General features: G+C 42.1%; 2 protein-coding genes, 1 long non-coding RNA gene and 1 pseudogene across 7 annotated transcripts; 1 reads left to right on the top strand and 3 right to left on the bottom strand.

Moving 5' to 3' along the window:
* Nucleotides 1-22,850: 22,850 nt before the first annotated feature.
* On the bottom strand, nt 22,851-27,684 carry ZNF32 (zinc finger protein 32). 5 transcript variants are annotated; one of them, XM_088792162.1, is made up of 3 exons: nt 27,531-27,684; nt 24,984-25,123; nt 22,851-23,764 (listed from the first exon to the last, which is right to left on the bottom strand). In XM_088792162.1, exons 2-3 carry the CDS (start codon nt 25,051-25,053, stop codon nt 23,013-23,015), a joined length of 822 nt encoding a protein of 273 aa, XP_088648288.1. In that variant the 5' UTR covers nt 25,054-25,123; nt 27,531-27,684; the 3' UTR covers nt 22,851-23,012. The 5 variants fall into 5 exon arrangements, with proteins under 5 accessions (XP_088648288.1, XP_019569813.3, XP_019569814.3 ...); XM_019714254.3 differs by lacking the exon at nt 27,531-27,684 and adding an exon at nt 27,189-27,524; XM_019714255.3 differs by lacking the exon at nt 27,531-27,684 and adding an exon at nt 27,243-27,524.
* Nucleotides 27,685-29,223: 1,539 nt separating this feature from the next.
* Nucleotides 29,224-63,950, bottom strand: LOC148755198 (uncharacterized). The gene is made up of 4 exons (XR_016018819.1): nt 62,785-63,950; nt 61,923-61,983; nt 38,464-38,610; nt 29,224-29,631 (listed from the first exon to the last, which is right to left on the bottom strand). It is a non-coding gene; the product is annotated as an uncharacterized LOC148755198 (long non-coding RNA).
* LOC148755199 (endogenous retrovirus group K member 18 Env polyprotein-like) lies at nt 48,361-50,178 on the top strand (the record flags this gene model as incomplete). The annotated part of the gene is made up of 1 exon (XM_088791919.1): nt 48,361-50,178. A coding segment is annotated over one exon (1,182 nt), but the record flags the coding sequence as incomplete, so codon positions are not given.
* On the bottom strand, nt 58,211-59,631 carry LOC109439753 (coiled-coil domain-containing protein 90B, mitochondrial pseudogene; annotated as a pseudogene).
* Nucleotides 63,951-69,282: the final 5,332 nt, after the last annotated feature.

The raw sequence follows: 69,282 nt of genomic DNA, 5'->3' as shown, positions 1-69,282 counted from the left end.
TGTGGGTGCTGGCAGCAAAATGTTCCCATTTCTGCCGTAGCCTGGCTTTAACAGAGTCTCACTGGTGGTAACTTGTAATTGAATGGGAGCGGCCGTTCGATGTAGCAGAGCTTCTACTGGTGCGGGCCCTCCCTTCCGTGGTCTCTCATTCAGGACTCTCAGGACGTCCCATAGACGCGAGGCCCAGTCACGCATCGTGGGAGGGTGTTTTGACACCCGGAGACCTTGCTTCAAAAGGCCATTATAGCGTTCAATCATGCCAGCTGCTTGTGGATTGTACGGGGTGTGAAAAAACCATTGCACGTCCATCCTGGCAGCCCAGCGCTGCACTTCTTGCCCCGTAAAGTGGGTACCCATGTCACTTTTAATGACTTGGGGGCACCCATAGAGGGCGCACAGCCGCATAAGGGCGACCACTGTATGCCGCTGATCCACAGCCAGACAGGGTCAAGCAAACATCAACCCCGTAGCAGTGTCCACTGCTGTAAATGCATATATCGCATTGCGGGCCTTAGGCAGGGGTCCAATGTAATCCACTTGCCAGCGAGTGAGGGGCACCCTCCCTCGCGTAATCTGCTGTGTCTCCCAGGGGAGCCTCTGCCTTTGGGGGCTGTCCTGGGCACAGACGGCACAGTCATAGCAGGCATCTGCTATCTCCTGCCATTTCAAAGGCAGGCCCTAGCATCTGCTCACCTGCCACATGGTTCGGCTTCCAGCGTGCTGCAATTTCCTATGCAGCCAATGGGCCACATCAGTGGCAGGAGCCCGCTCTAACCATCGTACCCGTGCTAGGGCGTCTGCTTCATCATTACCTGGGGACACTAAGGGGGAGCGACCTGTGACATGCATTAAGGTCACCTCCTTTCTCTGCCCTAGGTCCCAGAGGTCCTGCCACATGGCTTGACCCCACAGTGGACGGTGTCCCACCAACCAGTTTTGGAGTTTCCATGTAGGGAGCCACAACGTTAGGCCCCGGAACACCGCCCAGCTGTCAGTGCAAATAACTAGGGGCCCAGGCTCGTGGCTGATTACCATCCACACAGCCCGTAATTCAGCCGACTGGCTACTCTGGCCCGTCCCAGTATCAAACCAAATGGTGTCTGTTTTGGGCTGCACACCAATAGCCGTCCAAACAGCTGCAGCCCCTCGGCTAGAACCATCGGTAAACCAGACACCCTCAGGTACTGGGGACTGTCCTTCTTTGTAGGGCGAGGGCTCCAAGTCCTCCCCTCTAGGCAGAGCACTTGGCTCAGCCTGGGCTACAAGCTCCACAGGCCCCAGGACCTGTTGTAGCTCTGTGCTCAAAGGGCTTGAACTAAGGGTGCTATGTTGCTCCAAGTAGGCACCCCACTTGGCGAGGGTGGTGGTCTGTGCCACCCCTGTTTTGGGTCCCTGGGTCCAAGTACGGACCCACCCCTGGACAGGATAGGTTGTTAGAACCAACACGCGTGCCGTTCCTGTGATGGCTTCTGTGGCCACTAGGGCTGCATACACAGCAGCCAGCTGTTTTTCTATTAGAGAGTAGTGAACCTCCGCTCCTTTCCATAATTGGGACCAAAATCCCACTGGCAACCGGAGACGCTCCTGCTGTTGCCAGAGGCCCCATCCGTACCCCTCTTGGGTTACGTGAACATCAAGTTCAAATGGGCGGCCGGGGTCCACTACTTGCAGAGCCTGTGCCTGCTGCACTGACCATTTCGTGGTAACGAAGTCTTGCTCTATAGCCTCTGTCCAACCCCATAAGGCCCCCTTTTTTTTTTTTTTATCATATTATACAATGGCCTTGCCATTTGTGCTAAATGGGGTACAAACGCCCGCCAATATCCTAGCAGACCCAAATATGTGTGCAGTTGAGAGACCTTGGTCGGCCGGGGAAAGGCTTGTATCTTATCAATGATTGCCTCAGGTATAACCTTTTTCTTACCGGACCACACAACACCCAAAAACTTGACAGATAAACCAGGGCCTTGGATCTTTTTCTCATTCACCGCCCAGCCACGTGACTTCAGGTGGCGGAGAAGAGAGGGAGCTGCTTACTCTACATCAGAAAGAGAATCTGAGGTTAACAGAATGTCATCAACATAATGAAACAAGGCCACAGAGGGTGGGCGATCCCACCGTGCCAAATCCTGGGCCACGAGCCCATGGCAGATAGTGGGGCTGTGCAAGTATCCTTGCGGAAGGACTTGAAAAGTCCACTGCTGCCCATCCCAAGTAAAAGCAAACTGCTCTTGACACTCGGGTGCAATGTCAATGGAGAAAAAAGCATTGGCCAAGTCCACTACATAGTGATATGTCCCCAGGCGGACAGTCAGACGATCCATTAAATCATGAATTGAAGGCACTGAAGCGTGCAAGGGTGGCGTCACCTTATTTAACTCCCAATAGTCCACAGTCATTCGCCAGGTCCCATCTGGCTTCTTGACAGGCCATACTGGGGAGTTAAAGGGACTGTGCGTTGGCCTCACAATATGTGCCTTCTCCAGTTCCAGTATTCTACAACCCATCTCGTCTTGTCCTCCTGGCAGGTGGTACTGTCGCACTGTAACCACGCGCCAGGGCTGTGGCAACACTTGAGGAAAGTGGTGAGCATGCCCGCGTGTCACCGCTTTCACCACCCGGATCCAGAGACGGAACTCTCCTACCGACGTCTGTAAGCTGAGGCCATGTAGCACGTCCACCCCTAGAATATACTCCGGAACGGGAGAGACATAAACGTTGTAGGTATGAGGAGGAAGCCTTCCTATACCTAGTGGTAAGAAAACGGCTTTCACAGTCACAGTTTTTCCCCCGTAGCCATCAATGCAGATTGCTGGTCCAGGGAACAGCTCCGGGTTCCCATAAACGAGACTGCAGTCGGCGCCAGTGTCAATTAGAGCCAAAACCCTCTGCACATTAGAAGGGGACCAATGTATGGAGAGTTCCACGTGGGGCCTCTGGTCCCTGCTAGTCCCCTCTGACCGGGTACCTTAGCCCCACCCCTAATCAAGCTGAAAGGAGTCAGCCTCAAGCGGCTGCATGAAGTCCTGGAGGGACACGGGTCGCGCTTTCCCAGACTCCTCCTTTATGCTTCTCTGGAATTGTTGTTCCGGACGCAACTGTTTCCAAAGTTCCAGCAGGAGTGCATTGGGTTGTCGTTCTATTTTCTTCCTATCGACCCCTGCTGCCACGAGATCACGCCACATCTGTGCGCGTGTTACTCTCTGAGGCCCGCGACCTCGCCCCTTTACCTTTGGTTTGGGCTTCCAGGTCTCAACTGCACGGACCTCCTGTCTTAACTTCCTTTGCCTCCGGCTTTCTACATCCCCTAGGGTGGCCATGGCAGTTGTAACTTCTTGGATCCGTCGCCCTACATACGGTGTAAGAATAGCAACCAAGGATCCAAAAGCATTCGCAGGTGCAGTATCCAAAACGAGATCTCTCATGCTGGCAGTAAAAAGCTCCTCATCTGGGCCCTGCATGTTGAGGTTGAAAATAGCATGTCTCATACCCATTTCACGGATTATTTGCGTAAGTTCTGTATATGCCTGCCATTGACTCACAGTGTCTGGCAGCTCACCAGCCTGTCCCCATACTGTGCATACCACAGCAGTGAGCCACTGCATTAGAGAATGGTTGCCCTGGTTGTTGGCCAACCTATGGCAGTTTTGTAACCTTTGTCGCAGGGACGGATGCACTGTCACGAAGGCTAGCTTTTCCATCTCGCCTGGGGAGCAGAGAATGCTGTCTGCTCCCTCATCCCATAAACGTAATAGCCAAGCCGAGACTGGCTCTCCAGGGCGCTGTCTGTACCGCCTCCCCAGCTCCTGCAACTCAGTGGGAGTGTAAGGGGTGTAGATCATGAACTCAGTCACAGCTGGGTTGCCGGCAGCAACGCCCCCGGGGCCCAAAGGTTGCTCATGTTTTACCCTTTGCTTCAAGATTGGCCGGGCTTGGGGGTTGGGAGCTACATTGTCTCCACTCGCTTCCTCCTCCTCTGCCTCAGAGTCTCCACCTTGGGGCCCCTGTTGTAACAGGCGGACCTGGGCTTCCAGCACTTCCAACCAGGACACCTGGTTCGACACCTGGGCCATTTCATTAAGCCCATTTTCCAAGTTGAGACTTAAGGCCGTGAGGAACATCCAGCCCACTCGGCCGGCTGTAGCCTTCTCCTCCTCCGGCAACCTCTCAGCCAAAGCCTGCAGGTCCCTCTCCACACTGGCTGGAGAGCCATCCATGTCCTCCCACCTTTCCTTGGGGGTCCAACTCCTGAGAACAGTGGCCACCGGACACCATACACTGTGTGGGAGCCACACATCCTCCTGCCCAGAGTCAGATGCCATTCCTACCTGGTCGGAATCTTGCTCACCGTGCCAGGTGTCTGAGTGGGTGGAGGCTTCCTTGTAAGATGTCCACCACCCTCGGATCCTAAGGCCGCAGGAGATCAACAAAAGGAGGACAACGCCTTCTATGGCCAAGAAGGTGGTGTGTCAGCTGGAGACTTGAGTCTCCCAGGCAGACCACGCCTCCCGTTCCCGGTGTCGCTCCTCATGGGCCTCCCAAAGCTGGGCTCTCACATGCGCAAACCGCTCCACCGTGCTTCGGTAGGTTTTGGCCGGCACCGTATCCTGCTCGCTGCGCCATTTGTTGTGCGGGAGACCCTGCTCGCTGCACCATTTGTCGTGCGGGGCGGCCTGCGGGGTCCCTGGTCCCGCTCCCCACATAAGAACGCAGGACATGGTAAGGCCAAAAAGGAACACCCACAGAGCCATAGGTAGGGGAGTCATACCACTATGGTCTCACTGGAGGCTGGGCCCACCGGACGCGTGACCTGCCGTCCACCTTTCCGCCAACCGACCAACAACTCTCCTCCACTCTCCTCGACTCTGTTCCTCTGCTCTCTTCCGCTCTCCTCGGCTCTCCTCGGCTCTCCTCGGCTCCTCAGCAATCCTCGACTCTCCTCAGTAGCCACAGCAGTTGTACTAGCGGCCAATCAGCTAACCGGCCACAGCTGATGGCCATCCACTACCCGAGCCAGCACCCCTCCACGTGAGGCCGAGAGCCTGTAAACTACTTTCTGGGGCTCTGTCCCCACACATGGTTCTCATTATTGACCTTTGGGTGGCAGTCGCCAGCTCCAAGGGCGTCTGTCCTGGCGCCTGTTGTCTGTGGTGTCTCGCTCCCTGAATCTGACTTTTCATTTATTTTATCTCAGTTAATTCTCACAACAGACCTGGGAGGTAGGCAAGCAGAAATTGTTGACTGTTTTGCAGATGAGCAGACTGAGGATATGTTATTTAACCTCTCTAAATTGTCCTCACTTGTTAAAAAAAATGGGAAGACGACAGCTGTTTTTGAAGCTCCTCAAATCACTCATAAAAATAGACCAAGTTACTAGGATAGCTGGAGAAACATCCTGTTTGACAACATCTTCAACACCAGGGTCAGGATATCCCGCAAATCCCAGAATGGGTGGGGTCAAACCACCCCCAGGCTTCAGCAGCTGTGCCTGGGTCCTGGAATCCAGAACACAGAAACTGCCAACTAACAACCTGTGGGGACAGAACCAGGAGTGCAGTTTCTAGGCTCTCTTCCTCACGTGGAAAGGTGCTGGCTCAGGTAGTTGATGAACTGTGATTGGATGGCCGTCAGCTGTGGCTAGTTGGCCGTCAGCTGTAACCAGTGAGCCATTGGCCACTAATATAACTGTTGTGGCTACGCTAGCAGCAAATGGGGGTGGGGGGGCTAGCAAGAAGATGGTTGCTGGCAAGCGCGGATTACAGTTAGCACAGCGGAGTGCGGGTTGCGGATAGCAGAGAAAGTGGACGGCAGGTTGTGGATAGTGTGGCTCCTGCTTCCTGTGTCTCCAACCCAGCCGCCAGTGAGAATATAGTGGTATGACTCCCCTACCTATGACTCCGTGGGTGTTCCTTTTTGGCCTAACCATATCCTGCATTCTTGTGTGGGGAGCAGGAGCTGAGACCCTGCATGCCACCCTGCATGACAGAACCCCTAAAGAAGAGAGCCCCACTCTGAGTGGATTTATCAGCAAGAAACTTGTAATACCATTGAACCTGGGTTAAGTTTCCACAGGCTGTTGCATAAGCTCCAGTTTATAGACAAAGCCACAAGACAGCAGGAAACTGAAGAAACCAGGGCTCTTTGGAGAAACTGTTGGTCCCTGGTAGCATAGTGTGAGCCTGAGATAACTTGTCTGCCAGAGAGCAAGGAAGCATCAAAGACAGATACTATTATGTCTTAAGGACCCAGGGCCAACTTGAAGGGCTCTCCTATTGGATTCAAACAAACCAAGTATAAAAGAAATCTCTGAAGCACTTAGGGAGATTTGAATATGGACTGGATGTTAGATATTAATGAATTGACAAATCAAATGGGAATAAGCAAAGGATACTTACTCAGAGCTTGTAATGGCAAGAGAGTCAGCTGTCATCACTTGCATTTTGGTAGAGACTCCAAAGCAGACAGAGGAGTGGGAAAGCTTGATAGTAGAAAAAAAGGAAGGCTTCAGGTGTGCCCTGAGTGGAGGCTGTTGGCAGGGAAAGTGATGCCACTAAATAGAAGAGAGCATCCTAAGTGATTGTGAGGGAATTATATTCAGCTTCCTCTGGTGGGTCCTAAATTGGAAGTGAGGACAAAAGTAGGGGTGCTGTTAGTTATTAAGCAAGACCTGACTGGGGGCGATGGGTACAGGAGTTACTGTTTGGTGTCCTGGGATGGTTGCTAGAGATGCTGGTCTGAATTCCCACAAGTCTGACTTATAGCAGGCTGGCTTCCTGGACTGGTTACTGTAGATTATGGGTTGGTTTCATGGGCTGATAGTTTTATTTTCTTTATATAAAATTAGTTTCAGGTACACAAAACAATGTAATAGTTAGACATTTATCATTTATATCCCTCACATTGTGTCAACCCCCCTCACCCCATCAACCATTCCTCTGACATCGCACACAGCCATTGCATTTCCACTGTCTCTATTCCTAATGCTGTACTCCGCTTCTTATAACTGTATACATATGTAGTATACATAAACTTCTAGTTGACATTCATTATTCAGCTTCAGCTTCAGGTGTACAGTTCAGTGATCAGGCATCTACATCTTCCCTGAGGTGGTCTCCCTAACGAGACAAGTGTCCATCGGATACCCTACAAAATCTTTACAACATTATTGATTACATTCCCCAAATTAACTTTTGTAACCCTGCGGCAATCTTGTGGTTACTGACTGTGCTTTCTAATCCCCTCACCTTCCCCCTTATCCCCACTCCCCCTCCCATCTAACAACCCTTAGTTTTTCCTCTATGTCTCTGAAACTGTTTCTGATTAGTTCATTTATTTTATTCTTTTCTTTAGATTCCACACATAAGTGACATCATATGATATTTGTCTTTCTCTGTCTGACTTATTTTTCTTAACATAATTCTCTAGGTCCATCTATATTGTTGCAAATGGTAAGATGTCTTTCTTCTTTATGGCTGCGTAATACTCCATGGTATAAATGTACCACAGTTTCTTAATCCAGTCGTCTACTGATGGATATTTCGGTTGTTTCCATGTCTTGGCTATTGTGTATAGTTCTGCAATAAACATAGGGGTGCATACATTTTTTTGAATTAGACTTTTGGATTTCTCCAGATAGATACCTAGGAGTGGAACTGCTGGATCATAAGGTAGTTCCATTTTTAGATTTTTGAGATACCTCCATACTGTTTTCCATAGTGGCTGCACCAATCTGCAATCCCACCAACAGTGCACAAGGGTTCCCTGTTCTCCACATCCCTGCCAACACTTGTTGTTTGTTGATTTATTGATGATAGCCATTTTGACTGGGGTGAGGTGGTATCTCATGGTTTTTATTTGCATTTCTCTGATGGTTAGTGAGGTTGAGCATTTTTTCATATGTATGTTTGCCATCTGTATGTCCTTTTTAGAAAAATGTCTCTTCATGTCCTCTGCCCATTTTTTAATTGGGTTGTTTGTTTTTTGGAGTTGAGTGAGTTTTTTATAAATTTGGGATATTAACCCCTTATCAGATATCATTGGCAACTATCTTTTCCCATTCAGTAGGATCCCTTTTTGTTTTATTGACGGTTTCCTTTGCTGTGAAAATACTTTATAGTTTGATGTAATCCCACATGTGTATTTTTTCTCTTACTTCCCTTGCCCGAGGGGATATATCAGTAAAAATCTTACTCTGGGTAATGTTTGTAAAGTTTCTTCCTATGTTTTCTTCTAGGAATTTTATGGTTACAGATCTTACATTTTAGTCTTTAAGCCATTTTTGAATTTATTTTTGTATATGGTGTAAGGAGATGGTCCAGCTTCATTTTTTTTACATGTGTCTGTCCAGGTTTCCCAGCACCATTTATTGAATAGATTGTCTTTACCCCACTATAAATTCTTCCATTGTTGTAGATTAAATGACCATATAGGCATGGACTTATTTCTGGCCTCTCTATTCTGTTCCATTGATCTATGTGTCTGTTTTTATGCCAGTACCATACTGTTTTGATTTCTGTAGACTTGTAGTATAATTTGATGTCAGGTATCGTTATACCTCCCACTTTGTCCTTATTTCTCAAGATTGCCGAGACTATCTGGGGTCTTTTATGGTTCCATATAAATTTTAGGATTATATGTTCTATTTCTGTGAAAAATGTCCTTGGTAGTTTGATAGGAATTGCATTGAGTATGTATATTGCCTTAGGCAGTATGGAGATTTTACCTGTATTAATTCTTCCTATCCATGAACATGGTATGTGTTTCCATCTATTTGTAGTTTCTTTAATTTCTCTCTTCAGTGTCTTATAATTTTCTGAGTACAGATCTTTTACTTCTTTGGTTAAATTTATTCCCAGGTATTTTATAGTCTTTGAAGCAATTGTAAATGGGATTGTTTTCTTAATTTCTCCTTCTGTTATTTTATTATTGGTATATACAAATGCAAATGATTTCTGAATATTAATTTTGTATCCTGCTACTTTACTAAATTCATCTATCAGCTCTAACAGTTTCTTGGTGGAGTCTTTAGGATTCTCTATATATAGTATCATGTCATCTGCATATAATGACAATTTTACTTCCTCCTTACCGATTTGGATGCCTTTTATTTCTTTTTCTTGTCTGATTGCTGTGGCTAGAACTTCCAGCACTATGTTGAATAGAAGTGGAAAAAGTGGGCAACCTTGCCTTGTTCCTGATCTTTAGGGGAATGGTTTTAGCTTTTGCCCATTGAGTATAATGTTAGCTGTGGGTTTATCATCTATGGCCTTTATTATGTTGAGATATGATCCCTCTATTCCCACTTTCTAAAGGGTTTTTTATCATAAATGCTGCTAGATTTTGTCAAATGCCTTTTGTGCATCTATTGATATGATCATATATTTTTTAGTTTTCATTTTGTGAATGTGGTGTATCACATTAATTGATTTGCAGATGTTGAACCACCCTTGCATACCAGGAATGAATCCCACTTGGTCATGGTGTATGATCTTTCTAATGTATTGCTGAATTCTGTTCGCTAATGTTTTGTTGAGGATATTTGCATCTATGTTCATTAGAGATATCGGCCTGTTTTTTTTTTTTTTTTGTTTTTTTTTTTGTGTGTGGCATCTTTGTCTGATTTTGGGATCAGGGTGATAGTGGCCTCGTAAAAAGTGTTTGGGAGCCTTCCCTCCTTCTGGATTTTTTTGGAAGAGTTTGAGGAGAATAGGTGATAATTCTTTTTTGAACGTTTTGTAAAATTCACCTGTAAAGCCATCTGGTCCAGGGCTTTTGTTTGTTGGGAGATTGTTGATTATTGATTCAATTTCCCTGGTGGTAATCAGTCTATTCAGGTTTTCCGTTTCTTCTTGAGTTAGCCTTGGAAAGTTGTATGCTTCTAGAAAATTGTCTATTTCTTCCAGATTGTCAAATTTGTTGGCATATAGTTGCTCATAGTAATTTCTAAAAATTTTTTTTGATTTCCGTGGTGCTTGTTGTCACTTCTCCTCTTTCGTTTCTGATTTTATTAATTTGGGTCCTCTCTCTCTTTCTTTTTGATGAGTCTGGCTAAAGGTTTCTCAATTTTGTTTATCTTCTCTAAAAACCAACTCTTGGATTCATTGATCTTTTGTATTGTTTTTCTGGTCTCTATTTCATTTATTTGTGCTCTGATCTTTATTATCTCCTTCCTTGTACTCTCTTTGGGCTTATTTTGCTGTTCTTCTTCCAGATCCATTAAGTGTGAAGGTAAACTGTTGATTAGTGATGTTTCTTGTTTCTTTAGGTAGGCCTGCAATGCTATGAATTTGCCTCTTACGACTGCTTTCGCTGTATCCCATAGATTTTGGGTTGTCATGTTTTTATTTTCGTTTGTCTCGAGATATCTTTTGATTTCTTCCTTGATCTCCTGCTTGACCCATTCATTATTTAGTAACATGTTATTCAGCCTCCATGAATTTGTGTGTCTTCCAGTTTTTTTCCTGTAGTTCATTTCTAATTTCATAGCACTGTGGTCAGAGAAGACAACTGGTATGGTTTCAATTTTCTTAAATATATCAAGACTTGTTTTGTGGCCTAACATATGCTCTATCTTGGAAAATGTTCCATGTGTGCTTGAGAAGAATGTGTATTCTGCAGCTTTGGGGTGAAATGCTCTGAAAATATCGATTAAATCCAAGTGGTCCAATGTGTCATTTAAGGCTGTTGTTTCCACATTGATTTCCTGTCTGGAGGATCTGTCCCTTGTTGTCAGTGATGTATTGAAGTACCCTACTATGATAGTGTTACTGTTGATCTCTGTCTTTATGTCAGTCAATATCTGTTTGATATATTTAGGTGCTCCTATCTTGGGTGCATAGATGTTCACTAGGGTTATGTCCTCTTGTCGGATCGATCCCTTTATTATTATATAGTGCCCATCTTTGTCTTTTAATGTATTCTTCATTTTAAAGTCTATTTTGTCCGATATAAGTATTGCAACTCCAGCTTTTTTCTCATTTCCATTTGCATGAAATATCTTACTCCAACCCTTCACTTTCTTTTGGTCTGAGGTGAGTCTCTGTATACAGCATATGCAAGGGTCTTGCTTTCTTATCCACCCTATGTCTCAGCCGCCCTATGTCTTTTGATGGAGCATTTAATCCATTTACATTTAAAGTGATTATTGATAGGTACATAGTTATTGCCATTTTTAAATTTGTAGTTAGATTGTTTTCATCTTTCTTCTGTCTACAGAAGCCCTTTTAATATTTCCTGCAATGCTGGCTTTGTGGTAATAAATTCCTTTAGCTTATTCTTTTCTGAGAAACTCTTTATCTCTCCTTCAATTTTAAATGATAACCTTGCTGGATAAAGCAATCTAGGTTGTAGGCCGTTGTTTTCCATCACTTTGAGTATCTCCTGCCACTCCCTCCTGGCCTTCAATATTTCTGTAGAAAAGTCATTTGATAGTCTTATAGAAGTTTCCTTGTATGTAACCTGCTGTCTTTCTCTTGCTGCTTTTAGGATTCTCTCTTTGTCTTTAACCTTTGCCATTTTAACTATAATGTGTCTTTGTGTGGGCCTGTTTGGGTTTATCCTGGTTGGAACTCTCTGCACTTTCCGGGCTTGTATGTCGGTTTCCTTCACCAGGTTAGGGAAGTTTTTGGACATTATTACTTCAAATATGTTCTCAATCCCTTGCTCCCTCTCTTCACCTTCTGGTATTCCTATGATGTGCTTGTTGTTGCGCTTGATGTTATCTCAGAAGTCTCTTAAACCATCTTCAAATACATTCACATGTAAAAACACTCCACCACCCCCACTCAACACAGGCAAAGATATCAAAGATATAAAGACAAAACAAAACAAAACAAAACAAAACAAAACAAAACAAAACAAAAAGCAGCGCCAGTCTTGGCTTAAGCCCACCATGTAATCTCCAAGTTGTCCTCTGCTGTACCAAAGAGTCCTCTGTGTATTGTGCAGGCAGAGCCGGTCACCTGGTGCCCAGTGTGACGTTGGGACTGCAGATTTAGATGCGTGGGGCTGAGGGGTCTGGATGGTAGTTTTTACAAAGTTAGTGCAGTTTCTGCCCTTGCCTGCACATATGCGCACTGAGAGTAGCACTACCAGCCCTGTGTCCAGTTCTCCTGAGTCTTAGGGCACTTCTGTGTGTGTGTGTGTGTGTGTGTGTGTGTGTGTGTGTGTGTAGCGGTCGGGAGATTTCTGATCGGCTGAAAGCTGGGAGCTGTGTCTGCCACTTACTGCTGATCCCTGGAAGTTCCTCCGCAGATGTAATTGCCCTGCCCTAGGCAGGCCAGAAAGGGTGGGGGCTGGGGATGGAGGGGTCTTCTCTCTCTCAGCCCAGTCATGTCACACTCTTCCCGCAGGCCAGAAAAGGTGGTGGCTGGGGGCGGAGGAGTCTCTTCTCTCCTAGCCTGGCAAAAATCACACTTTCCAGCCTCTTCCCTGGGTCAAAGCCGCCCGGCAGTCTTCCCAGAACCTGAGCACTAAGGCTCCTCTGCAATCTGACACTACTCCTCAGTTCAGGGGCCAGTTTAAGTCTCTGGAAGGGCGGAGGTATGCTTGGAAGAGTGGGGCGAGGGGCCCAGGTATGGAGTTTGTGTCCTTTGTCCGGCCTAGGCCCCAACTGGAGGTATCAGCTGAGTTTATTGCCTCAAATGTTGGATATGCTGCCCACTTGGTGAGAGAGATCAGCTGTGGAACGCAGGGAAAGAGCCCACCTCCTGGCTTTTGTGTTCTCTGTTCCGTCCTGGGATCCCCTGCGTCTCTGCAGCTGTGGATGCTGGCTGCGTTTCCACCTCCGCAGACATGGGCCGCGTCTCCACAGCCGAAGGTGTGGGCCGGGTCCCCACAGCCACAGGTGCAGACCTCGTTTCCACCGCCACAGGTGCAGACCACGTTTCCATCGCCGCTGATGCGGGCTGCCTTTCCACAGCTGCAGATGCAGGCCGCGTCTCCACTCCGCTCCTTTCCCTCTTCCCCTGCTCGCCCAATTTCCCCACCTTCAAGTAATCCTTGCACGAGTCTCTTAGCTGTTCTGCGTGATGAGCAGAGAGTCCTTTGATGGGTTATATGTCCCGTTTGTGATAAGATCTGGAGGAGAACTCAAAAGTGTGCCCCGTTGCCACCATTCCTATCTTAAATTGACTTTTAAAATGACTAGAAAATTTAGTTGCATATGTGACCCACATTTGTATTCATCTTATATTTTATTGGTCAATACTTATCTGAAGGCTCTCTCACAAATTTCATGGTTGATGCTATTGACTGGAACCTCAGCTAGGGCTGCTGACAGAAATACCTACACATAGGCTTTTCATATGGCTGCTGGGCTTCCTCACAGCAAGACTCCAGCCTTCCAAGAGTGAGTGTCCCAAGAGAATCAGGCAAAGAATCAATATTGCCTGTTGTGACCTAATCTCAGAAATAACAGCATCACTTCCTCCATAGTGAAACCTACTAAAATTCAAGGGCAAGGGAACATAAACCACACTTCATGGTAGGAGCATCAGAATCGCATTGCAAGTAAACCACATTGGAAGAAAGATATTGTGACCATTTTGGAAAATACAATCTACCATTGGAATATACAGCCAATAAAAAGGATGGTGTAGATAGGCAGAGAGAAAAAAAGTAGGGTACAGTATAGTAGCTAAAAGCTGTATGGCATAGCAATTAAGAACGTAAACTTTGAAGTTAGGGCACAAGATGTAGCTCCCCTGTTTATATACTTTGTAAGACCACTGGTGAGTTATGTAGCCTATAATAGCATCTACCATGTATAGATAAAAAAAAACAAAAAACTTATTAGCTTGGTTTAAAGGAGATAATGTAAAATGCTTAGCCGAATGCCAGATCCATAATAAACACAGGTAAATGTTAGCTGGTATTGTGTTAGTGATAATCATTCCCCTGTTTTGTTTTGTTTTGTTAGTATATATAAATAACATATGTGTGTGTGTATGTATATTAATATACGAGGTCTGACAAGTTTGTGAACTCATCCTAGAAGAAGTGCTACATACCTCACTGTTGAATATCACTATGGTCACCTTTGAAGTACTCCCCTTGGGAACCCATGCACTGACACCAGTGCCTAGGCCACCCTTCAAAGCAATTTTGGAACTCTGTTTTCTGGAATGGCCACAGGAGCTGTTGTCATATTACACTTGATGTCGTGAATGTCATCCAATGTCTTCCTTTCAATATCTCCTTTATCTTTGGATAAAGAAAGAAGTCATTGGCCAGATCAGGTGAGTAGGGAGGGTGGTTCAATACAGTTATTTGTTCACTGGCTAAAAACTCCCTCACAGACAGTGCTGTGTGAGCTGGTGCGTTGTCGTGATGCAAGAGCCATGAATTGTTGGTGAAAAGTTCAGGACATCTAACTTTTTCATGCAGCCTTTTCAGCACTTCCAAATAGTAAACTTGGTTAACTGTTTGTCCAGTTGGTACAAATTTATAATGAATAATACCTCTGATATCAAGAAAGATTAGCAACATTGTTGCAACAAGTTCTCGAACTTAATTGTCAGCCCTTGTATAAGATGTCTCTGAATTGACTAAAGGTCTCAACATGCTCCACCATCACATACATCATGTACATAGTTCGAAAGGGTCAGTGGTTTTGCCCATTCAAGCACTATGCACATAGCCTGGGTACTGTCTAGTCTTCCTGAGGTAGCTTACTTTAACATATGAAAAATAATAAAATCAAAATGATAATGGTAATTTTTAGATTTTTGATAATCATGTATTTTAAAATAAAAGACTTTCCATTTTAAAAGGGGATTTATCCAAAATAAGACAAGACAGGACAATAATAGGAAGCTGACCAATATTTCTCATGAGCATAGGAGCAAAAATCCATAACAGAATATTAGCAAATAAAATCCAGAAATATATAAAAAGAATAATACACCATAACTAAGTGAGGTTTATCCCAAGAATTTAAGGCTGGTTCAATGTTTGGAAATAAGTCAATGTAATCTATGTTAAAGAAGATTAAAGGCAAAGAAAGAAAAACCATATGTTAATACCAATTGATGCAGAAAAAGCATTTGACAAAATACAACATCCATTCATAATAAAAGCTTTCAGCAAACTAAGAAGAGAAGGGAACTTCCTCAGCCTCTTAAAGGGCAACTACAAAAACCTAGATCTAACATCATACTTAATGGTGAAAGAATTAATGTTTTCCTTCTGAAGATTGAAATAAAGTAAGGATGGCTATTCTCAATACTCTTATTCAACATAGTACTGGCAATTCTGGGCATTGCAACAAGGCAAGAAAAAGAAATAAGAGGCATACAGTTTGGAAAAGAAAGAATGTAGCTGTTCCCATTTGCAGATGATATAATTGAATATGTAGAAAATCCTAGGAATCTACAAAAACAAACAAACAAACACACCCAAAATAACAGAAAAAACAGAAAACCAAATGCTAGAACTGAGTTTAGCAAGACTGTAGGTTACAAAGTCAACACACAAAAAATCAATTATATTTCTGTACACTAGCAGTATACAATTAAAAGCTGAACTTAAAAACAAAACAATTTATAATAGCTCAAAAAATAAAATTCTTAAATATAAATCTAAAAACATGGACAGGACCTGTACACTGAAAGCCACAAAATGCTGATGAAAGAAATCAAAGATTTACCAGAGGGTAAGGGGGGAGGGGAGAGTGGGACTCTAGAAGAGTAAATGGGGTCTAATATATGGTGATGGAAAAAGAACTGACTCTGGGTGGTGAACACACAATGTGAGATATAGATATTGTATTACAGAATTGTACACCTGAAATCTATGTAATTTTACTAACAATTGTCGCCCCAATAAACTAAAGAAAAAAAAAGAAATCAAGGTTGCCCTAAGTAAATGGAGAGACATACTATGTACATGGATGGGAAGATTCAACATAGTCAAGATGTCAATTCTTCACAAATTGATCTATAGATTTAACAAAATACAATAAAAATCACAGCAGGATTATTTTGTAGATGTAGATAAACTGATTCTAAAATTTATATGAAAGGGCAAAGGAACTAGGCTAGCTAAAACAGTTTTCAAAAACCAGAAGAAACTTGGAGTACTCACATTATACAACCTAAGACTTACTCTACAGATACAGTAATCAAGACTGTGTGGTGAAGGCATAGCAACACAGATCAGTGGAACAGAGTAGAGAATTTAGAAATAGACCTGCACAAGTATGGCCAGTTAATTTTCTTTTTACCAAAGTACAAGAGCAATTTAATAGAGAAAGCATAGCCTTCTCAACAAATGGTATTGGAGCAGTTGGACATTCATAAAAAATGATCATTGACCTCAACCTCTCACCTTTTGCATAAATTAATTCAAAAAGGATTATAAATCTGAATGTAAAGCACAAAACTATAAAACTTTTAGAAGTAAACATAGGAGAAAACCTTTATAATCCAGGGTTAGGTAAAGAGTTTTGTACATGACATCAAAAGCACAATCCCTGCAAGAAAAAAATTATAAATTGGACTTCATCCAAATTAACAACCTTTGCTATGTACTAGATACTGTTAAGAAAATGAAAAGACAAGCTACAGAATAGGAGAAAATCACATATCTGACAAAGGGCTTGTATCCAGAATATAAAAAGAATTATAAAACTGAAAAACAAAACAAAACCAAATTAAAAAAATTTGACAGTCCAATTAAAAAAAATAGGCAAAATACATGGATACTTTACCAAAGAGGTTATGAAGATGGCAAATAGGTACATGAAGTGTTCAATGTTATTATCCATTAGGGAAATGAAAATTAAAATAATAAGATAGCACCACAAACTTAAAAAAATATACTAACAATTCCGAGTGCTGATGAGGATGCAGAGCAACTGGAACTCTTACAGTGATAGTAGGAATGCAAAAGGATATAGTCACTTTGAAAAATGGTTTGGCAATTTCTCTTTTGTATTTTTAAAAATTTGTGCATTTAATTTGTTTGTTATTGCTGGTGTTTTATAAAGTTCTTTTACATGTCTTAAAAATTTTTTAAATTCACATTGCATAGGTTAAGAGCTGAAACTTAAAGAAGTTAAGTAATTTTTCCTAGGACTTAGGACTGATAACAAGCATATGGTAGAGCTAGAAACTAAAGCCATGTGTTGTGTGTGTTCTGAGTTTCAATCAACTTTCTAGTACACCGTAGATACTGATATTGATAAAAGAACACTTCTATGGAGACAACTATTTCTTGATTTTTAAAATACATTGTAACAGGGGACGGCCCAGTGGCTCAGGTGGTTAGAGCTCTGTGCTCCTAACTCTGAAGGCTGCCAGTTCGATTCCCACATGGGCCAGTGGGCTCTCAACCACAAGGTTGCCAGTTCAATTCCTCGAGTCCCGCAAGGGATGGTGGGCTCTGCCCCCTGCAACTGAAATTGAACATGGCACCTTAAGCTGAGCTGCATCCCGGATGGCTCAGTTGTTGGTTGGAGTGTGGGCTCTCAACCATAAGATTGCCAGTTCGATTCCTCGAGTCCCACAAGGGATGGTGGGCAGCGCCCCCTGCAACTAAGATTGAACAGGGCACTTGAGCTGAGCTGCCGCTGAGCTCCCGGATGGCTCAGTTGGTTGGAGCATGTCCTCTCAACCACAAGGTTGCCAGTTCGACTCCTGCAAGGGATGGTGGGCTGCGCCCCCTGCAACTAGCAACGGCAAATGGACCTGGAGCTGAACTGCGCCCTCCACAACTAAGATTGAAAGGACAACAACTTGACTTGGAAAAAAGAAGTCCTGGAAGTACACATTATTCACCAATAAAATCTTTTAAAAAAATACATTGTAACAATCCAAACACAATACAATAAGCACTGGACTGACTCTTTAATCATTTTACACAATTTAAGTTTCCTTCTCCTAAAAGTGTTATTTTTTTAGTTTCTACCAGAAAATGTAATTTAAAAGATTGAGGCTTAGGAAATGAAACATCTATTTCCAGTCTTTGAACCTATGTTCTGAATGGCCTCAAGCAGTCACTTTGACTCTTTCAGCTTTTCCTGTATTATGTAAAATAAAGAGGTTGGACTAGAATTAGAGTTTCCCAATGCAGGCTATGTATTGAAGTTTGCAGAGGAAGGCACTTTAAAGGTACCTATGTAATAATGGCATGGTGGTTATTTAAAAAAGTCTTATCGATTAGAAATGCATGTAATTATTTTTTTTTAATATTTTTATTAAAACATAGTCAACATACAATATTATATTAATTTCGGGGGTACACTATAGTAATTCAACATTTATATACCTACAGAAGTGATCACCATGATAAGTCCAGCAACCATCAGACACAGTATTATGCTATCACAATATTATTGACTGTATTCCCTATGCTGTGCATTTCATCTCATGACTTATTTTTTTATACCTGGAAATTTGAACCTCTTATTCCCCTTCACCTTCCCCCGCCTTCAAAAAATTTTCAATTACAGTTGACATTCAATATTATTTTATATTAGTTTCAGGTGTACAAAATAGTGATTAAACATTTATATAGTTTGAGAAGTGATCCCCCGATAAGTCTAGTACCCACCTGTCACCATACATAGTTATTACCATATTATTGAATATATTCCCTGTGCTTTGCTTTATATTCCCATGAGTCTTTTGTAACTGCCAATTTGTACTTCTTAATTCCTTTGATTAGTGTTTTGGATTTCTACAGATAAATACCCAGAAGTGGAATTGCTGGGTCCTAAGGTAGTTCTATTTTTAATTTTTTGAGGAACCTGCATACTGTTTTCCATAGTAGCTGCACAATTGTTTTCTAGTTTCATAGCATTGTGATTGAAGAAGATGCTTGATATGATTTGAGTTTTCTTAAATTTATCGAGACTTGTTTTGTGGCCTAAAATGTGGTCTATTCTGGAAAATGTTTCATGTGTGCTTGAAAGGAATGTATATTCTGCTGCTTTGGGGTGAATATTCTAAATACATCAATTGAACCCATTTGCTCTAATGTGTCATTTAAGGCTGCTGTTTCCTTTGGTTTTCCACGATTTTTCCTTTGGATGATTTATCCATTGATGCCAATGGGTGTTAACATCCCCTACTATTACTGTCTTACTTTCTGTCTCTCCCTTTATGTCCATCAATATTTGCTTTATATATTTAAATGCTCCTACATTGGGTGTGTGAATGTTTACAAGGGAGATATCCTCTTGTACTGATGCCTGTATCATTATGAAATGACATTCTTTGTCTCTTGTTATAGCCTTTGTTTCAAAGACCCTTTTGTCTGATATAAGTATTGCTAGCCCAGATTTTATTTCCATTTGCACTTACTTGAAATATATTTTTCCATCCTGTTACTTCAGTCTGTGTGTATTTTTCAATCAGAAGTGAGTCTCTTGTAGGTAGTATATATGTAGGTCTTATTTTCTTGTCCACTCAGCCACATTTGTCATTTGATTGGAGTATTTAACCCACTTACATGTAAAGTAATTATCAATAGGTATGTAGTTATTGGCATTTTATTCATATTTTTTATTATTTCCCCTTCCGTTTCTTTTAAAAAGTCCCTTTAAGATCAAATATATGATGATGGAAGGAGAACTGACTCTGGGTGGTGAACACAATGGGATTTATAGATGATGTAATACAGAATTGTACACATGAAATCTATGTAAATTTACTAACAATTGTCACCCCAATAAATTAAAAAAACTAAATTAAAAAAAAAAGTCCCTTTAACATTTCTTGAAATACTGGTTTTGTGGTAATGAGCTTATTTAGCTTTTTTGTCTGGGAAGCTCTATATGTCTCCTTTGATTCAAAATGACAGCCTTGCTGGGTAGAGTAATCTTGGTTGTAGGTCCTTGCTTTTCATCACTTTGAATATTTTATGGCAGTCCCTTCTGGTCTACAAAGTTTCTGTTGAGAAATCAACTGACAGTCTTATGGGAGCTCCCTTGTAGGTAACTAACTGCTTTTCTCTTGCTGCTTTTAAGGTTCTCTCTTTGTCTTTAACCTTTGGCATTTTAATTATGATGTGTCTTGGTATGGGCCTCTTTGGGTTCATCTTGTTTGGGACTCTCTGCACTTTCTGGGTTTGTAGGTCTATTTCCTTCACCAGGTTAGGGAAGTTTTTGCCCATTGTTTCGTCAAATGGGTTTTTAATTCCTTGCTTTCTTGCTTCACTTTCTGGTACCTCTTTGGTGAGAATGTTGATATGCTTGATGTTGTCCCAGAGGTGTCTTCAATTATCCTCATTTAAAAAAATCCCTTTTTCTATTTGCTGTTGCAATTGGGTGTTTTTATCTATCTTGTCATCCAAATCGCAGATTTGATCCTCCTCTGCTTCATCTAATCTGCTGTTGATTCTATCAAATGTATTCATTTCAGTTATCTTATTCTTCATTTCTGTTTCTTTTTCATGTTTTCTATCTTTTTGTTGAAGTTCTCACTATTTTATCCCTAAGTTCATTAAACATTCTTATAACCAGTTTTTTGAACTCTATATCTAGTAGATTGCTTGCCTCCATTTTGTTTAGTTCTTCTGGAATTTTGTCCTGTTCTTTCATTTGGGACATGTTTCTTTGTCTCCTCATTTTAGCTGACTCTCTGTTCATCTTCCCATGTGTTAAGTCGACCTGCTACATCTCCCCATGTTGGTAGAATGGCCTTATATATTAGCTGTCCTGTGGGGCATGGTGGCATGGTCTTCCTGGTCACATGAGCCGAGTGCCACAGGGGTTGTCCCTTGTGTAGGTTTTGTGTGCCCTCCTGTTGTAGTTGAGCCTTGATTGTTGTTAGCATCTCAGTGGGTGGGATTGACCCTCTGACTGCCTGGCTGTGAGGACTGACCTTGACTACCACAAATGTGCTATTGTGTCAGGCTGATTCCATGGAGTGTGAGTTGCTTTAGCTGGGCTCTGGTGCCTGCTGAGTCCAACCTTTGGGTTTATCATTTGTGGAGCTAATTGGATGGTGCTCTGGTGTGGTCTGAAGCCAGACACCAGGTGTGTTTGTTCTGGGGCTGGGCTTATCCTGGGAGGGCTTTTTATAGGCTGGGAGGGACTTTTTATAGGCCAAATTTAGCTGCTTGTGCCCTGTCCAGGGCCACCTGGTAGGGGCTACAAAGTGATCTGCAGCTGGTAGTTGCCTCTTTTGGGCTTGGAAGCACCTGGGAGAGGCTATGCTGCAAACTGAGGCTGCTTGCCACAAGTGCTGGGTTTGGGGCCACTTAGCAAGAGGTATAGGGTATGCTGAGCCCAGCTGCTGCTTGTATGGGGTTTGTGGACCTTTGAGAGATTTTAGGAAAGTTTGCAACATGGGCCTACTCCAGCAACTTGTGTGGAAAAGCTGCTTAAATAGGTTCAACCGCGTGCATGAGTTGGGTGGGAGAAGGTCTCAGCAAATCAAGGGGGGTGGTGCAAGTGGTGTTAGCAAGGGTAATGAAACTTTTTGCCTGCCTGCACTTGCAGGTGGGTGGGGTTTGGTCTCAACAAAGGAACAATGGCACCTGCCAGCCCTTCCACCTGTGGTTGCTGGCTGTGTGTGTAGCAGACTCAACAATGGAACAATGATGCTTGTAAGAATTCTGTCCCAGAGAAAGCTGCCCCATCCAGCCCTTGCCCTGCAGCCAGACAAGTCACTTCCTCCCCATATGTCCCTGGCACTTTGCTGTGCCTTTGCTGGAGCTTAGGGCTAGTGTTTATGAGCAATTGAATCTGTTCTTTAGCCCTTTAGGAGGATATTTGCATCTATAGCAGTCCTCTTATCTCACCCAGATGGAATCTCTGTTGATTTTTCACAGCCAGATTTTGTGGGGGACTCTATTACTGGCACTGGTGCTCTGGGCTGGGGATCCCAGTCTGGGGCTGGGTCCCCTCACTCCTTATGGAGGACCTCTGCAGCTGCGATATCCTTCTCAGTCCTTAACCACCACACATGGGGGTAGGATAGGACTTATTTGCATCTCTGCCCCTCCTACCAGTCTCGAAGTGGCTTCTTTATGTTCTTAGTTCTGTTCAGCTAGTCTCCAGGTGGTTCTCAAGAGTAGTTTTTCTGTAATTTTGATGTGGTCATGTGAGGAGGTGAGCACAACTTCTCTCCAATAGTCTATAAGTCTCATCCACTATAGGTGAAAAAAAAAAAAAAAAAAGAGTGGGTTTGCTTTATAAATGTGTGTGTGTGTGTGTGTGTTTAGGAGGAAGAGATAGTGTTGTTGGACTGGAACTTCATTACTGACTACAAATCTGGACTTTTTAATAAGGACACTTATGTCCTTTCTAGGTGATTTCAACCTTGAGATATTGCTACTGTTGTCAAAAAAGGGACTGAATGTTGTGTCTACCAGGGAGATGTCAGTTTAATAGAGGGAATGATAATAGGCTTAGGATTTTCAAAAATTGCAGTTTCTTTTCGTTAGCTATAGGCAAATTATCTCTACCCCAGTTAGCAGTGGAGGATTGAAGTAAATCACAGTGCATAGACTCCAAAGCTTTGCAGGCTTAAAATCTTCTTTTGTAAGGAAAGGCTAATAGGGCCTCTGCTATGGACATGGGCGATTTGTTAGGATAGGTTATTGGGCAGGGGATGTATTACCCAGGTAATACAATGTTCAATAAGAGGATTATTAAAGTAGTTAGGTTTTCCTTATGGAGTCTGCCTGGTCATCTTGAATGCAAAACAAAATTAATTTGAATATGTAGAGAAGCTTGGGATTGATAAAGGGCTGCTTATTTTTTTAAAGGCTGATGGTTTCAACTAAAAATTTTAAATCTGTATCTGCTATAAACAAAACAATCTCCATGTGTGCACTAGATTAATGGAAGTACCTTTGGGAAGTGAGATCAAAATAAACTGAAAGAAATTATGAAACATATATGATAATGATAATAAAGAAGACATTTATTTTTCTTTGGGGGGAAGGAGAAAAGTCAGTTTGCTCTACCCAATGATGGTTTTTCTGAGTCTCCATTCATTCCATAGAATTGGATAGGCTGCTTGATCTCAGAGGATTTTGTACTCTTAATTCACAAAGAGAGGTCAAAGGGTGAGCCTTTGTGGGCAGCTTCGCTGGTGCACACCCAGACTTCCTCTCTGAGTGAAGCTTTTACCACATTGACCACACAGATATGGTGTCTCTCCTGTATGGATTTTGCCATGCAGGATACAATTTCCCCTGGTATGGAAACTCTTCCTGCATTGTGCACAGGCATAGGGTTTCAGACCTGTGTGGACTCTGATGTGAACAATTAAGCTTCCTTTCTGACTGAAGGCTTTTCCACACTGATCACATCTATAGGGCTTCTCACCACTGTGAACTCTTCTATGAACAGCAAGGTTACTCTGATTCCTGAAGCTTCTCTGACAAATAGCACACTCATAGGGTTTCTGTCCAGTGTGGAGTCTTTCATGAACGGCCAGACTACCTCGTTGACTAAAGCTTTTACCACACTCCTTGCACTGATAGGGCTTCTCGCCTGTGTGTATTCGCTGATGTGTAACAAGATTGCCTTTGGCCCTGAAGCTTTTTCCACAATGGGTACACTCAAAGGGTTTTTGACCAGTGTGGATTCTCTCATGTAACGTTAGACTACCCTTTTGCCTGAAGGATTTTCCACATTCCTGGCACTCATAGACCCTCTGTCTCACTTCAGGTGCATCTTCCTGTAGTGTCTTAGAATCTGGCGATTTTTGTTCCAGCTTCTCTCTTCTGAATGAATTCTGGAAATCCCAGCTTGAGGATCCTGTGGCCTCAGAGTGATCATATTTGTGGTGTGCTTCTGTCATCACATCTGATAAAATGAGAGGGAAGTCATGTAAGATGCAGCAATAGGCCAAGTGAAAAGAACAGGGAAAAAGAAACCATGCTTTGAGTTCTTACTATGTGCCAGACATTATACTGTGAACATTGAGTAAATAATTTAATCCTGAAAACAATTCCATGAGATTGCTACAGATAAGGAAATGAGAGCATACGGAGGTTGTCAAAGGTCATGCAGGTAGGTAAGTGTAGAGATGGAATTCAAACACAGGCATGCTCCACAGTAGTATACTGCCTCTGCATTTTGTTTAGTATAGGCTCCCAAATACTTTTATGAAGTAGACATGAATACCTCCATTTTACAGATAAGAAAACATACTCAGAAGAGTTAAGAAAACTACAGGATTACATAGGACCCCAAACCCAAGTTTTATCTGACTCCGAACAGGCATGGATTCAGGTTGTATAGGGCTTAAAGCTTTAAAATGTTAGAGGCACTCCATTAAGAAAAAAGTATAAAAGTAGGGACAGGGCTTTGAAGAGACCAATACAAAGGAGGGGTCCTGAAACTTAGATTTCATTAGCTTCATGAGAAATCCACTTCAGACGTCTAATTCCTTCAACACTGCAGTGCAGGTTATTGTCCCATTTTACAGATGAAGACCCTGGAGTTCAAGGAAGTTAAAAAAACTTGTCTGATACCACAGATAGAGCCAGAAAAATTACAGAATTTGATCCAAGGAATTTTTCCTTTAAAATTCATGCTATTTCAGTCTACTATGCTATGGTGAAACCAATTTTGGTTTTGAAGTTATTCTCAAACACTTCCTATGCAAATATTGACATTGCATCTGAATTTTTCAATATTGTCTTACATCTGAACCTCCTAGTGCCCTTTAAATATGGGTCCATTTTCTCCCTATTAACAGTTTTCTTGGAGTCATCCTAGGGAGATTCACTCTTTGTTCCTCTCCCTTACCCTTCCTTACTCAGTGATTGAACTGAGATTTAAAGCTGCTCATCCATTCTCTGAGATACTACTACAAGTTTACCTCGACATCAGGCTTGTTCTGCAGTTTCTACTGTTATTTCTGACTCCAGCTTGCAGGCTTTCTCTGTAACCCCCAGGAATGGTGAACTCCACCAAAGGAATGTCTCCTCTGCTTCCTCAGCCTGCTGACCAGTGCTGAGGACATGGGCACTGCATACAGTGAGCTGAGGGCACCCAAGTGATCGACTGACTCACTCACTGAAAAACGCTACATTCTGGGTATATCTTCCATGACAGTCCAGCAGGGTAGCTGTTGGAAATCCAAACATGTCCACTCCTGCTGTATGACCTTAATCACCACCTCTTCATAGGATGCTTCCATGGGCTGTTCTTGAACACCTGAGGAGGAAAAAAACCAACCAAACAAACAAAAACAAACAGGAAAGAACAGGAGAATTGATGAGTGAAAAGGATAAAATCAGTAGGAACTCCTGTTTGGTGTATGAGTAAATGGAGGAACTCTGGATTGCCTGATGTAATATTAATCACCAATACTATAACTGCAAAATGGGCTGAAAGGTACCATGACCATACACAAATGAGCCCAGGAGGAAGCAGGAGGTGGAAAAGTTGAGAGCACATAAGCACACATCCTTCCTGCCAATCCCAAGATAATGGTCACTCCTGGTGTTCCTTAGCCTTGGCGTGTGATTGGGATCTTCCACTTCCTTCCCCCATCTAACCATCTGCTATTTTGTATAGCCTCCAAAGGAATTCAGAATCTAAAAAAACTCAACATTTCAGCCTTCATGATTGGTTCTGTGATGGAAATGTCTCTAGCTCTCCTCTTCAGTTCCCCCTAGGTTATAAGGACAGAACAAGAGATTTCATGTTACCTTTAAGCAATTCTTAGGAGGCTCCAGACCCAGACCCTCCCCTCCCCTACTCTTCGAGATATGAGAATACCAGTTCTGAGGGAACTGTACCAGTAAATGCTTGTCAATATACTTGGAAGAGGAAGACCTACTTTGGACTCTAAAACACAGCCTAAAACACTCCAATTAGGATAAATAACTTGCCCAAATTCTCAGAGCCAGTAAGGAATCAAGGTGGAACAAAGATTTAGATCCAGGATTTTCTGAATCCACAGCCTATGACTTTACACTAGACAGTTCTCTAGTTCCTCATCGCTAAAGAGCTGGTGGAAATTCGTATAAAATAGAACGGAATGGAACAGGGCTTGACCAGATTTTACTACTATTCTAGGTCCTAGGAATCCTCTCACCCCACATTATCTTTTTTTTTCCTTTTTCTTTCTTTTCTTCTTCTTTTTTTAAATATTCTCTTCTTACTTCAGGACCCTAAGTACTAAATTCTTACACTTTATACAGTGGTTCAATATATAATCTTTGTTTTCCTTTAATATGTTCCATCAAATACTGGCTGCCTGATTTAATGAAATAGCAGTGTGATACACAGTTCTTTGTTTTGTTAACTGAAGACCTGGTCTTCTTGTTAACTGCACATTCTGCTTCCCGTTGAGATGACTGAACAGGCATTTTAAACTCTGATTTGGAGGACACCTCCAATTTGGAGTACGGGCTACAAAGGAATCCCCTATCAGAGTGCCAGGATACTACAGGACTTTCATTTGGAAGTTCAAGGTGTTACTACTCAACAACTGCACACCCACCAAGAGTCAGTGGAAAGTACCTGGCACCTTTTGTCTGAGGTTGGACTCTGTCCCTGAGGAATCCAGCAAATAGAGTTTGGTCAGAACAAGTGGGTAGAATTTATAGCTGTGCCTCTCCACGTACTGTGACATTTTCAACAAGTAACAATTCAGCTGTATCTCAGGAACCTCCTCAATTAATAAAGGGAAATTGTCTTATTTTTCTCCCTAGATCACGTCTGAGGAATCAGTTTCCTGAAGATTTTGGAGAAAGTGGTTTTATAATAGAAAATATTGCTTTTCCTACCAGAAAGTCTATTTATCCTTTGGAAAAGCTCAGATTTAGGCCACGAGAGGCTTGGATTCTTTGCACTGGCTACCCACTGCCCCACGTGACCTTGGACAAATAACCAAAGAGCCCTGACTCCATTTCCACACCTACTAAACAGGTTAATAACAGAGTCATATTAAGTAGCTCCCAGGAGAATAAAAGAACCAAACGTGAATGGTCTCTGACATGACCTACAGATTTAAGGCTTAAAGTTGAAAGCCCTCAAAAGGAAAGGACGAGAAGAGGAGGTTCGACTTTGCTGTCTCGGAACCTCCTGGGGCATAGTTTCCGGATTAGGCGATTCTGGGTAGGGGTGATGATCTCCTCCACAAGCCTGAATTCACCTTGTGCTTTCTCCCATTCTCCACCCGGAGGAGTTTGTCCTTTCTCCATTTACCCTCCCTAGAGACTGCACGTCCCCTGTCTTCTGAACCCTCACCGCAGGCCCGGGGTACACCTGCCTGTGGCCTCCCCTCCCGCGTCTCCAGGGTGCCGGGCCTTCCACACGCCCTGACCTGCGGAGCGGCGGTCGGAGGGGCCTCTGCTCCTCGGAGCAGACTCTCCCTCCCGCCTCAGGCCCCCAGGCCTGCCCTGCGTGCTGGACCTCAGCACCCTGCTCTCAGGGCCAGCTGGACCCTTCTCTGCCGGCCGCAGACCGCTCCCCTCGCTGCTGGCTTCCCTCGGGGCCCGGGCCGGCGCGGCCTGCTCAGGGTCGGGGGTGCCGCGGCAGGCCCGGGAGCCGCAGCATGCTGGCATGGCCCGACTCGCCTGGGTGCTCTGACCCGGCCGGCGGCCTCACTCACCACAGCGGCGCGTGCCCGCAGATAGACAAAGGCCGGCGCCGAACCCACAGCAGCGCCGGCGCGAGCGGACCAAACTACAACTCCCAGGAGGCTCCGCGCGGGCCCGCCCGCCAGTCCTCGGGCCTTGGCGGCCCCGGCTTCCCGGAGCACTGTGGGAAACGTAGTTCGGCAGCGCCCAGCCGCTCTCAGGCTTTCTCACTGCGGCCCCCAGCCTGTCGCGCGGACTTGTCTGCAGACGCAGAGCCGAGGCGGTTGGGGCATCCTGGTGAAGCTGTCCGCTGAGCCAGGAACTCGGGAGTCTAGGGTTTTTGGAGGCACTGCGGAAGGAAACAAAATCTTGGGGAGAAGTCGGCTGATAAAGAAGTCGGTTAATAACGTCGGGTACTTAGGATTTATGGGTTGAGCGGCTGCACGAGCAAAGACTACGTGTTCTGTAATTAGGTCTCTGAAGCATGGAGCACATATTTCAAGCAGAGACTGGGGGAAAAGATAATTTAGAACACCACAGGAGAATTTCGAGGGACTGGGAGGAGGATGCTTCAGAATGTTGGAGAGCTCTTGCCTTCAGTTCCCTTTAGTAAGAATTCGCACCCGATAAGGGTAGGAGAGCAGGCTTTGCAATTGTCTTGAATTTGCATGTTGGCTCCACCACTGGCTACCTGCGGGACTCAGGACGGGCTTCTTACGTGGTAGGGAGCCCAGGATAGGGTCAGGTGACAGTGACGGGGACCAGATGAAGGTTTCTTGGAAGGGCCAGGGTACAGGGTACAGGCCAGGCGATCCCCTATCCTGTTTCCTCAGAGAAAAGGCAGGTATGTGAGTGAACCCAGAAAAAGTCGTTCTGCATATACCCAATGAATTATGGAGAGAACACAGGATTTTCTAGGATAACAAATTAGATTTTTCTTAACTGAAGATGTGACTGAAACATTGAGAAATTGTAAGCCCTGAAAATCACTCAGCACATGGGGCAAGAGCTTTACTTCAAGAGGGTTCTTTGAAGAGTCACAGAAACACAGGCAGTAAAGTCCCTGGCCTTGTAAGTGATACTGGGAAAGGGCAAGTTTGCTTTTTAGCGTTAATGAGATAGATAAAGGCTCTCTAAAATGCCCTAAGCCTCCTTCACATGCACTCTTCTATCATCCTGGCTTTCCCAAGAGGGAATTGGGATGGGAGAGTGGCGTTACAGTTCCTCATGGCAGAAGCTACTGTTTTCTGGGACTTTCTCCCCTTTCCCATGGCCTTTCCCCTCATCCTGGAGCTCTTCTGCTCAGTGTCCTCTCTGGGATCCCTTCCTGCAGAGCTCCCATTTGGAGACTGGTGTATCTTTTTGAAAGAAGAATATTGATGTGTTCAGAAGGAATACTTCCTCTTTCTTGTCCTAGTCCTCTAGCCAAAAGCCACTCATCTGTTAAACAAAACAAAACAATTTAATTTCACACAGTATACAAAAACATAAGTAATAAGTTGATTCCTAAATGTTAGTTGTTGCAATTACTAATAACACATCGTTACTTAAGCTCATTCAACATGTATGTGCTAAACCCATTTTAAGTGCCAGGTACTGTGCTGGGTACTGGGGACACAAATGTGAACAAGATACACTCCCTTGTCCTAGGGAGGGAGCTAGTTGAGAAGACAAACACACCACCTTCCTCAAACTCTGGGCCAGCAGCCATCTCACAAAGTACCTGAGTATGTAGTGGAAAGTGCCCTGAAGTCGCCCCTTCCTGACAAGTCCTTCAGCATGACTGCAGAACTTTCTTTGGTGCCTCCCGTCATTTGTTCTTGTCAGACAGAGAAAGGGGTAGGGTACCAGGGGACAGGGTGCAATCACCATTCGCTCTCTCTTTCCTTCTAGATCAGCTACAGACACTTTTAGTTTCCAAAGCCTAGGGGAATACAGCAAAGGCCAGTCCTCTTGCCTGTTTGGGCAGTGCTGTATGGGTGTCTCTGCTCCCTTCTCTTCCAAGGCTGTGTCATAAGGATGCGTGACATCCCCAAAGCTCCAGGGCCCACAGTCAGTTCTTCTGCTGATAAACAGTACCATGTGCATAGAAGTCACTCTTGGGCATATGGGCTCTGCTGAGGTCAGGATCAGCTGTGGACGTTAAGAAAACTTTTAGATCCTATTGTGAAAGTAGATGACAAAGCTTTGGTGGGAAAAGGTGCCTCTAAAGGGGGGCTGAAGTCACTTTTCTCACTTAAATCTCCATAATTCTCTTACAGAGTCTCAGGAAAGTAGACACATTGAATGCAAAGTGGGTGAGAAAGTGGTTAGGATTGGAGGTGATGAAACCCAATGCTCCCTAGGCACACTTAGCAGCCTTTACCCAAATCCTACCTCAGGCCCACTCCTCAACCACTACCTGCCTTTAAAGCACACCCTCAACAGGAGGCAGGGGAGCAGGGTGAGGGTGGCAGCAGTGTGAATTCGAAAAATTGCCAAAGAACTATTCCCCCACTTCACATGTATTTCAAAACTTTTCAGAATGACAGATAATTCAATAAATGGTGTTATGACAGAAGGCTAACCATTTGGGAAAGAAACACGAGGTGTGATCAACAAATACGGTGAATGTTTAAATAAAAAAATTTTATTACAGTAAGAGACATATTGCCATTAATTCCCCTCAAAATACTTCCCCTCAATTAGAACACACTTATTCCATCATTCTTGCCACTTTCTGAAGCAGTTCTAGAAGTCCTCTTTCATGTCTTTAGTTGTGTTGTCATGGCTGCCTCAATGTCCTGAATAGATTCAAAACATTTACCTTTCATGGTCATTTTGACTTTGGGGAAGAGCCAGAAGTCACACAACGCCAGATCCGGTGAATAAGGTGGATGAGGACACACCGTAATGTTTTTATTTCACAGAAATTGCTGTACCAGAAGCGATGTGTTGTCATCATGGAGGATGAAACCGTTTGCCCACTTTAAAGGCCATTTTCTATGCACATTGCTTCTTAAACACTCTAATAAGCCCTTATAATATTCAGAGTTCACTGTAGTGTTCCTGGGTACAAACTCAGCTCACACAATTCCATCGAGGTAAAAAAAACCACACACAATTAACATTGCCTTGGTGTTACTCGTAGAATGAAACGAAAGAGGACTTACACTCATGAAAGAGGACTTCCAGAACTGCTTCAGAAAGTGACAAGAAAAATGAGATGAGTGTGTTCAAACTGAGAGGGAGTATTTTGAGGAGGTTAATGACAATGTGTCTTTTATTGTAATTTTTGTTATTTAAACATTCACCCTGTATTTTGATCTGACCTCATACATCCCCCCATCCCAGTATTCTGTGTATTCACTGAACTAACCAGTCTTCCCTTCCCTCTGAAAACGTCTCACCATGTCCATCATTGAGGCCAGTGCTTGATAGAAAGCTTGCCTCTCAGGCCCTCCTGCTTAGTGGCCAGGCTCAAGTAGCGGGGCCACCAGAAATAATGGAGTCTGTGCTTTGGTGCAATTGTCTTGAACCCTGGGTTAGAGCCATCCGAGTGTGTCTTGACTTGCCAGCTATTTCTCAGAGCTGCAAATCATCCTGGCCTCTCCTTGGACAAGCCATTCCTGTGCTTTGCAGTTGCTTTTGTCCCCTCGAGCAAACAAGTCTTGTGTTTGATCTCAATATTCTCACCTGATGTGTAAATTCAGGATACTGATAATTTGGCCTTAATAATATCTAGAGTGCATCTTTACTTTTGTAACCTCATAACTCCCTCAACTATTCAAATCTAAATCGTTTATTCTCATGAAAGCTATTTAAGGCACATGAAAGCTATTCTCATGAAAGCTATTTGTGCAGGCTCAGATAGATTTTTATTCTCACTGTTTATCTCTACCATGTAACTACTAGCTGTGCCTTTCTTCATTCAGCCTCCCACCTGTTGAATAGGGCCTGCCCTTACCCATTAGGCGATCATCCAGGGACCTGTGGCATTGCCGCAGTGTGTGGTGATGATGTTAAAATGCACGATAAATGTAGGAACATACAAATAATCTGCCTTCCCATTTTCATTTTTTCCTTCTTATTCATTTTATTTTCCAATCAAAACTTAAAAATTAGCTTTGTTTTTAATTATTATAAATGAAGTAGAAAATAATGATTTTTATTTTAAAATAAGTGGAAAATGCTGTTGCTAGTTTAAAAGCTTCAACCATATTCCAGAACAATACAGTTAATTTTTATGATTGTGTAGTAAAGAATTTAACTTTGGCCTACCCCCACCCACCAAAAAAAAAGGTCTGATCCCCATCTTTGGTTGCTGGGAGGTGATCTCTTAGCCCTTGTGATGCCATGCTTGATAGGGATTGTCTTCGTTTGCCTGGGGGCTTTGGGTCACATTGGATAATTGAAAAATGTAATTTAGGGTGCAGGCTTCCACAGTAGATAGTCTTAGGATGGGATCTGGGCACTCCTGGTAGTAACAATGTGATGTAGGGTGGGGGCTTTGGGTCACAGGTTATCTATCAGTTGTCCTAGAGAAGGGATGGAGACTGGAAACTGAGATCAGCCAGGTAGACGATTAATGATGTTAGTATGATGGAGCCCAAATAAACACTCTGGACACCAAAACTCGAGTGAGCTTCTCTGGTTGGCAATATTATATGTGTATTGTCACACATTAATGCTGGGAAAACAATGCTGTCCTGAGTCCATGGGGAGAGGACACTGGAAGTTCCATGTCTGGTACTTTTCCTGTACTCTGCCTCATGTGCTTCTTCCCTTGGCTGATTTTAATCTCTATTCTTTCCCTGTAATAAACCATAACCATGAATACAGCATATTTCAGTGAGTTCTGTGAGTCTTTGTGGAAAATTATAAAAAATTAGGGTAGTTTTGGGAATCTCCCATACTTGAAATTGATATCAGAGTGAAGGTGGTCTTGGGACTGTTCCCCCAGTTTTGCAGTTGTCCTAAACTTCTGCAATGATTTTAAAAGTTGAATCTGAAACCCATGAGTCTTTGCACTTGAAGATAAAAATTATTCCCCCAAAACAAACAAGGGAATGTTACTAGTAAAGTGTCATTTGATGGTTAGCAGATTAATTTCAATTAGTTTCCTTTTTTAGATTTCAACACACTTATTTATAAAACTACAGTAGAACAGAAGTGGTCATTTTCAGACCTGGAGTTATCTCACTTACACTGAGAGTTTACAACAAACATTAGAGTTCTTCCAAATTACTGGAAATCAAACCCAACACAGAACTGTCTTGAAAGACACTGATTATGACCTGTGGCAGATTAATTGGTAGTTCACACATGTATTTCTCTAGATTCCCAAGAGCTTTGAAAAATGTCTTGAAAATCTTGCAAGATCTAAGTTCTTCAGGACCAAAGAACAACTTTATTGACTTGTTTTATTTTAGAAACTTTCATCTTACTGCTAACTATATTTATATAATTCCAGTGGAGGAGGTGGTGGCACATATTTGGGCAACAGAAGTATCTTTCCAAATATTCAAATCTGACAGGATTACTATGACTTGAGTGCATCTTTTTTTATGGGTTATGAAGTTTCTGAAAACAGAAGTTCCAGTGTGTACTTGAAAGGAGAAAAGATAAATTACAGGATGAATGTGAAATTGATGTAAAGACATTGTCAAAGTCTGCTGTTCTCAGAGCAGTATGAAAATGGGTTTTAAGTTTCAGTCAAGATGTTCGAGTAGGTAAATGCTGTGCTCACCGGTTCTGATGACCACATTAAAATTACAACTAAGCTACAGAACACCCATCATTGAGAATCACCTGAAGACTAGTTGAACAGAAGTCCTATACTAAGGATATACAGAAGAGGGCAGGTTGAGACTTGTAGGAAGGGCAGAGATGTGTAATGGGCAAGCCCCATGCCCACATGTGGCAGTTAAAAATCAGAAGGGATATCTCAGCTGCAGAGGTCCCCCTGTGTGGAATGAGGGGTCCCAGCCCCACACCAGGCTCTCCAGACCAGGGTTTCAGTGCTGGAAAGAGAAGTCCCCACAACTTCTGGCTGTGAAAACCAGCAGAGATTGTGGTTGAATGAGATGAAGGGTGGCTGGAATCCTAGGTGTTCCTTTTAAAGGGCCTGTGCATGGACTTATTCACCAATTGACTCACTTGCTCTGAGCTCCAGTGCTGGGGCAGCAGCTCAAGAGTTGCCAGGGACATACAGGGAGGAACTAAATTGTCTGGCCTTAGGGCGAGGGCTGGAGAGGCAGCTTTCTCCCAGATAGAAGTGCTGGCAGAAGTGATTGTTCCTTTGTTGAGCCCTAACCCCAGTCAGTGTGCAGACCCAGGAGGATGCCACATCTGAGTCTCCATCAACCTGGCTAACATGTTTCATCTTGCCCTGGTGATTCCCTGAGACTCCACTTCACTCAACTTGTGGGTCCACCCAAGCCGCTCCCAGTGGGTTTCCATCCAAATGGCCTGTCTTGGCTCATGCTGAAGACTTTCCTAATATCCTAATGTCTCTTAGTCCTCTGAAAGGGTCACAAACCCCAAACAAGCAGCATCTGGCATTGGCATGCCAGGTACCTCTTGGTGAGCAACCCCAAGCCTGAAATTAGCAGTAACTAGCCTCAGTTAACAGATTAGCCTCTCCTAGACACCTCCAAGCACAGCACAAGTGGCAACCCATCTGGACACTACTCTGTAGTGCATACCAAGTGGCCCTGGTCAGGGCACAGGCAGTGGCTGACCTTGGCCTGCAACAAAGCCCCTCCCAAGAAGCCCTAGAATGAACACACCCACTGGCCAGCTTCAGTCCACACCAGAGCACCACCCAATCACCTCAACAAATAACAAACACACAAAGGGTAGACTGGGCAGGCACCAGAGCCCTGCTAAAGCAAATCCTACTCTGTAGGGTCAGCCCCTGCACAACAGCTCCTCCACTGTAGTCATGACCAGTCCTTACAACCAATCAGCCCAAGGGTCAGTCCCTCCTATTGATGTGCAAACAACAACCAAAAATAGCAGGAGGACACACACAACACACACAGGAACACACTTGGTGCACCCAGTTCAGGTGACCACGGAGACTGCACCACTCGGCCCCACAGGACACCTACTACACAAGGTCACGTTATTATGACCAGGAGACATAGCAGCCCTACTTAATACATGGAAAGAAAAAACAGGGAGGCAGCCAAAATGGGGAGACAGAGAAACATGTCCCAAATGAGAGAACAGAACAAAGCTCCAGAAAAAGAACTAAACAAAATGGAGACAAGCAATACACCAGACACAAAGTTCAAAACACTTGTTGTAAGGATGTTCAACAGTCTCAGGGAGAACTTCAACAAAAAGATAGGGAACATAAAAATGGAGCTAAAAAACATAAAAATGAACCATTCAGAAATGAATACAGTAACTGAAATGAAGAATACATTAGAGGGAATCAACAGTAGATTAGGTGAAGCAGAGGATCGAATCAGCGATTTGGAATATAAGGTAGCAGGAAAAACCCAATAAGAACAGCAAAAAGAAAAAAGAATTAAAAAAAATTGAGGCAAGTTTAAGGGGCCTCTGGCACAACATTAAGCGTACCAACATTCATGTCATGGGGTACCAGAAGTACAAGAGAGAGCAAGGAATTGAAAACCTATTTGAAGGAATAATGACATAAAATGTTCTTAACCTGGTGAAGGAAATAGACATACAAGCCCAGGAAGCACAGTAGTCCCAAGCAAGATGAACCCAAAGAGTCCCACACCAAGACACATCATAATTAAAATGCTAAAGGTTACAGACAAAGAGACAATCTTCAAAGCAGCAAGGGAAAAGCAGTTAGTTACCTACAAGGGAGCTCCCATAAGACTATCAGTTGATGTCTTAACAGAAACTTTGCAGGCCAGAAGGGATTGGCACAAAATATTCAAAGTGATGAAAAGCAAGGACCTACAACCAAGATTACTCAACCCAACAAGGCTATGATTCAGAGTTGAAGAACAGATAAAGAGCTTTCCAAATAAGAAAAAGCTAAAGGAGTTCATGACCATCAAATCAATGTTACAAGGAATGTTAGAGGGACTGCTTTAAGATGATTAAAATAAAAAATAAAAATATGAATAAAATGGCAATAACTACATGTCTATTAACATTACTTTCTATGTAAATGAATTAAATTCTCCAATCAAAAGGCATAGCGTGGCTGAATGAAGAAGAAAACAAAACCCTTACATATGCTGCCTACAAGAGACTCACTTCAGATTGAATAACACAGAATGAAAGTAAAGGGATGGAAAAAGATACTTCATGTAAATAGAAATGGAAAAAAAAGTCTGGGGTAGCAATACTTATACCAGATAAAATAGACTTTAAAACAAAGGCTATAACAAGAGACTAAGAAACCCAGTAATTCCACTTCTCGGTATTTATATGAAGAAACCCAAAACACTACTTCAAAGGGACATATGCGTCCATATGTTCATTGCCACATTGTTTACAATAGCCAAGATATGGAGGCAACCTGGGTGTCCATCAATGGATGAATGGAAAAACAAGAGGTGGTACATATATACAGTGGAATGTTACTCAGCCACAAAAAGATTAAAATCTTGCCATCTGCAAAAACATGAGGGCATTGTGCTGACTGGAGTAAGTCAGACAGAGAAAAATAAATGCCATATGATTTCACTTATATGTGGAATCTCAAGAAAAGAATAAATGAACAAACAAAAAAACAGAAACAAAGTCATAGATACAGAGAACATTTTAATGGTTATCAGATAGGAGGCCTATTGGGGGGATGGGTGAAAAAGGAGAAGGGATTAAGAAATACAAATTGGTTGTTACAAAATAGTCATGGGGATGTAGGGTATAACATAAGGAATATAGTCAATAATATTGTAACAACTATGTATGGTGTCAGGTAGGTACTAGATTTATCAGGGTGATCACTTTGTAAGTTATATAAATGTCTAATCACTGTGTTGTGATTAGACATCTGAAACTTATATAATATTGTATGTCAATTGCAATTGAAAAATTAAGAATTATTAAAAAATGGGTTTTCATGGAGAAACTGCTTTATGCTATGGCATTTTGAAATACATTTTTTATTCAAAAAGTTTGGATATATGGCAAATATATGTCAATGTGTTCATCTGAGCATATAATTTTTTGTGTTGTTTTTTCCTTTTTTATATTTGGAATCCTGCAACTATTTAAAAATTCCAACTATTAAAAATTCTGTAGTCTGTTAGCATTTCAGATGTTAGTAAACTTTTATCTATGACTTTTCCAGTGTTTGATTCTGAACTTGCAGGTTTATTTAAAATGCTTTTAAAATAAAATTTACTGCACAAGAAATTGGAATGAATTGTTTTTAATTCATAAAATGAGCTGCTGAAAAGCATATTCTTACATTTTTTCTGAATAACATTTTCAGAATGCCTTCAGTGATAAAACTTTAAAATATTTAATTGGAAAATATTTTATATTTAAAAGTACTGACCGATAAAATTAGAGAAATTTTTCTGTAATTTTTGTACAACTGAAGGAGGAACTGCTATAATTTTGGAATGACATTATTGTTCACATTCCTGGAAGTCTTCATGGGCAAGTGTTCTCATGGCACAACCCCTAAAGATGGCTGTAAAATAGGCTTGTGATGTAATCACTCTCAGAGACATTCAGTTGGCAGAAGCCCTGATGCTCCTATGAGAGTTTATAAAATACCTCATTTAGCAGATTCTGTTGGTTCCCCTCTCCTATCTCTTGAGTTCACATAAAGCTTCAGTGGACAATGTTCCCATATGTGGAGTGTTCCCATCTCAAGAATCTGAGTTTCTTGCCTGAGGACTTTCTTTGACCACAGGAACTTGCCTGCCTTTCTGAGTTGCAGGCCTCAAGTGATGGGGATTTGACATGTTCAGGAGCCACGTTCCACCAATGAGGATTTAGGAATTCATGGAAAAACATCCCAGCTGCCCCCTTCTTAGGGGGACAATTCTGGAGTGTGTTCTATATTCTCAGAGGGCCCCAGTGGGCTCCCACCCATTGCCCACAGCGTTAGCGCACTCTTTGATGAATCCTCAATTGATTTTTCTTTCTTTCCTGGCACATTTTCTCACTGCCTGACTGTGCTTTCCAAACCACTTGCCCCTACATCTTTGTCTCAGGGTTTACTTTCTGGGGAGTCCAACAGAAGACACCACATGAACATACAACAAATGTCTTGTTGACAGCTAAAAACCTGTTGGTGGGCCATAAAACTACTTGAAGTAATGGGGGATTAAAGAAAACCACCAAATCTCAATAGTAGAGGATATATTACTAACAAATCTGAATAACCAAGAGAAATAGATGGAACACCACAAACACACACACACAAACACACACACGTGTGTACAAAACAATGTAATAGTTAGACATTTACACCCCTCACAAATTTTAGGTATATTTTAAATGAGGCCAATACTGTTTTAGGACAACAAACATAATAGGATCAAAATTGGGCCGTTTTCCTGATTAAGCTTAGTTAAAGATGGAAGCAAATGGGAATACATTCACTCACCTACAGACAACAAATAAACAAAGAAACATAAAAAATTGGGCTTGGATTGGAATGTCCACAATATGCATCCTCTGATGGCAATGAAGCTCCCCTCTCATCTCCCACATTCCACCAAACACGTGTCCTCCAATTTTGCTCTTAACTATTTTTTGGACCTATGACCTCCACTTTTCCCTCTCTGTCACACCATAATGGGTGACATTTTTTTCCCTCTGGATTTCCGGTATGGGTTCCTAAATGTTGATTTGTCTAAAAAATATAATCCATTGGGCATATTAGGTACCCATCTCAAGAATGGACTTGGGAACAGTCCCAAGTCTGCTGCTCTTGGAAATAGGTGTATCTATGTATACATTTATGTATGTTATATATAATTTAACCTCACAACAATCTGATGTGGCAGGCATTGCCATTCCCCCAACCTTAGAGAGATGTCCATCATGTGTTCAGGGTCTCACACCAGTAAGTGGTCAATCAGGGATTCTGCCCAGGTCTGACTCAAGCATCATTCTCCTTCCAGCTCACTGTGTTTTCTGGACCAGATGCTAATTGGACTGCAACAGGTGCATCTGAAACAAAATAACCCAGAAAGGCTTTATAAAATATGAACAGAGGCATTCACATTAACGTGAAAAAACCATTGTTTAGTCAATGGAAATTGTCTACATATGTGCAGCATTTAACAAAAATTATGATCAATATTAAAGACAATGTTTTTTTATTTATTAAATTTACTGGGATGACATTGGTTATTAAAGTTATATAAGTTTCAAGTGTACAGTTTTATAATACATCATCATATATTTGACCTCCTTTGTCCTCTTCTACCACCTCCTTCCCCCTTACCCTCTGGTAACCACTAAACTGTTGTCTGTAAAATACAATGTTTTTAAGACTATGAGTTTTGTTATTTTTTGAAATAAAGACATAACACTTAGAGTTAAGGAATATTTGACAATATATGCTACTTAGAAATTTGAATTTTTCATTATCAATTTATAGTAAATCAAGCTAGAAAAAGGTAAATGTAGATTACAAAATAATAAAATAGAATTAACCACTGATAGACACTGAGCTTTAGACCCTTTCAGTGTCTAAAAATTTTACAAAATATTTTAATTCCTTATGACATGAAGAGAACCAATACATTACAAAAAACGACAAAAAAATCTTACAGGTTATAGAACATTTTCACAATGTAGGAAAACTAGTAACAATGAATGTTTCAATAGGAATTACAAAATTGTACCATTTAAAACTTGCTTTATTTTCTCTCAAAAATAATTCGCTAAAATGGGACATTAAAGAATACAGCAACACAATCCTAAGAAAAAAGAACAAGGCTGGATGTATCAAACTCCTTGATTTCAATTTTACTATAAAGCAACAATAATCAAAACAGCACGGTATTGGCAGAAAAACAGACACACAGACCAATGGAATAGAATTGAAAACCCAGAAATAAACCCACATAAATATGGGCAGATAACTTTTGATAAAGAAGCCAAAAACATACAATGGAGATAAGAAAGCCACGTGGAAAAGAATGAAGCTAGACTTTTATCTTGTGACCATATACCAACATTAATTCAAAATGGATCAAAGACCTAAACATAAGACATGAAACAATAAACTGCATAGAAGAAAGCATAGGTACTAAACTTATAGACCTTGGGTTTGAGAGGATTTTATGAATTTGACCTCAAAGACAAGGGAAGTAAAAGCAAAAATAAATGAATGGGACTATATCAAATGAAAAAGCTTTTGCACAGCAAAAGAAACCATCAGCAACACAAAGATACAACAAACTGAATGGGAGAAGATATTTGCAAACAATGTCTCTGATAAAGGGTTAATATGCAAACTATATAAAGAGCTCACACAACTCAAAAAAAAAAAAAAATCAAACAATCTAATTTAAAAAATGGGCAGAGGACCTGAACAAACACTGTCCCAACAAGACATATAAATGGCCAACAGATATATGAAAAAAGGCTCAACTTCACTAGCTATTACGGAAATGCATATCAAAACCACAATGAGATACTACTTCACACTGTTAGAATGGCTATCATCAACAAGACAAATAATAACAAGTGTTGGAGAGACTGTGGAGAAAAAGAAACCCTCATACACTGTTGGTGGGAATGCAGACTGGTGCAGCCGTTATGGAAGGCAGTGTGGAGGTTCCTCAAAAATTAAGAATAGAATTACCATACTACCCAGCAATCCTTCTTCTGGGTATCTACACAAAAAATCTGAAAACATTTATCCATAATGATATATGTACCCCCATGTTCATTGCAGCTTTATTCATGGTGGCCAAGACATGGAAACAACCAAAGTGTCCTTTGATAGATGATTGGATAAAGACGATGTGGTACACATATACAATGGAATATTACTTGGCTATGAGAAAAGGTGAAATAGTACCATTTGCAACAACATGGATGGATTTTGAGAGTATCATACTAAGCAAAGTAAATCAGACAGGAAAAGTCAAGAACTGTATGACTTCACTCATATGTGTCATATAAAACTGAAAGCAAGAAAAGAACAAGACAAACTAAAAAAAGAAACAAAAACTTATAGACACAGACAACAGTTTAGTGTACCAGACTGCAAGATGAAAAGGAGGGGGGTGGTAGAAGAGGAAAAAAGGGGTTAAATATATGGTGATGGAAGGAGAACTGACTCTGGGTGGTGAACACACAATATGATATATAAATAATGTATTATGGAAATGTACACTTGAAAGTTATATAATTTTAATAACCAATGTCACCCCAATTAATTTAATAAATAAAAAAGAATATAGCAACATAATGTTTATTCAATAATACTACATATAAAATTCTGTAATATTTACGAAAACAATACTTAAATGAAAATTTACATAAAGTGTTTTGTCATCAATAAACACTTTAAAGAAAGCAAAAGAAAACACTCAATTTACATTTCTTGGAAAGGGGGATTCAAAGAAATATAAGACTAAAATAAAATATTTTTTAAGGTTTTTATTAAAATATAGCTGACATACAACATATTAGTTTCAGGTGTACACCATAGTTATTCAACATTTATATGCCTAAAAAAGTGATCACCATGATAAGTCCAGTAACCATCTGGCACCACCACATTATCACAATATTATTGGCTGTACATTACATCCCCATGACGTGTTTTATACCTGGATATTTGAACATCTTATTCCCCTTCATCTTTCCTCCTTTTTAATTTTTCAATTACAGTTGACATTCAATATTATTTTATATTAATTTCAGGTGCACAGCATATTGGTTAGATATTTGTATAATTTAAGAAATGATCCCCTGACTAGTCTAGTACTCACCTGGCACTATACATAGTTATTGCCATATTATTGACTATATTCCCTGTGCTTTACTTTACATCCCCATGACTATTTTGTAACTTTCAGTTTGTACTTTTTACTTCCTTCACCTTTTACACCCGGTTCCCCAACCCCTCCCATCTATCACCCCAACAAATCTAGTACCCATCTGACACCACACATAGTTATTACAATATTTTTGACTATGTTCCTTATGAAATAGCCTACATCCCCATGACTACTGTGTAACAACCAATTTGTACTTATTAATCACTTTCCCTTTTTCATTCATCCCCAAATCCCCTCCCATCTGGCAACCATCAACATGTTCTTTGTATCTATGAGTTAGTTTCTTTGTTTGTTTGTTTTGTTCTTTAGATTCCCCATATAAGTGAAATCATATTTGTGGGGAGCCATGGTTGCAGTTAACTTTAAAGCAGTTAACTTTAAAGCCTTAACAGAATGGCTCGGTTTATGCTTAACCTGTTTTTTCCCCCTGAGGCAATTATCTCTGTCTGCATCTGAAGAGAGCTTGCATGCTGCTCAGGAATGTGGTGGGAGTGGCCAGTTCCCAGAACAGAAGGCTGATGCCTATCAGGGCTATTGATAAGATAATTACATTTGGGAGTTTCAGTAAATTTTGTGTCCCCTGTGTTAAAGTTAAAGTTTTACTGTTAACTAGGTAATGCATTTTTGTACTTGTTAAACTGCACGTCCACAGAAGGTATAAATTCTGGGGACAGAATAAACTCAGGGTCTCCAGGAACACTGGGGTCCGCGATCGCCATCATCAAAGTGTGAGTGCCTTTTTTCATTCCCACTCCCCTTGTCAGGAACCGTTCGACTCGTGGCGGCTGGCCCGCTACAAGTGGCGCCCGAACAGGGACTGGATATAGGGGTAATAGTGAGGAACACCGTGTGGCAAGGGCCCAGCTCATTGGAGCTAATCAGTGGATGCACGGTGAGCAAGGCACTGTCCCCTCGGTCGAGTGAGTGAGTGTGTGAGTGAGTGATAGCTCCACGACTTCGTGTTACGGAGCTTGATTGGGTCCTAACCTGCGGTTCCGGTTCTGTCATATGGCATAACGGCGACTGGGCTTTACAACCCACCAGGCCGGGGGATTATACCGGCGCGCCTCTAGCTAAGACGGATTTGGCCCCGCAAGGGACACGGCCAGAAGGACACCTGAGTGTTTTTTCTTTGTTTGAAAGAAGGGCCGAGTTAGGGAAAAAGGATGGGTCACGCCAGCAGCAAGGACCTGTATGTTAGAGGACTTAAGAAACTGCTTGCTGCTCGCGGCAGTCGTATGAGCCGAGAGCAGTTAGATAAATTCTTAGACTTTATAAAGGAAGTCTGCCCGTGGTTTCCTGAAGAAGGAACGGTCAGCCTGGAAACCTGGCAGAAAGTGGGAGAACAATTAAAGGATTTTTACACCGTCCACGGGCCTCAGCAGGTTCCGATTGAAACATTTGGACTGTGGACTTTAATCCGGGACTGTTTGAACCTTAAACATGAGGAATGCAAATTAGAGAAAGTAAAACAAGCCGGCAATGAGGAGGGAGGGGGCGCAAAGTTGTTAGAGGGAGTTCTTAAAGTTAACAAAGAGCCGGTTGCTCAAGAGTTTCCAGACGACATATGGGAAAATTTGAGCCCTAGAGACCAGGAAGAATTAGAGGATGAGGCTGCTAAAGATGATAGGGATAAATATCCTCCTGTCGTAGCTATGGCCCAAGAAAAGGGACCGACATCTGATGCTCTTCTTACTTTGTCGGAACAGATAAAAAAGATTCAGGGACAATTAATAGAGCTTAAGGTTTCAAATAGTGAAGGAAATGATCCTCGAGGCTCACGAGTCTCTTGCAAGGATCCTTGGAATCCGGGGAGAGAGGATCCCCCTTTCGATCCTTCTGCCCCGCCTCCTGAGAACCCCGGTATGTGGGATCCTCCGTTACAGCCCCCTGTCTGGGAGAAGCCCACACAGCCTCCACCGGGTTATATCAAACCGGAATCCGATTCTTTTGTTGTGCGATCGCCACTTCAAATGGCTTGTGAACAAGCACATAGGCAAGGGAAATCTACGGAGCAGTTCGGGGTCTATCCTATTTTTGATAGAATTGACAGGAAAACGGGAGTCAGAGTTCGGCATTGGGAGCCATTTCAATGGAAGGAAATAAAAGAGTTAAAAGAGGCTTGCGTGCAGTATGGACCCATAGCTCCTTTCACCATGGCAATTTTAGACGCTTTATCAGGAGAGGCAACTCCCCCTGAGGATTGGAAACATATTGCCCATGCCTGCCTTTCTGGGGGCGATTACCTTTTATGGAAATCAGAATTTTATAAAAATTGCAAAAAAAAGGCTAATCAGAATGCCTTGCGGCGAGTCCCCATTACTTTTGAAATGTTAGCGGGCGAAGGGATATACGCTAATATAGAAAACCAAATGGGTTTTGCCCCGGGCGCCTATGCACAAACTTCTGTAGCAGCTAAAGATGCATGGCGAATACTGCCTGATACCTCCCGTAAAGAGGAGCATGTATCTCAAATAAGACAGAGACCTGACGAGCCCTTCCAAGATTTTGTGTCTCGCCTTACCACCGCAGCCGGAAGGATTTTTGGGACGTCAATTGCTACCCAGTCCTTTATAACGCAGCTTGCCTATGAAAATGCCAACTCGGCATGTCAAGCTGTTATTAGGCCAATTAGGAAAAAAGGAACCTTATCTGATTACATTCGCCTGTGCACTGATGTGGGCTCCTCTTTTACCCAGGGCATAGCGATAGCGGCTGCTCTTCAGGGAAAACCTATGAAGGAAGTGCTATGGCAACAGGCACGACTCAATGCAGGGAGTCGCTCTGGAGCTTGTTTTACTTGTGGAAAGAAGGGACATCGAGCGGCTCAATGCCCCGATAAGGGAGAAACAGGGATTGTAGCTGCTCCTGTTAAGAAACCTCCAGATGTTTGTCCTAAATGCAGGAGAGGGAAACATTGGGCTAATAAATGTAAATCTAAGACAGATAAAGATGGGAACCCGATTCAGGGAAACTGGGTGAGGGGCCAGCCCCAGGCCCCGAATCAGCAATGTTATGGGGCACCGCAGATCCCCGAACTGAAAGGGAGCGAACCTCAGAGAGGAAATACATCACAGATTTATTCCGCGCAACCCCAGGCAGCGCAGGATTGGACTTGTGTTCCACCGCCGACATCGTATTAACTCCTGAAATGGAAATGCAAGCCCTACCCACAGGGGTTTTTGGGCCGCTGCCGCCAAAAACCGTTGGGCTTTTATTAGGGAGAAGTGGTACGACCATGAAGGGAATTCAAGTTTCCCCGGGAGTTATTGATGAGGATTTTACTGGAGAGATTAAGATCATGGTTCATTCACCATTAACTATTTCCAATATACCTGCTGGAATGCAAATTGCCCAGTTAATAATTCTCCCTAGAATAAAAATAGGAAAGAACCAACAAAATCAAAAACGGAAAAATCGAGGCTTTGGTTCCTCGGATGTATATTGGGTTCAAGAAATAAAAAAAGATCGACCTGTTTTACAGCTTAAGATTGATGGGAAAGATTTTCAGGGACTTTTAGATACTGGAGCTGATGTATCTTGCATATCTGCGCAACATTGGCCATCTAATTGGCCGATGCAAAGTACGAGTACAAGCCTGCAAGGTATCGGTCAGTCTCACGCCCCACAGCAAAGTAGTAATTTGTTATCATGGCAGGATGATGATGGTCATCAAAAAACATTTCAGCCTTATATTATCCCCGGTCTGCCGGTGAATTTGTGGGGACGTGATATTATGAGCAATATGGGAGTTTATCTTTACAGCCCGAGTGTTCAAGTAACTCAGCAGATGTTTGATCAGGGGCTTCTTCCCAGGAAAGGCTTAGGGAGCGCAGGACAAGGACGTCAGGAACCTATTTCACCCAATCCTAATTTACAGAAAACAGGTTTAGGGTATTTTTCCCAGGGGTCATAGACTTACCTGTACTCCACCAAAAAACAGCAGAAGCAATTACTTGAAAATCTGATACGCCTGTGTGGATAGATCAATGGCCCCTTACTAAAGAAAAAATCTTGGCCGCTCAAGCGCTAGTACAGGAGCAGCTTGAACAAGGCAACATAACTGAATCAACCTCTCCTTGAAACTCACCCATTTTTGTAATTAAAAAAAAATCAGAAAAATGGAGATTATTGCAGGATTTAAGAAAAGTAAATGAAACTATAAAAGTTATGGGGGCTTTGCAACCAGGATTACCTCATCCCTCTGCTATACCAAAGGACACTTATAAAATAGTGCTGGATTTAAAGGATTGTTTTTACACTATACCTCTTCATCCCCAAGATTGTAAGAGATTTGCTTTTAGTATTCCTAGCCAGAACTTTCAGGAACCCATGAGGAGATATCAGTGGCGGGTTCTTCCCCAGGGCATGGCAAATAGCCCCACCTTGTGCCAAAAGTTTGTTAGTGAAGCAATTGATAACACCAGAAAACAATTTCCTTCTGTGTATATCATTCATTATATGGATGACATCTTGTTGGCTTGTAAAAAAAAAAAAATGTTGTTAGCTTGCTTTGTAGATATGAAAAAAAACCTTCTGGCCTCAGGTCTTATTATTGCACCAGAAAAAGTACAGAGAAGTGAGCCTTATGCTTATCTGGGATTTCAATTGTTTGCTCAACATTTTTCCCCTCAAAAGATAGAACTCAGAAAAGATCATCTTAAGTCTCTTAATGATTTTCAAAAACTGTTGGGAGATATTAATTGGCTGCGTCCTTCTTTGGGACTAACTACTGGAGATCTTAAACCATTGTTTGAAATTTTGAAAGGGGATTCTGATCCAACCTCTCCCAGGTCTCTTACTGAGCCTGCACGAGAAGCGCTCCTTAAAGTAGAGAAGGCTATCCAGAAACAACATGTTTCCTTCTTTGATTATGATAAATCTTTGGATGTGTATGTATTAAGTACTAAGCATACACCCACTGCAGTTTTGTGGCAAGAAGGGCCACTTAGATGGATACATCTTCCTGTGACTGCTCAGAAAAATCTCACTCCTTATTATAAATTTGTGGCTAGTTTAATTCAAGAAAGCCGCTTAGAAGCTAGAAAATATTATGGAAAAGAGCCAGATTCTATTGTTGTTCCTTTTACAAAAATCCAAATTCAAGGCTTGATGCAGTTTACTGATAGCTTTCCTGTTGCATTGGCTGGTTTTGCAGGAGCATTGGATAATCATTATCCCAAGCATAAATTGCTTCAATTTTTTCAGCATCATGCTCCTATTTTTCCTTCAGTTGTGTCACATGCTCCTCTTCCTGCTGTACCTAATATTTTTACTGATGGATCTAGTAATGGTGTAGCTGTCTATGCACTCAATAAAAAGGTCATCAATAGAGTGCAGACACCTCCAGCCTCAGCTCAAATAGTTGAGCTTCGAGCAGTTCATATGGTATTGCTTGATTTTGCTTCTCAGTCTTTTAATTTATTTTCTGATAGCCATTATGTGGTCCGTGCTATCCAAAATTTAAAAACAGTACCTTTTATTAGTACCAGTAATCCTGTTATCCAGGATTTGTTTTTTCAGATACAACAGGCCATTCAGCTGCGCTGTAAAAAATTTTTTATTGGCCATATTAGAGCTCATTCTAATCTTCCAGGCCCTTTGGCCTCAGGAAATCAAATTGCAGACACTGCTACTCAGCTTGTTGCCTTAACTCGAGTAGAGAAAGCACAAAAGGCTCATAGCCTCCACCATCAAAATAGTCAGAGCTTGAGATTGCAGTATAAAATTACCAGAGAAGCAGCACGTCAAATAGTAAAACAGTGTCCAGATTGTTCACATCTTCTGCCTGTGCCTCATTATGGAGTCAACCCCCGAGGCTTACGTCCTAATGACTTATGGCAAATGGATGTGACTCATATACCTAAATTTGGAAAATTAAAATATGTTCATGTCTCCATCGATACGTTCTCCGGATTCGTTGTGGCTTCTGTTCAGACAGGAAAAGCAACGTCACACGTAATTAGACATTGTCTTGCTGCATTTGCCATGATTGGAACTCCTAAAAAACTTAAAACAGACAATGGCTCATGTTATACCAGCAAAAAATTTGCTCTATTTTGCCAGCAATTTTCGATCAATCATGTTACTGGCATTCCTTACAATCCCCAAGGACAAGGGATTGTTGAGCGTACTCATGGTACATTAAAAGTTAATTTACAAAAAATAAAAAAGGGGGAGTTATATCCCCTGACACCTCATAATTATTTGTCTCATTCTCTCTTTATTCAAAATTTTTTGACCTTGGATGCCCATGGTAAAAGTGCTGCGGAGCGCTTTTGGCATCCTTCTGCAGCCCCTCAGGCTTTGGTCAAATGGAAAGACCCACTTACGGGCTCTTGGCATGGCCCAGATCCAGTCCTCATATGGGGACGAGGACATGTATGTGTTTTTCCACAGGATGCAGAAGGCCCTCGGTGGCTGCCAGAAAGATTGGTGCGACATGTGGACCCTCAGCCCATTGATGATGCTACTGATGCTTTGCCAAGCGGAACCTGACCAGACGTATTGGGCCTATGTACCTGATCCACCAATCCTCCACCCCGCTGTGTGGGATGGTCCTGAGATTCCAGTTTATGTTAATGATACTAAGGCCTTAGGATTGCCTTCTGATGGACATATGAAACAGCATTTGGAAAATAATTTCACTTACAATGGCATAGGTTTGGGATTGCCTATTTGTATTGCAAAAAATAGCTCCATGATTGGGTGTTTGCGTAGTTCCCCTGTCATTATGCATATTCATGATTCTTTAATTGGATGGACTGTTCGTCTTAACATGCTAGGCGATTGGTCCGGAGGGCGCAAGATAAAGCTGCCCATCCCTTCATCACATCCATCTTGCAATAAAAGATTGAAACTGGATACTGAGACTGTTCCATGGAGAGCTTGTCCTGGTAATGATCCTGTTCGTTATGACATCCCTGGAACAGGCAGATATATTATTGATTGGTCAAGAAATAACCGGTCCGGATGGGCCCGTGAACTGATTTCTGGACTGTGGAATTCTGATACGCAGTATCCGCAAAATTCACTATGGAGGCTTATGGGAGCAATGGATAAGGTTGAAACCAGGCTCTCTCTGCCCATGAGGATTTTGGAAGACGGAACTAAGGAGTGGACTATTGTTACTGAGACTGTTAATGTATCTGCTTGTGTTCCTTCCCCTTATGCACTCTTGATTGGAAATATTAATGTATATTTTGTGGGAGATCAATTTAATGTGTCTTGTAATAATTGTATTTTGACTAATTGTATTTCTTGGGTACCTTTGGGGACCCAGGTTATGATACTTAAACAACCATCTTTTATTATGCTTCCTGTTAATATTTCTGGACCTTGGTATGCTGAAAGAAGTTTGCAGGTTTTAAAAAAAATTGAATATGCTTTGAGTAGACAAAAACGATTTGTTGGACTTCTAATTGCTGGAATTATGGCTTTGGTTACTATAATTGCAACTGCTGCTACAGCAGCTGTGGCTCTCTCTCAGACTATTCAAAATGCTCATTATGTTAATACTCTTTCAAAAAATGTTACCTTAGCCTTGGGAACCCAAGAGGCTATTGATGAGAAACTAGAACAGAAGGTGAATGCTCTTTATGATGCGGTTCAGTATATGGGAGAGGTCATTCAGGGTATGAAAGTTAAATTTCATTTAAAATGTCATCCGGAGTATCATTGGATTTGTGTTACTCCTAAAAAATATAATAATAGTCAGTATGATTGGAGTCGAGTTCGTTCACATCTTCAAGGAATTTGGCATGATGCTAACCTATCTTTAGACATGTTTCAGCTTCACGATGAAATTCAAAGTATGAGAGAAGCTGAACCTTTGAAATTTGATGCAGCTCAGGCTGCTTCTGAGTTTGTTAATGTTCTTAGAAATGCTTTGCCCTCTATGCCTTATATTACTCATTCTGTTATAATATTTCTTACATTGGGCATCTGTGTCTGTTTGGTTCTGTGCCTACTCCCCATCCTCATTAGATGTTTTATCAGCAAAATGTTAGACTTACGAGCTGACATCCATCAGCTTGAGCTAAAGGCAAGCAATAAGACTCTCACCCCTGTGCATTTATGAGGGACGGGTTAGTCAATGACGGGCAAATACTTGGGAGCCGCTTCAACACCTAAGACAGGGCTTGTATTAATAAAATATGAGTACCAATGACGGGTAAGTTGAGGCAGGCGTCCTGGGATGCCTAAGACAGGCGCCGTCACCTCGCCATCCTGGCTGGATGGATTTTGTTCCTATAAAATAAAAAAGGGGGAGATGTGGGGAGCCATGGTTGCAGTTAACTTTAAAGCAGTTAACTTTAAAGCCTTAACAGAATGGCTCGGTTTATGCTTAACCTGTTTCCTCCCCCTGAGGCAATTATCTCTGCCTGCATCTGGAGGGTGCTTGCATGCTGCTCAGGAATGTGGTGGGAGTGGCCAGTTCCCAGAACAGAAGGCTGATGCCTATCAGGGCTATTGATAAGATAATTACATTTGGGAGTTTCAGTAAATTTTGTGTCCCCTGTGTTAAAGTTAAAGTTTTACTGTTAACTAGGTAATGCATTTTTGTACTTGTTAAACTGCACGTCCACAGAAGGTATAAATTCTGGGGACAGAATAAACTCAGGGTCTCCAGGAACACTGGGGTCCGCGATCGCCATCATCAAAGTGTGAGTGCCTTTTTTCATTCCCACTCCCCTTGTCAGGAACCGTTCGACTCGTGGCGGCTGGCCCGCTACACATATTGCATCTGTCTTTCTCTGTCTGACATACTCCACTCAGCAAAGTACCCTCCAGGTCCATCCATGCCACTGAAGATGGCAATAACCCATTCCTTTCCCTGGTCAAGCAATATTCCATTGTATATATGTACCACCTCCTCTTTATCCATTCTTCCATCAATGGACACCCAGGCTGCCTCCACATCTTGGCCATTGTAAAAAATGCAGCAATGAACATATGGATGCACACATGATCTCGAAGTAGTGTTTGGGTTTCTTCCAATAACCAGAAGTGGAATTACTGGGTCCTTCTTTGTCTCTTCTTATAGCCTTTGTTTCAAAGACTATTCTGTATGTTACAAGTATTGCTACCTCAGCGTTTTTATTTTTGTTTTTCATAAAACATCTTTTTCTATCCCTTTACTTTTTTCTGTGTGTGTCTTTCACTCTGAAGTGAATCTCCTGTAGGCAGCATATGTAAGGGTCTTGTTTTCTCATTCAGCCCTCCTATGTCTTTTGAGTGGAGCCTTTAACCCATTTACATTGAAAGTAATTGTTGATAGATATGCAGCTATTGCCATTTTATTATTCATAATTTTGATTTTTTTCCCCATCTTAAATTAGTCCCTCTAACATTCCCTGTAATACTTGTTTTTTTGATGATGAACTCTTTTAGCTTTTTCTTGTTCGGGAAGCTCTTTATCTGTCCTTCGAGTCTAAATGAGAGGTTTGCTGGGTAGAGTAATCTTGGTTTTATGTCCTTGCTTTTCATCACATTGACTATTTCCTGCCAATCCCTCTGGCCTGCCAAGTTTCTGTTGAGAAATCAGCTGACAATTTTATGGGAGCTCCCTTGTAGGTTACTAATTACCTTTCTATTGCTGCTTTCTCTCTTCTCCTACTGGTACTGCTATAATGAAAATATTGTTAGACTTGATGTTGTCCCAGAGGTCTCTTAAGCTATCCTCATTTTTTGGATTCTTTTTTCTTCTTGCTGTCTCAAGTGGGTGTTTTCGGCTACCTTATCTTCCAAATCGTTGATTTGATTTTCTGCTTCATCTAGTTTGCCGGTGATTCCTTCCAGTGCATTTTTCACTTAAGTTATTGTACGAGGTCAGATAATTAAGTTTGCAAACTCATTCTAGAAAAAAATGCTATCTACCTCATTGCTGAATATCACTACAGTCACCTTTGAAGTACTCCCCTTGGGAAGCTATGCACCGACACCAGTTCCTAGTCCGCCCTTCAAAGCAATTTTGGAACTCTTTTTCTGTAATGGCCGTCAGAGCTATTGTTGTATTACCCTTGATGTCCTGAAAGTCGTCAAAATGTCTTCCTTTCAATATTTCCTTTATCTTTGAGTAAAGAAAGAAGTCATTGGGGGCCATATCAGGTGACTAGGGAGGGTTCCAATATAGTTATTTGTTTACTGGCTGAAAACTCCCTCACAGACAGTGATGTGTGAGCTGGTGCATTGTCATGATGCAAGAGCCATGAATTGCTGGCGAAAAGTTCAAGTCGTCTAACTTTTTCATGCAGCTTTTTCAAGACTTTCAAATAATACACTTGGTTAACTGTTTGTCCAGTTGGTACAAGTTCATAATGAATAATCTCTCTGATGTCAAAAAAAGGTTAGCAACATCGTTGCAACAAGTTTGCGAACTTAATTGTCATTCCTCATATTATTCACTTCTGACTGGTTCTTTTTCATGGCTTCTATGTCCTTTCTTTTCTTTTTCTTTTTTTAAATTTTATTTTATTAAATTTGTTGGGGTGACAATTGTTAGTAAAATTACATAGATTTCAGGTGTACAATTCTGTATTACATCATCTATAAATCCCATTGTGTGTTCATCACCCAGAGTCAGTTCTCCTTCCATCACCATATATTCGATCCCCCTTACCCTCATCTCCCACCCCCCACCCCCCGCCCCCCTTACCCTCTGGGAACCACTAAACTATTGTCTGTGTCTATGAGTTTCTGTTTCTCATTTGTTTGTCTTGTTCTTTTGCTGTTTTTGGTTTATATACCACATATCCGTGAAATCGCATGGTTCTCTGCTTTTTCTGTCTGACTTGTTTTGCTCAGCATTACTCTCTCAAGATCCATCCATGTTGTCACAAATGTTCCTATATCATCTTTTCTTACTGCCGAATAGTATTCCATTGTGTATATATACCACAACTTCTTTATCCATTCATCTATCGAAGGACATTTTGGTTGTTTCCATGTCTTGGCCACAGTAAACAAAGCTGCAATGAACATTGGAGCACACGTGTCTTTATCTCTAAATGTTTTCAGATTTTTTGGGTAGATACCCAGGAGAGGAATTGCTGGGTCATATGGCAATTCTATTCGTAATTTTTTGAGGAACCTCCACACCGCCTTCCATAACGGCTGCACCAGTCTGCATTCCCACCAACAGTGTATGAGGGTTCCTTTTTCTCCACAGCCTCTCCAACACTTGTTACTATTTGTCTTGTTGATGATCGCCATTCTGACTGGGGTGAAGTGATATCTCATTGTGGTTTTGATTTGCATTTCTCTGATGATTAGTGATGTTGAGCATTTTTTCATATGTCTATTTGCCTTTTGTATGTCTTCTTTGGAGAAATGTCTCTTCAAGTCCTCTGCCCATTTTTCAATTGGGTTGTTTGTGTTTTTGTTGTTGAATTGCATGAGTTCCTTGTATATTCTGGATACTAGCCCCTTATCGGAGGCACTGTTAGCAAAAATCTTCTCCCATTCAGTTGGTGGCTTCTTTATTTTGTCAATGGTTTCTTTTGCTGTGCAGAAGCTTTTAAGTTTCATATAGTCCCATTCGTTTATTTTAGCTTTTACTTCCATTGCCTTTGGAGTCAAGTTCATAAAATGCTCTTTGAACCCAAGGTCCATAAGTTTAGTACCTATGTTTTCTTCTATGCAGTTTATTGTGTCAGGTCGTATGCTTAAGTCTTTGATCCATTTTGAATTAACTTTGGTACAAGGTGACAAATAGCAGTCCAGTTTCATTCTTTTGCACGTGGCTATCCAATTCTCCCAGCACCATTTATTGAAGAGGCTGTCTTTGCTCCATTGTATGTTTTTAGCATCTTTGTCAAAAATTGTCTGTCCATATTTATGTGGTTTTATTTCTGGGTTCTCAATTCTATTCCATTGGTCTATGTGTCTGTTTTTCTGCCAGTACCATGCTGTTTTGATTATTGTGGCCCTGTAGTACAAGCCAATGTCAGGAAGTGTGATACCTCCATTATTGTTCTTTTTTCTTAAGATTGCTTTGGCTATTCGGGGTCTTTTGTGGTTCCAAACAAATCTGATGATTTTTTGTTCTATTTCTTTAAAATATGCCATTGGGAATTTGATGGGGATTGCATTGAATCTGTATATTGCTTTGGGTAATATGGCCATTTTAACTATGTTGATTCTTCCAATCCATGAGCACGGAATGTCTTTCCATTTCTTTGTGTCTTCTTCAATTTCTTTCAAAAATGTCTTATAGTTTTCAGCATATAGGTCTTTCACATCCTTGGTTAAGTTTATTCCTAGGTATTTTATTCTTTTTGCTGCAATTGCAAAAGGAATTGTTTTTTGTATTTCTTTTTCTGAGATTTCATTGTTAGTATATAGGAAGGCAATGGACTTTTGTGCGTTGATTTTGTAGCCAGCAACTTTACTGTATTCGTTGATTGTTTCTAATAGCTTTTTGGTGGAGTCTTTAGGGTTTTCTATATATAGCATCATGTCATCTGCAAAGAGTGATAATTTAACTTCTTCATTCCCAATTTGGATGCCTTTTATTTCTTTCTCTTGCCTGATTGCTCTGGCGAGGACTTCCAGCACTATGTTGAAAAGCAGAGGTGATAGGGGACATCCCTGTCGTGTTCCTGAACGTAGAGCAAAGGGCTTCAGTTTTTCTCCATTAATTATGAGATTTGCAGAGGGCTTCTCATATATGGCCTTTATTATGTTAAGGTATTTTCCTTCTATACCCATTTTATTAAGTGTTTTAATCATAAATGGATGTTGTATCTTGTCAAATGCTTTTTCTGCATCAATTGATATAATCATATGATTTTTGTCCTTTATTTTGTTTATGTGATGTATCACATTGATGGATTTGCATATGTTGAACCATCCTTGTGCCCCGGGGATGAACCCCACTTGGTCGTGATGAATAATCTTTTTAATGCATTGTTGTATTCAATTTGCTAGAATTTTATTTAGGATTTTTGCATCGGTATTCATCAGAGATATTGGTCTGTAGTTTTCTTTTTTTGTGCTGTCCTTACCAGGTTTTGGTATCAGGGTGATGTTGGCCTCATAGAATGAGTTAGGAAGTACTGTCTCTTCTTCAATTTTTTGGAAGTGTTTGTGCAGGATTGGTATTAGATCCTCTTTGAAGGTTTGGTAGAATTCACTAATGAAGCCATCTGGTCCCGGACTTTTGCTTTTGGGAAGGTTTTGGATGACTGATTCAATTTCGTTACTGGTGATCGGTCTGTTTAGATTTTCCAGTTCTTCATGGTTCAGCCTTGGAAGGCTATATGTTTCTAAGAACTTGTCCATTTCTTCTAGGTTGTTGAATTTGGTGGCATATAGTCCTTCATAGTATTCTTGGATGATCCTTTGTATTTCTGTGGTGTCCGTGATAACTTCCCCTTTTACGTTTCTGATTTTGTTAATCAGTGTCTTCTCTCTTTTTATCTTAGTAAGTCTAGCCAAGGGTTTGTCAATTTTGTTAATCTTTTCAAAGAACCAGCTCTTTGTCATATTAATTTTTTCTATTGTCTTTTTGTTCTCTATTTCATTTAGTTCTGCTCTAATTTTTGTTATTTCCTTTCTTCTGCTGACCTTGGGTTTTACTTGTTCTTCTTTTTCTAGTTCTTTAAGGTGTAACATGAGGTTATTTATTTGGGAGTTTTCTTGTTTCTTGAGATAGGCCTGTAGTGAGATAAATTTCCCTCTTAAAACTGCTTTCGCTGCATCCCAAAAATTTTGGTAGGATGTATTTTCATTGTCATTTGTTTCTATGTATCTTTGGATCTCTCCTCTAATTTCTTCTTTGACCCAGTCCTTCTTTAAAAGTATGTTGTTTAGTCTCCATGAATTTGTGTTTTTCCCGCTTTCTTTTTACAGTTGATATCCAATTTCAAAGCCTTGTGATCAGAGAATATGCATGGTATGATTTCAATCTTCTTAAATTTGTTGAGACTGATTTTATGTCCCAATATATGGTCTATCCTTGAGAATGTTCCATGTACACTAGAAAAGAATGTATAGTCTGATGTTTTAGGATGAAGTGCTCTATAAATGTCAATTAATTCCATTTCATCTAATGTGTCATTTAGGGCTACTATTTCGTTATTTATTTTCTGTTTGGATGATCTATCCATAGCTGTCAATGATGTATTTAAGTCCCCTAGTATAATTGTGTTTTGGTCAATTTCTCCCTTTAGTTCTGTTAGTAGTTGCTTGGTGTATTTCGGTGCTCCCTGATTGGGGGCATAAATATTGATGACTGTCATGTCTTCTTGTTGTACAGTCCCCTTCACCATTATGAAATGTCCATCTTTGTCTCTTGTTATCTTTTTCACCTTGAAGTCTGTTTCATCTGATATCATTATGGCTACACCTGATTTTCTCTGGGTACCATTTGCTTGGAGTGTCAATTTCCACCCTTTCACTTTGAGTCTATGCTTCTCCTTGTAGCTGAGATGTGTCTCTTGGAGACAGCATATGGTTGGGTTTAGTTTTTTGATCCAATCTGCTACTCTGTGCCTTTTTATTGGTGAGTTCAGTGCATTTACATTTAGGGCGATTATTGATATGTGAGGATTTCCTGTCATTCTATCCTTAGTTTTCTGGTAAGGTTGTGTCTCCATTGTTTCTTTGACTTTTTGTTGTTGTCTATTATTTCTGTGTGGTGGTATTCTATGATGTTTCCCTCTGTTTCTTCTTTTATTTCAGTATATATTTCAATTCTGGATTAATTTTGAGTGGTTACCCTTAAGTTTATGTAAAAGAAAGTTTGATATTTAGAGTATTCCATTTTCTTCAGCACGCTTACTTTCTCCATTCCCATATTCCGGTTCAGGCCTTTACTCTCCCCCTTTTTGAGTTGTGGTTGCCACAAATTGTCCCTGTTGATGGTGGTCGAATAGCCTCCTTTAGTATTTCTTGTAGTGCAGGTCGTGTATTAGAAAATTCCCTCAGCTTCTGTATGTCTGGAAAGGTCTTTATTCCTCCTTCATATATAAAGGATATCTTTGCTGGATATATTATTTTTGGCTCATGGTTTCTCTCTTTCAATAGTTTGAATATTTGGTTCCACTCCCTCCTGGCTTGTAGAGTTTCTGCTGAAAAATCTGATGATAATCTAATGGGCTTTCCTTTGTAAGTTACCGTCTTCTTTTCCCTGGCTGCCTTGAGGATTCTTTCTTTGTCGTTGATTTTAGACAGCTTCAATACAATGTGCCTTGGAGAAGGTCTGTTGGAATTGAGGTAACTAGGTGTTCTATTTGCTTCTTGGATTCGAGGGTCCAGTTCTGTCCACAATTTTGGGAAGTTCTCATTGACAATTTGTTTGAATATATTCTCTGTTCCCTTCTCTCTTTCTTCTCCTTCTGGTATGCCCATTATTCTTATATTGCTCTTTCTGATGGAGTCAGAAAGTTCTTGTAGATTTCTTTCATTTCTTTTAAGTCTCAAGTCTCTTTCTTCTTCTATTTGTGTCATTTCCAGGTTTCTATCTTCGATGTCACTGATTCTTTGCTCCATTTGGTCAACTCTACTACCTAAGCTTGTTATTTCATTCTTAATTTCTTTTATTGAGTTCTTAATCTCCAGAAATTCTATTTGGTTCTTTTTTAAGATTTCAATCTCTTTTGTAAAATGCTCATGCTGTTCTTTGATTGAGTTTCTCAGTTCCTTTAACTGCCTATCTGTGTTTTCTTGTATCTCGTTGAGTTTTTTCATTACTGCAATCTTGAATTCTCTGTCATTTAAGTCACATATTTCTGTATCTTTAAGTGCCTTCTCTGGAGATTTTTCACTTTCTTTCTGAGCTATCTTGTTGCCTTGGTTATTCATGGCGATTACTGGTTTACTATTTCTCTTCCTAGACATCTACAGGAGTGTCTTCTGCAACAGGTTGATAGAAAGCGGTCTTTCTTTTGTTTGCCAGTACTTGTTGGTAGAATGTTTTATTATTTCTCCAACTGCAACTTATTTTTCTTCTCCCACACAGTAGTGCTATGTTTTCTCTGCACTATTCCAACTTCTCACACAATAGGGGGATTCCCTGGGAGACAGGCTTCTCCTCTGTTAATAGTTCGTCTTGGTCACACGGCGCAGTGTCCCTGTGGGTATGCGGAGAGCTTTTGATGTTCCAAAGCTCTTCCAGCTCCTGATTCAGAGCCCGTATATTTCAGCAGTTCTGTTTACTCCTGCAGGGATCCGCCCAGATAGGTGGAGTCAGGGGCGGGGTGAGTTGTGAGAGGTGGCCTAGAGCAGTGGCGGCGACCACCAGCACAGCCGGTCCTGCTTCCACAGCTCTCTCCCCTTTGCTGGAACTAGTTGGGCTGTGAATTTGTGTTTGCGGTCCACAGTTCTCAAAACAGCAAATTTTCTGTTGTTTTGATCTGACTCTGCTACTGTTTCGCTTCTAGCACCCGGCAGGTGGGGGCGGGGCGAGCTCTGGGAGGGGAGGGAGGGGGTGGTTAGTCTCAGTGCCTAAGGCTCCGTTCTCTGCTCGGCAGTGCGGGCTTAAACCACCGTTTTCAGCCTTTTTCCCTCAGTCTTTTCTCCGAGGTCTCTGCCGTGAGCGTTGTGTTCAGCCGTGTTATATGCTGTCCCCTCAGCTCTGTGGAGCCCTGGCGGAGCCCTAGCAGTCCGATCTCCCGCAGCTGCGGTAGTTCCGGGAAGCAGCGAGCTCGGTGCACTGAGCTAGGTCTGCGTCCTGAGCCCGCGCGGCTCCGTCTCCGCGCGCTTCTCCCTTTCCTCCTCCCTCCACTCGCGTGAATCTCCCACCTGTAGGTGATTTCAGTCGGTAGTGGGCCTCTTCGTGTTGCCTGTCTGGTGTGCAGGGAGTCCTTTGTGGAGTTTTTGTTGTTCGATTCTTTGTGAATTCCAGGGGAGCTTTACAGAGGCTCACCTCACTCCGCCATTTTTCCGGAAGTCCCCATTAGTGTTTTCAAAGAAGCAATTTCAGTGTCAATTTTATTACTGGTCTCTGAAATAATATATTTGGTTTTGGCATCCTTTTTGGTAAATTGTGTGGTTGCTTCCATAAGTTTCTTTTTTGATCTGTAAATATATCTGTTAGTCTGCTCCTTTCCAGGTCAATGTCCAGTTTATTATGTGCTCTGATTCAACTGGTTTCATTTATCAGTTGTTGCTTACCTTGTTCTCATTCAACTTTCATTTTCTTGTTCTCTGCTCTCAGATTTGCAAATTCACTTTTTCTAGGATGATCATTTTTTTTTTTTTTTTTTGATGGAGTCCAAATGAGCCATTGGCTGTTGTACTGTTATTTCTTGTTGAGCTTGAGTGACCATCTCCTTATAGATAGTATCTAAGCTGACATTTGATAAAGTGGTTAATGCTGATATAATTGTTTCTGCTTGTGCTTCATCAAATCCATGATTTTCCAAGTCCTGAACTAATGCATGAGTATCAAAATTTAATTTCTTTTGTTCTAAACGAGTTATGTCCACTCGTCTCATATCATATCCTTCCTTGGTAGTGGTGGTTAAAAAATCTCTCTGCAGGGCCACGAGAAACACCCATGGGGAGTTAAAACCCTGTGCTCTCTCCACTCCCAACCCCTCCCCCCCACCCTGTTGCTTTCAGATCACAGGAGGTGCCAAAAGCTGTGACTCCACATATCCTCAGCTTTCTGGTTGGCAGGAGCTTCCCTCCTTTTTTTTCCCCTGGGAAGTCCTGGATGAATTCTGGGTAGTTTGTTTTAGCGACAGACTTGGAGAAGCAAGCCTGCTCCAGGCTTAAATGCTAGTGTTTGGACAGAAGGAATCAAGGATATTCTGGTTTGCCCACTCTCCATTAGAAGGAACATCAAAATGAGGATCCTTGGGTTCTGGTGGGAAAAGAAAAAGACATGGAATTTATAGCATGAATTGGTAAATTGGTGTAGTTTCTGGGAAAAACATAGTGGATTTCCGAACAGGAAAAAGATGCTAGCACAGACTGCTGTTAATGTCCATGGGAGGAGCACTGGAGAGGTTGCTCTTCTGTGAGACTTTGCTTTTCTGTGTTACAAGTGCTTCCAGAGGGGCAGAATGAACTCGCCCCTACCATGTTGTCCAGACCCCGAGAAGGCAAACAATCCTTTCAGAATAGCAGTGCTAAGTTGGAAAAGAGGTTGATCAAAGTTCCTTTCCAGCCTAAGAAGTTTCATTATTAAATCACTTCCAAGGACCATCTTTAGCCCCATGGTGGAAAGTGTACAAATATAAAAATCACACATATGGCCTAGACCCATCATTGTGTGACTTTGGGCAGACCACTTGCCTGGGTCATGGAGCTGTGAAAGTTAATTCTGGTAGTTATGTTTCAGTTTGTGGAAAACATAAAGCTGTCTGGGAACATAAGTGTTTCATGTTACTCAGTGGTCCTGGATCTAGACTGTTTTCCTTAGACGTCCCATAGCACTTTGTTAGTATGTATTTTATCATCCTTGTGCCTGTCCATGTTGCATTAGCAATAGTTATATACATGTCTCCTCTTGACGATGACAGCAAGGTCTTGCCCCAGTGCATCTGTGAACCCGCTTCATTACTGAGCAGTGTCATACAGGTAGCAGGTCTTCAAATAATATTTAGTGAATAAATAAATGAATATTTGTTCAATAATCTCAATGCCTCCCATATTTATTTGTTCCTCTTAACATTAACATATTTTTTATTTTTATTTTTAATTAAAATTTTTTTTCAATTACAGTTGATTATATTAGTTTCAGGTGTACAGAATAGTGGTTAGACATTTACATAACTTATGATAAGTCTAGTACCCACCTAATAACCATACATAATTATTATAATATTATTGACTGTATTCCTATGTTGTATTTTATATCTCCATGACTATTTTGTAACTGCCAATTTCTACTTCTTAATCCCTTCACCTTTTTCACTTAGCCCCCAACCCTTCTCCCCCATATTCATTTTAAACCCCTGAGTTGCCAAAATATACGGATTGGAAAAGAAGTAGTGAAACTGTCATTAGTTCTGACACGATTGTGTATATAGAAAATTCTATGGAATATACAAATAAAATCACTAGAATAATACTTGATTTTGGTAAGATCACAGGACACAAAGTCAAACAATTAGCTGTATTCATACATAATGGCAACAAAGAATTAGAAAAAGAAATAAAAGTACTTTTTATAATAGCATCAAACTATCAAATATCTAGGAAGAAATTTAACAACCTACATACAAGATTTCTATACTAAGAGTTACAAAATATTACTAAGAAAAATTAAGGCAGACCTTAATAAGTGGAGAGGCATGCCATGTTTATGGATTATAAGATTCAATATAGTTAAAATGGCAGTTCTTCTGGAATAGATGTATAGACTCAATAGAATTCTAATCCAAGTCACAGCAAGACGTTTTTGTAGACATGTAGACAAACTGATTCTAAAATTTATAGAGAAAGGCAAAGAACCTAGAATAGCTAAAACAATCTTTAAAAAGAGGAAGAAAGTTAGAGAACTTACCAAACTGATATCAAGAGTTATTATAAACTAAGTAATAAAAACGGTGCTTATTGGCATAAGAGTAGACAAAACAATGGATTAGAATAGAAGGTCAAGAAATAGACCCACATAGTCAATCAATTTTCCTTAAAGGCACCAAATCACCCAAATGCAGAAAGTAAGTCTAACAAATGGGGTTTAAACACTGAATAATCATACGGAAAAAGATGAACTTTGACCCCTGTTTCACTACATACCCCAAAATTAAGATGAGTCATAGCCTTAAAAATAAAAGTTAGGACCATAAGGCCTCTAGATTACATATGCGATTATTTTTGTGATTTTGGAGCAGGCAAAGGTTTCTTAGGACACAAAAACCACTAATCATTAAAAAAGATAAATTAGCCTTCGTAAAAATGTTTCTATTAAAAAACTGATAAAGGAGTTGAATAGACGTTCCTCCAAAGATGATTTACACATGGCCAATAAGCACATGAAAGGATGCTCAACATCAGTAATCATTAGTGAAGTTAAAATCAAAACCACATTGAGATATCACCTCACATCCAATAAGATGGCTGTTATAAATCTGTAATAAGTGTTGGTGAGGAGGTGGAGAAATTGGAACCCTTGTGCACTGTTGGTGGAAATGTAAAATGGCACAGCCATTGTAGAAAACAGCATGGCAGTTCTTCAAAAATTAAACATAGAATTACAATATGATCCAGCAATTCCACCCAAAAGACTCAAAACATGGACTTGAACAGATATTTGTATACCAACGTTTATAGCGGCTTTATTTACAATGGTCAAAAGGTGAAAACAACCCAAATGTCCAAATGTCCATCAATGGATGAATGGATATACAAAATGTGATATACACATACAATAGAATATCACTGAGACTTAAATACATAGGAAGGAAATTCTGACACATGCTACAATATGGATGAACCTTGAAGACATTATTCTAAGTGAAATAGCCGGTCACAAAAGGACAAATCTCTCATGATTCCACTTACCTGAGGTGTCCGGAGTAGTCAAATTCATGGAGACAGAAATTAGAATGGTGGCTGCCAGGGGCTGGGAGAGGGGAGAATGGGAAGTTAGTGTTTAATAGGGACAGAGTTTCAGTTTGGGGATGATGAAAAAGTTCTGAAGGCAGATGGTGGTAATGGTTGCACAACAATGTGAATGTACTTAATGCCACTGAACTGTACACTTAAAAATGGTTAGGACGGGAAATTTTGTTATGCATGTTTTACCACAATAATAAAAAAGTAAAAATATACATTTCAATAATAGTATATACAGATTGTCATCACAGAAGTTGTGAAGGCAAGCCACACCTTTTGCCAAAATTTCTGTGAGGCATCGGTAAGGGACACAGCAAAAGCTAATATGTTTCTTTAAGCACCCCCGCTAGCTTGCTCTAGAGTTCCTAAGAGGCACTGCAAATGAAGTCATCTAACACTTACTGGGTACCTGCTCTGTGTGGGCCCTCTTCCAGGTGCTTTCTGGATGCTGACTTGTGTACCCTCTCTACAGATGTAGGAGGCAAGTAACCATTATTACACTCTTGTCTAGTCAGGTGAGCCACGGTAAAGAGCTCGCCCACAGCCCCAAAGCCAGGCAAGAGGCACCACCAGCCCCTTCAGTCCAACCCCAGGTTCATAGGTCTGACCCCTAGACTCCCTGTACCCTAGGTGTCCCCTTTCAGCTCCCTCTGTCACTCCTCAGGCTCTAGGTCCAGGTACTTGCTGGCAGCCCTTTACTCAGCAGACAGCATCCTGTCCTGTTCAGAGGGAGCGAGGACCGTCAGGCCAGAGTCCTCAGCTCTTCTGTACCACTGCTGGCCAAGCAGGCCTCAGGCCGGCCACCTACCTCTTTCAGAAGCAGATGGAGTTTTCTTTTTGCCCAACGCCAGGCACTCCAACCTGCTTGTCTTCTTGGGGAACTTGTTCTTTCACATACCCTCTCTTGTTTCCAAATGTTCTTTCTTTTTTTTAAAGTAAAAATGTTTATAGGATTATAAAAACAATACCACTTGTAATATAAGAATACAGAAAAATAAAAAGAGGAAAAAATTGTTACTAATTCTATCAAACAGAAAATCACCATAAACATTCATATTTTTTGGATGCATTTTAAAGACACAAAGTGGTCATATTAGTAAATAAAAATTGTCCCCTCAGTTAAATAGCTATTATTAATTATAACATAATCACTCCCACACCGTTGCACATTTAGTATGTTTCAAATTTGAAATTTAACTTTGGGTGGCTGTCTGAAGTGTTTTTTCTCTCTCCCGGATTATGACAGTTTTATAGTACTCTCTTACTGCGAGGCTTCAGCTGCTGCCCCTCCCTCAGGAGGTTCCTTAGAGGTACTCCTGCCCAGTTAGAGATTTTGTGTCTCCTCCATAAGCTGGTCCTGGCACTTCTTGGGGCTCAGAAGCTACATCACGTGGACTCCTTCCTCTGCCAATGAAGGCTCTTCTGTTGATGTGCCAGCAGAAGGCAGAAGGGATAGCCACCGGGGACCCTAGCGGCAACAGACCCATTGTCCTCACCGGAACACACGAGTCACCTACTCGAGAGGCTTCTTGGCTCAGGCTTGGTGCCCACCATCGCCGGGCTAGTCTGCCCTCTGGGCTAGTCTGCCCTCACGGTCCGCAAACAGCTTGCTGGGCCCAAGTCAGCGTCCGGCACGCAGTGATTTCCTAGAATTATGAACGATGCTACTTAGAAGGCAGCTTAGCAAATATTTACTATGAAGACAGACGTATTAACGGAAGAAGGGCGGTCGCCCGCTCTGAGCGTTCCCGGTGCTCATGCCGAGTCCTGGCCGCTGGAGGGCCGGTCATGGACGGTGGCGCGTCTGGGTAGGACGCTTCCAGCAGGCGGCAGTGTGTGCACATTTAGGAACTTCTTTCCCGCCGGCACCGAACTTACGTTGCAAAAGCGTTGAAAAGTGGGAGAAGTTTGATCTTTGTTTATGGTCCAAAGTGTATTGACTTTCACTCCAAACCGAATCATCCCAACCCGCAGGAATCCTTTTAAAAAGCAGTAGCATAAATTACAATCAAGTTGATCTTGCTTTCTCCCGTCACTTTGGACATCTGTCACACTGGTGTGACTACCGGACCACGGGTGGAGTTGGGCCTGTGGGGAGGGGTCGAGGAGGTCGATTCGGCCTGGTGCAGCCTCTCTGTGAGGACTAAGGGTGCTCGGTGAACACACACAGATTGTGGAAATGCCTTTGCAGTGGTTCAAAGTTCCCAGTTAGACTTGGGTAAGAAAGAAATGTAACTCCCATTATTTTCCATAATTCTAGTCTAGTTTCTTTCTCTTTTATGCCCAAAAGACATAAATCAACCACTTTCTGGTTAATTCTGTCGAGTTAGTGATTGCTCAGCCATTTTAGGTTTAAAACTCACTGGCTCTCCCTCACCTCATCTTTGGCTTGATTCCATAATAACTAGAGAGCGCAGGGCTTGACATAGCAGCCCACCTAGTACCATGGGGGCAGTGGCCCTCCTAAGGCCTTGCTCTCTGCCAGACTGCTGCTGACCCCCACCTATTTCATGTCCTCTGGGACCACCCAGAGAAGGGCTGGGCAGGGCAGGGCTCCGGGAATGGTGTCCATGGTCCCTTGGCTTCCTGGGACGGAGATGTGCTGAGATAGTAGCAGAATCTGCTCCTGGCCTCAGTGGAGACTGTCCAGGTGAGTTACTTTGATGTAAGTGCCTGCATTCCAGTTTCAGGACTGAGTAGAGCCACCTGGGTTGTCTAACTTCCAAGTCGCACTTGGGCCCTGGGAACTAGGGATATTCTCTCACACCTTACAGGTGGGGGACAGATGGAACTGCTATGGGTCCTCTGGTGCTTAGACACATCCATACCCACTACTCCCCAGAGGCCAGACAACACAGTGAGCCTCAAGAGGCTCACCCTTCTATCTTCCAGGCTATTATCTGATTTCAGGTCTAGATCAGACTCTTAGACTTCAAGGTAGAGTCCACTGTGTGTCCATCCCCCACACCCTCTTGCACCCAGCCCAGGGAGGGAAGGGGCAAAAGCATGGCCGCTGGGCTGGGCCTAAACTTTATGCTTCCTCTACCAACAAGTCCTTCCCCTGCCCAGCTTGGTGGGTGCACACACACACACGACACACACTGACACACAGAGACAAAAACTAGATCACACGTGTTCTTTATATATACAAAGAAGACACATCTTTAGCTCCCCTTCCACATACATGGGTGTGTTGCAGATGCGGATGACAGTGAGGGTGGATAGCAAACCTTGTATCTTCCTCCTTCATTGCCTTTCAAATCTTTGGTCTTACACCTGGGCAGTACTTTTTGAAATGAAAAACCAAGGATATAGCGTCTTTGTTTTCTGATTCCACAGTGACTCCCTTTCCCTTAAGCACTGGGTGTCTGTCCACCTGTGTGGTGAGGGGAGAGGCCATTGGGCCCGGAGGAGCCCATCGGAGTGAAGGGAGCCGTCGGCATCATGGTCCATATCTATCCTCCATCCTCTGCCCCACATGGGGGATTGTCAGGTCAAGGCCTGAACACGCGTTTCGCTGGATGGTAATGGACCTTTGTTGTCAATCATCTGGGAAGTGCTGGATCCTAGGGCAGGACCTGGGACTGGGGAGGTGTTGGAGTCTCTGAACAGATCAAATAAATATACCCCACATGTCTGAGTTCTGACCAATTGAGAAGTATCTCACAGGAGTAGCAGATGGAAGCCAAGCATGACTTGCTAGTGCCAGTGGTGATCACCTCTGGCCAGGTAGAAGCTGTTTGGAGTAAGGTGAGCATTTAGTCAGTTAGGGGCCCAGGACAGGGTGGGGCTCACTTCCAAGTGTTCTCTGTTATATTTCCCTTGGCTTATTTGCAGGTCTTCAGGAAACTCCCACGAAAAGTTAGTCTGGGCTAAGATTGTGGTGCGTAGGGAGAATTTTGTGCCCATGGCTTGGCAAACAGCCCAGGACACAGTGCCCGTTCTCTGAGGACAGACTTACTTCTGCATGGAGGCCAAGGGCAGCTAAGTCCTGCAGACCTGACTGGTGGGGCTGCTGGCAGTGAAGGGTGGTAGAAGATGGGAGCATCAGCAAAGGAAGGGAGGAGGGTCCATTTCTTGAGCCTCCTGAGATAGTTGTAGAAAGTGCTGGGCGGGTGAGCCAATGGGGGTGCCCACTTTCCTTATTTGGGTCAGAGTGGACTTGAATTTCGACCCATGTTTTGTGTGCTGGGCTGTCCTGTTGAGTGCCCTTCTGCGCTCTAAAAAGGCAGTCTCCACAACACGCCAGCACCAGAGAAACACCGTGTTCCCAGATAGAAGCTTCAACATGGAAGTTAGTCATGGGATGTGGATGAGGAGATAGAAACTGGCTTTTAAGTTTATAAAGAATAATTTAGATCAAGGGCCTTGTCAGTTCGTGGAAGACACAGTGTTGGGTGAGCCATAATACTCAACCCTTGCCATACAGCGTTCCCTTCCTGCGGTCCTGGAGAGTGCTGAAGGGGCCCCCTAACACCCGTGCGCTGCCCCCCTACTCGAGATCTGCCTGTGCTCACAAAGGACCCATTGTTCCCACACAGGCGTCCTTGGTGCTGAGCTGGCCCTGTGCAGCTGTCATAACATGGGGATCCGCTGGCTCTTCCGCAGACAGCTTTGTTACCAGATCTGGATCTGATGTTTGCACTTTATGCTTCCCCTGACTTCAGGGCTGAAAGAATGCTCTCTGCATCCCAGGTCCCCTGAGTTCCAGCTGATGTGCCCCCTGGGCTTCCTGAGTCTTTGCTGTGCCCACACCTGTTTTGCTGTGGAAGGTCTTGACCTGGATTCTCAACCCGCCTGAGAGTGCTGGAAATGTCCAAGAGACTAAGGCAGGGTGACACAGATCACCCCTGTGTCTTTCTGCCCTGTTTCCCTAGAGTAGATAGCAAAGTTTTTGGTTTTAAATTAGGGAACGTGGACCTGATGTTCTTTGCAAGTAGCCCTTGGTCTCAGTCTCTGACCCTTTTTCCTGTTTCATTTTGACACCTGGGGATTTGTTACTAGGTCCTGAAAGCCTGGAGCCATGTTATCGATTATCTTATTGTCTCATGTTTTTCTATTACACTTTATATAAGTAGAACCAGCTTTTGTTTTCTTTCACCTCCTGTTCTCACTCAAGCCTTTTGGTCACAGGATTGCACATTCTAGTTATAAGGCTGTGCAAAGGGTGTTTATTCCATTGTCACATAACCTCCATGAGATAGCAGTGTCTAGTAGTGTTGTTCTCATCGAAGGGACAGAGAAATTGAGGTGGGAGGAGGCCAGGTGCTGGCCCAAGGTCATGGAGTCACTGGAAAAGCCCAACCTCACACAGGTCCTCCTGGCTCTCAGCTCAGAGTTTTTTCAAAGTTAATAGAACCACAGTGCAGCTTAGAAGGGCTGTCATGTATGCTCAAATCCATGGGTGCTGGTAGCCTCTGCCCTTCTCTGTCTCTCCAGGGCCCAGTCGAGGCAAGTCTGTGGGCTCCCACTTACCTGAGAAAGGCTTTCTGTTTGCAGAACACCTTCAGTATAGGGCACAGGCACGTCGTAATAAGGTGAATATACTGGCAAGTGTGCTTGGGTACATCGACGTGTAGCTTAAATAAAGCACCTAGTTTATACCCAGGAGATTTCATCTTTTTTTTTTCTTCTGTGATTGCTGTATTTCATTTATCATAGTGTCCTCCAGGTTCATCCATATTTTTGCAAATGGCAGAATTTTCTTCCTTTTAAAGGCTGAATCAGGAGATTTCATCTTAAATGACCACTTTGAGCCAAAGCTGGCCCAAACCCTGGGTAAGAATAGCAGTGAAATCTCTTCCTCTCTTCCCTTCTCCCTTTTGCCTCCCTTCCTCCAAATTCTGGGAAGTTGTGGAAGAGAGATCTTTTCGTCACTTGCATGACATCTTCTGGGACTCCTGAGTTAGTTGCTTTCCCTTCTACACGTTTATTTCCTGAACCCAGGGCTGCTACTTAAATTGAGCAAATGATCATTGCAAAGCTCTAAGGAAGCGCTATTCAAACTCATAGTCAGGGTAGATCTGTTTATCACTGTAACAATTTCCCAGTAGGTGGCAGGAAAGTGTCATGAAGAGCGGGTGCCTCATTTTAATTTGTGTGCTTCTCTGTGAGATAGTAGCAGCAGGCCCACCCGTGGCACAGCTGACGTACAGCATTCTCAACTGAGCTGGGGCCCCTGCAGAAAGCTGACCATGGCGAGCATGACCTTGAAGTTCTAGTGAGCATGACCTTGAAGCTTCATGCTCAGCCCGGCTGTACCTGAGGGAACAGGATGCAAGGGCTGCCCTTCCAGTGCAGCCAGCAGGAGTGCTGGATGGTGAGGCCTGGCCCTTGGGCCTGCCCCGGTAACCATAGTGGCTCTTCCAAGACACATAGTTTAGTCTAGGGGTCCTCTAACCCCGGAGGGCAGGCCAAATCAAGCCACTGCCTGTTGTCATTTGCCTGGCAAAGTGAAAATGTTTTTCACATTTTAAAATATGTAATCTTTAAATATATGTATTTAAAGATTTTATTGGGGAAGGGGAACAGGACTTTATTGGGGAACAGTGTGTACTTCCAGGACTTCTTTTTTTTTTTTTTAATTGTAATTTTTTTTAAAATTAAATTTATTGGGGTGACAATTGTTAGTAAAATTACATAGATTTCAGGTGTACAATTCTGTATTACATCATCTATAAATCCCATTGTGTGTTCATCACCCAGAGTCAGTTCTCCTTCCATCACCATATATTCGATCCCCCTTATCCTCATCTCCCACCCCCCACCCCCTGCCCCCCTTACCCTCTGGCAACCACTAAACTATTGTCTGTGTCTATGAGTTTCTGTTTCTCATTTGTTTGTCTTGTTCTTTTGTTGTTTTTGGTTTATATACCACATATCAGTGAAATCACATGGTTCTCTGCTTTTTCTGTCTGACTTATTTTGCTCAGCATTACACTCTCAAGATCCATCCATGTTGTCACAAATGGTCCTATTTTATCTTTTCTTACCACCGGATAGTATTCCATTGTGTATATATACCACAACTTCTTTATCCATTCATCTATTGAAGGACATTTTGGTTGTTTCCATGTCTTTGCCACCGTAAACAAAGCTGCAGTGAACATTGGAGCATACGTGTCTTTATGTATAAATGTTTTCAGATTTTTTGGGTAGATACCCAGGAGAGGGATTGCTGGGTCATATGGTAATTCTATTTGTAATTTTTTGAGGAACCTCCACACTGCCTTCTATAGCGGCTGCACCAGTCTGCATTCAGTTGGTGGACATTCTTAAAACACACATTCATGAAGTTGGTTTAAAA

This window comes from Rhinolophus sinicus, chromosome 15 (genome assembly GCF_057876585.1).
Source record: "Rhinolophus sinicus isolate RSI-liver-muscle chromosome 15, RSI-T2T, whole genome shotgun sequence".
NCBI classification, from domain to species: Eukaryota; Metazoa; Chordata; class Mammalia; order Chiroptera; family Rhinolophidae; genus Rhinolophus; species Rhinolophus sinicus.
This window is presented reverse-complemented; position numbering and strand designations above follow the sequence as displayed.

Excerpts from the sequence above, each read along its gene's own strand:
- ZNF32 (XM_088792162.1), bottom strand. The coding sequence starts at position 25,053 with ATGTTTGGATTTCCAACAGCTACCCTGCTGGACTGTCATGGAAGATAT. Across the intron at positions 23,765-24,983 it reads CCAGAATGTAGCGTTTTTCA|ATGTGATGACAGAAGCACAC; the intron begins GTGAGTGAGTCA and ends TCATTTTATCAG.